Source organism: Salvelinus namaycush, chromosome 15 (genome assembly GCF_016432855.1).
Source record: "Salvelinus namaycush isolate Seneca chromosome 15, SaNama_1.0, whole genome shotgun sequence".
Taxonomy (NCBI): Eukaryota; Metazoa; Chordata; class Actinopteri; order Salmoniformes; family Salmonidae; genus Salvelinus; species Salvelinus namaycush.
In genome coordinates, this window is record NC_052321.1 from 32827837 (window position 1) to 32899925 (window position 72089).

The following is a 72089-nucleotide window of genomic DNA, read 5'->3' on the forward strand; positions in this document are numbered from 1 at the left end:
CCGAGCACATGCCCCTTTGCCCCTTTAGGCCGGTGTTATAAATGACACATTTCAAATGTTGTGTATTATGTTTTTTCTGTCGATGTTGTTCAGAACCCATGGCCCGCAAGTCTTTGAGCATCTACCTCTGTCTGTGCACAGCCCTGTATAAGGAACAAAGCACAAACATCTTCTCTGCTGCTGATGGGGATTTCCCTGTGTTGATATTGACTTTGTTGACCTACTTAGAAATGGTGGATCAGATCTGGGATTTCAATTCAACCCCCCTTTTCAAGACAATAGGAGAAAAGAACCAGGAAACACCTAACTCCATCACACTGTATACCAAGGTCCTTCTGCATATCAATGGTCTGCTTTAACCTGGCTGGCATTACTAGTCTATGAAATGACCTTCAATAATTTGTACCTTTCATTTACCATTTACTTTCCCCCAATCCGCTCTGCTGTCAAATCACACTGCAGCAACATCTGTGGCTTTGATTTACACCATTGTGCGACTGTCTGTCAGAGAAACTGTTACGCCTGGGACTAAAAGGTGCGTGTCACTTCTCTATAAATAGAGTACGTTTTACATATCCCTGTCACGCTGTATGACAACGCATCCTCTCCTTGAACTGCTACTTCAGCTCCTTTTCCTGGCTGATCTGCATCTTTGTGTTCTCCATGTACCCTTTCAGAGCTCTGTTGTTTATCTCCGGCTTTTCACCCACCTACAATCTCTGCATTGATATGGAATCAATGAAGAATTCCCCATCTGATCGTGATCTTCTCTTTGGCAATGCTCCAGCAAAACCACTAAGGCAGAATAATCCTCTTTGGGTCAGTGTTTCTAGAAGCCCACAGGAGGTGCAGGGTTTTGTTGCATAGCACTAATGCATGATTGCTGGCTAGTTGAATCAGGTATGTTAGTACTAAGCTGGAAGAAAGGGTCCCCAGGACCAGGATTGAAGAAGAAATGCTCTTAGGTTATTTTCCTATATTCAGTACAAGGCATATAGTTGTTAAATGACCATCCCAATTGTATTGGGATAACAGAGCTAACAATAAACAGGTCTTCAACAGGTTTTAAACTTCTCTAAATACCTTACTTTTATACGCAGGCAATTAGCATATGCCTGTAAAAAGAGAGGGGAAGCAAACACATCTGTTTCACCTCAGCAGCGTATTCAATATTGCATCTGTGACATTCATTTCCCATTTGAATGATTCCCTAAAGATGAAATCAAGAGATATTTTCAGCTAAGAGAAATCGCTCCCTCTTGGGATTTGGAAGGGAGAATGTTAATCAAAGTAAATATCAGGGTCCTCTGTGCCAATGATAACGGTTTATAGTTACAGCTCCTCTCGCTCTTTCCCTCCCACTTTCTTTTCTTTCTTTCTCTCTTTCTCTTCCCCTCTCTCTGTTGCTCTCCTTACCTTTCCATCTCTTTCTCTCTCCATCTCGTTCTCTCTCTCTCTCCCTCTACCCAACAACTCACAAAGCAGGTAGTGAGACAGAGGACAACAGGGAGAGGCGGTAAACTGTAATTAAATATCCAGGGCTAATCCGCATGAGATTGATGTGCCACACCTATAAATAGTCCTTATAGTCATCCTGTCGCCTAGAAATTATGGGTAACTTTTGCTGTCTCGCTCCCTGGGCTGTTTCACAATAGGAAAGAATGGGGGTTGGCCGGGATTTGGCTGCCTGTGGTCTGTGGTGATAACACTACTGCAATAATGGAGCCTCCTGGGGAAAGATGAAACATTTCCTCTCTTTACAAAAATGAAAGGATGTGGCTTTATTGAGAGAGGAGCTGAGAGACGAGTCCCTTTATCACTTCCTTTACAATTACAGACCTGATTTAAAAGAAGAGCCGTTTAGAGATGAGAGAAAGGAGTGTCAAACGGCTGTCTGGTCTAACTATTACCGTGTCAATTCATTTCCTGGATACTCACCAAGTATCCAATCCTTTCAAGTACTATGTCGAGGACAAAGGATCAATATCTGCTTCAAAATGAAAGCATTTCCCACAGCACTTACCTGTATTGGATACATGTGGTTGGACAGAGATTTCAGTTAATCCCAGGTCATACTGTGAACAATACAGTGGCAAAAGCAAAGCACTGTGTTCTAACAAACGGAATACTATTTGTACTGCTCAATTGTGATTCAGCAGTAATGTCAGAAAGAAGGTCAGTTGCCATTACCAGTTAGGTTGAAATGTCTCAGAGGTTCTAAAAAATATGATGTCCATTTTCTTGTAGATATCTGAGGTCATCCTCAGGTCATACGGTGAACAATACAGTGGAAAAAGCAAGCAAGCTTTCTGATGGACTGAATACTGCACAATCGGAATCCATGCTTTAAGATTGTGTTGATCACGTGGACTGGGATGTGTTCCGGGTAGCCTCTGAGAATAACATAGACAAATACACGGATATGGTGACTGAGTTCATCAGGAAGTGTATAGGAGATGTTGTACCCACTTTGACTATTAAACCCTACCCAACCAGAAACTGTGGATAGATGGCAGCATTCTCGCAAAACTGAAAGCGCAAACCACCGCATTTAACCATGGCAAGGTGACTGGGAATATGGCCGAATACAAACAGTGTAGTTATTCCCTCCATAAGGCAATCAAACAGGCAAAACGTCAGTACAGAGACACAGTGGAGTCGCAATTCAACGGCTCAGACACGAGACGTATGTGGCAGGGTCTACAGACAATCATGGATAACAAAGGGAAAACCAGCCACGTCGCGGACACCGACGTCTTGCTTCCGGACAAGCTAAACACCTCTTCGCCCGCTTTGAGGATAGCACAGTGCCACAGACGTGGCCCGCTACCAAGGACTGTGGGCTCTCCTTCTCCGTGGCCGACGTGAGTAAGACATTTAAGCGTGTTAACCCTCGCAGGGCTGCCTGCCCAGACGGCATCCCTAGCTGCGTCCTCAGAGCATGCGCAGACCAGCTGGCTGGAATGTTTACGGACATATTTAATCTCTCCCTATCCTAGTCTGCTGTCCCCACTTGCTTCAAGATGTCCACCATTGTTCCTGTATCCAAGAAAGCAAAGGTAACTGAACTAAAAGACTATCGCCTCATAGCACTCACTTCTGTCATCATGAAGTGCTTTGAGAGACTAGTCAAGGATCATATCACCTCTACCTTACCTGACACCCTAGACCCAATTCAATTTGCATACAGCCCCAATAGGGCCACATACGACGCCATTGCCATCACACTGCACACTGCCGTATCCCATCTGGACAAGAGGAATACCTATGTAAGAATGCTGTTCATTGACTATAGCTCAGCATTCAATACCATAGTACCCTCCAAGCTCATCATTAAGCTCGGGGCCCTGGGTCTGAACCCCGCCCTGTGCAACTGGGTCCTGGACTTCCTGATGAGCTGCCCCTAGGTGGTGAAGGTAGGAACAACACCTCCACTTCGCTGATCCTCAACACAGGGGCCCCACAAGGGTGCGTGTTCAGCCACCTCCTGTACTACCTGTTTACCCATGACTGCGTGGCCACGCACGCATCCAACTAAATCATCAAGTTTGCAGACGACACAACAGTAGTAGGCCTGATTACCAACAATGACGAGACAGCCTACAGGGAGGAGGTGAGGGCCCTGGGAGAGTGGTGCCATGAAAATAATCTCTCACTCAACATCAACAAAACAAAGGAGCTGATCGTGGACTTCAGGAAACAGCAGAGGAAACACTCCCCTATCCACATCGACGGGACCGCAGTGGAGAAGGTGGAAAGCTTCAAGTTCCTCGGCATACACATCACTGATGATCTGAAATGGTCCACCCACACAGACAGTGTGGTGAAGAAGGCGCAACAACAGTGCCTCTTCAACGTCAGGAGGCTGGAGAAATTTGGCTTGGCCCCTAAAACCCTCACAAACATTTACAGATGCACAATTGAGAGCATCCTGTCGGGCTGTATCAGTACAGGTGCATCAAGGCTGGGACCGAGAGACTGAAAAACAGCTTCTATCTCAAGGTCATCAGACTGGCCACTTCAATAATGGAACACTAGTCACTTTAATAATGTTTACATACTGCTTTACTCATCTCATATGTATATACTGTATTCTATTCTACTGTATTCTAGTCAATGCCACTCCGACATTTCTCATTCTAATATTTATATATTTCTTAATTACATTATTTTACTTTTAGATTTGTGTATTGTTAGATACTACTGCACTGTTGGAGCTAGGAACACAAGCATTTCGCTACACCCGCAATAACATCTGCTAAATATGTGTATGTGACCAATAAAATTTTCTTTGATTTGAGTACTAGATACATGGGAATAAAATTAATTTTAAAGTACAAGGAAAACTTTCTACAGCCTTCTGAAACAAAAACACCTATTATTGCAGGTCATGTAGAGCTGTGTCAACTAACATAATTAGTGTTACGTTCCCCAGTTTCTGTGTTGTTGTGGGTTTGTATGTGTGTGTGCATTTCAGGAAATGGATTCCTCAAGCAGCTGATTGGTCGGCCCCATCGATGATTGGAGCTCTGAACTCTCCCTCTCGTCAGGGGAAACAGCTGTCTTCAATTACCAACTCCTTCTACAGCTGGATAAAAGCCAGTGTTCCTTTGTCAAGAGGAGAGAGCTTCTAGGATGTCCTGTGTTGGTTGTTAGGCCATGAAAGTGTTTGTTGAAAGTATTTTGTAGCCGCTACTCCTGAGGTATGTGTGTGCCAATAGGACTTGGTGTTTTTGATTATTGAAATTGTTCACTTTAAGTTAGTAATTATTCTGTTTTATTTGTTCCCGGGGGGAAGGGGAACACACCTTGGAAGTGTTTAGGCAAGAGGCCTGCAGACCTACATAACCCGTAGTATTTACTGTCTATGCACACTAGGTAAGACCTGGGCGGACCACCCCCTGTATTTTGGTTAGCGCACTAGTGGGTAGTAGTGGGTAGGCAGGTAAGGTAGGAGTGGGGGCTCTTTAACTTTTACTTTCTTTGCTTTGGTTCCATCCAGACCATTTCCCCCACAATACCGTGTTAGGAATAATAAATCAAACGGTAATTTTCTCCACCTCTGTCGTCCTTCCCCTCCACCTACGATCACATACCTTTTTCACTCCACGGGGAGTTTAGTTGTAGCAGGGTGTTGCGTTCCCTCCGCCAAGAGGCGTACGTAACAATTGGCTACAGTAAAGCGTGAACAACACTTCTATAGATAAATGTGTTGTCAGAAAGCATTTGCGTTGACTTGCTGTCACTACTGAATATCATTCCTCATTAACATTTTACTGCAGTGGGCTAAATCAGGGTCACATAGTGTTCCTTGGTAGTCTTAAACAAATCTACTAAAAGTATGCACCTCACACACATGGTTATGGGCTTTAAAAAAGAAGACATCTGTACTATGTCAGATATAGAGATGAAATGTATTACATGTTGAGTTTGCAACACAATATTACACTTTATATACATAACAGAAGACTGCAATATAACAAAACGGTTTGACATAGAAACACCAGCTCTTTTAATTTATCTTTATATGATGAATTTATGAAAAATATTAATAACATTCCACCCATGAGGCCAAAGAGGGTGCTTTTGGTGATTGACTGCAGGAAAGGGCTATGTCAATATTAGCACATCTGTTTACCCACAGGTATCATTGTCATTTGTGTACTGATTCAGTAAATGTCATATTTTATTAATGTGTTGAGAGGTTGCATAAACGCCAGTGTTCTGTCCAATTTTAATTGGATCCAGGAGATACTGGACTGTCCTTAACCTGGTAAATGTACTAATAGACAGCTTTGTCAAGTTACACACACACACAGCTAACTATGTCATGTTACCAACGAGTACATTATTTCTCTCTATCGGTATAACATTGTTCATATTTGCAGGGACTTATTGAGAGTAAATTCCAGGGTTCTTGGGACCACATGGTATTTATGGGCTCAGTGTGGATTAATCTCTATGTGTCATGACTGGGCTGCCTCCCACCCTCCCACACAGTATATCAGTCTTCATGTATCACTGCAGATCCATTCAGAGAGAGAGAGAGACCCTGCTGGAGCCCAGTACAATTACCCAGCATATTGTTAGACTGTCCTATTATAAACTCAAGTGTCGGAGAAAAAATATACTCTATTTGCCATAAAACCTTAAATGAGAGGCTCAGTTGGCCATGATATTCAAACATTGCTATACGTTAGGCAGATGGCATAATGCTTCATATTCATTCTGAATAAAAAGCTGCTTTTGATGGACATGGACATTAAAAGCTCATAGTCGGTCAAAAGAATGGCATCAACATATCAGTTTTCCAACAGGTAGCTTAGAACCACTAGAGATAATTTCATCAGATCACAAGCTATCGTCTGTATCAGTCCGTGCTGTTTGTGGGAGAGATGCATACAGCCACCGTGTAACTGAAATGTGTTGGTACTGTAATACACACCACCCACCCAGCACACCACAGCAATGTTTCACTTGTTGTTACATAATGAGGGCTAAACACTTCATTTAGGATTCAGGACATGCAGATGGGTAATTCAAATAGAAAAAGGAACCGTGTTAAAACACTGTGTTATAATATCGTAATATATCATTGGGAATCAGAGCAATGGAAAATGGATGACAGGGTAGAGGACATAACAGAGTTGGTGCAGTCAGAACTGTTGTGTTTACATTGATGAGGTACAACAGCAAACTGAAAGGGGAGGCACGGTAGTTTAAGAACAAACTAAGCAGTCTAGATCACTTAGAGGGGGGTGAGGGGCTATCAAAAAGTGGGATGACCGTGAGGAGCATCCTTGAAGTCATCTGCTCATAGTGTATGTTTTCTTGACTATACTAATTGATACTGGATGGTTTAACCACTCATTGTATTGCTACATGAATTGGTGTACACTAAAAATGGCAATAACTGAGTATTCAGAAATATTGTAGTATAATATAATTTTCGACATTTGGAATCCTGATTCCCACAGTGAGTAGAATGACTATGTGCTGTTAATCATTGACTGATGTGACCTAATTCGTTAATCCAGAGGGAGCTAACAGTCTGGAGGTCCTGGGGCTCTATGTATCAAGCGTCTCAGAGTAGGAGTGCTGATCTAGGATCAGTTTTGCCCTTTAGATCACAATGAATAAGATTACATAGACCGGGGTAATAGATCAGGAATCTTACATTACTCTAAGGTACTTGATACATACAGGCCCTGAAGTACTTTATTAGAAGGATAAGATGCACATTGCTCTGACACTGCTCTCAGCGCTCCAAGGGGTGTTAAGTATATACGATGCAAATGATGATACAAATCCTCTACCCACAATACTTTGCAATTCACACTGAAACCATAAAGTCTGTGGTACAAGACAGGGTTGTTTCTTTTTTTGGTCTTAAATTGAAGGTATTAAACAGTTTTGTGGTAACAACAATTAGATTTAAACCTAAGTGGAGTTCCCATACATTTTTACAGTAAGTAGGCAAATGGAAAAGTGACTTCACTTGATTGTTCTCGCTCTCTGATGGCTTTTGGGGTGACTTCTTTTCCTGTCACTAATAATTCAATTTCCTCTGGTTCCCCAGCCCCTCCCGTATTTGTGTCCCTCTGACTGCTCCTGTCTGAGTAGTGCTGTGGACAAAGCCCTCTCATATTTGGGTTGTGCTACAGTGAGGTCCTCAATCTCAGCCTCTCTTCCTGCCATTCTCTGGCACTTCCTTCAGGAAGCATCTGCTTATTTCTGACAATGAAACTCTGCAGCATAACCTAAATAATAGTCATTTACTTAGGGAACATGGAATAATCTGTGTATCCCAAGTGGGGGACCCCCTGAATGCCTCACAACGTGTAGTTGTTATTCAATGACACCATTCTGAGTTTCCTGTTTCAGGGTTGATAAAAACCAAACCACACGAGGGGTCTATTCCCTGAGGGAATTAATCATACAAAGTCCACTTTTTATCATCACATCCTGATACCAGGACCGTTCATCAGCAGGCTGGCATATCCTCTCTCAAGTTCTGTTTTTCCAGTTGGATGTGTGCACCCCTCTGGTTCTCTTTTCTGTGAAGTAAAACGTCCTGCAGCTCCGACAAAACAAAAGTGAAGCTGGCCTAGTGATCTCATAGGGAAATATTATCAAAGAGTCAAAGGATGTCAGTTACTGGAGTTAGGCTGATAGCACCTGGACTACATTACTGTATTTTTCTCACAACTCACTCAGGCATTGGACCTTAGGCTACTGTGTACTTTAATGAATGGGTAATTAGATTCTAAGTTGCTATTGTTTGGCTGTGCCACCACCCTCTCCGCAGAGGAAGTGGATGGCTGTATCAAGTCTAAGCACACTTCCTGTGCTTGTTGTCTTGGGAGGACCTATTAGGGGCAGCTAAGAAAGCAGCAGCAAAATGAATATTGTCAGCCAGTCCATTACAGGAGCGGCTAGCAGGAGGACCATTGTCAGTCTGAATGAGAACCCCTACCGTCAGATCGATGGTGCAAGCAGGGAGAATGGAGTACTATTGGATATGCCTGTGGAGTGTCTTGGGGGTAGGTTTGTGTGTTCCTGTTGCTAAACCCTATTACATTCATCCTTATCCTCTCAACTTTGACAAAGCTTCAGAAGCCTGTCAGCCTGGCAGTTTCCTAACTAAAGTGGCCAGTATGGAGGAAGCCTTGAAGATTTTGAAAGTAATCTCGGACATACCATCCAAAGAACGTACATTTCAGTTCTGGGTGGGCTTGATGAAAGGAAAGGGGTCTTGCGTGAAACATGACGCACCTCTGAATGGTTTCAAGTGGACGGTGGATAACAGTAGCGACACAGAACTGGATCAGTGGAAGTATTTGCCCAATCCAACCTGCACGGGTATATACTGTGTATTTCTCTCTGGTGAGTTTAATGGAACTGAGATTGTGAACTGGGGATTTGTTTCCAGTACCTGTAAGACAGAGTATCCATTCATTTGTAAACAACGTAATGGAGAGGTACCTATCATGAAGCAGTGTCCTATCCCACACATACCAGAGGCCCGAATACTCAGGCCAGACCCAAAGGATCATCATAAACTGAATCTGGATTGTGGGTTTGGGAAAATGTTTGAACTGACTTGCTCTGCAACGACTCTAACATGGGAACGTGATGATGGATCGGATATACGTGGAATTTGTGCTTCATGCAAAGCAGGTTATATGACAGATGGGTCTGGAAGCTGTGTGGACATTGACGAATGCAGAGATCGGCCCTGTAAAGACCAGTGTGTCAACACTGAGGGTTCTTTCCTCTGTAAATGCTATGATAAAAATGGAAATCTTCAAGATGAGGGCTCAATGGCATGCAACGAACTACCAGCAGCTACCATTGCTCCTGAAGGTAGTGACAACCATTTGGTCCAAGACTATACCCCAACTTCTAAGCCAGCAATTCAGGAGAAGCCTTTTCTCGCCTCTCTGCCAGACCAACACACTCCAACTTCCCCTACAGATGACATTGAGATAGTGGACAAGAGTGGAGACCAAACCTACATTTTCATACCTGTGCTGATAGCAGTGATGGCCTTGGTCGTTCTGTTAGTCGTGGTGTTATCTATTGTTAAGTGCTGCCTCAGGAGGCGATCACAGAAACTGGCCATGAAAAATGCAGAGAAAATGGCAATGAAGAGGGCGGAGTCCTCCAAGGAAAAATACTCCCTTGAAAACGCAAATGAGAAGGAGGTAAGATAAGACTCAGGCAACCTGAAGGTTTTAACGGGACAATGTATAAGATCTCTCATCACTTCCTTACATCAAATAGCACTGGAATGAAATGTTTTATTGAAAGGATTTTTATCTGCAGTAGGTCACTGTACAGACTTTGGATATTATCATTTTATTTTGAGGATTTGTATATGGGCTGAGGGCTCACATTTCTTCATAATTTGCTAGGCCTTTATGTTGCATTTACTGATTTTATTGCTGTACTGTATATATGTGATTTGTATATAAGTCATCGTGTAACATATGAAGATGAATTGGATGCTTCAGTATTTTGGAAGTTTCTAGTCCGATATAAAGGATCATAGCCTCTGCCCATGGTGTAAAATGTTCAGCCCATAAACCTAGGTCTGTCTCATTTCAAAAGAAAGACACTATCTTGTCAATAAATCAACTGTTTATAAAGCAATAGATTGTATTATCATTGAAAATAAAGGATTAATACATTCTGAGCAAACAGACACTGAGGGCAGGTTTACCCACTGGGCAAAAACTGGTTGAATCAACGTTGTTTCCATATAAAAAAACGTTGTTTCCGTGTCGTATTATTACAAATCTAATGACATGAGGACATTTTTGGTTGATTGCACGTTTCATTCAGCAACCAATTGAAAACTAGACGTTGAACTGACGTCCGTGCCCAGTGGCTATCTTCTACAAAGAGCTGAGTAAATCTGCACCAAAGATAAGAGGACAGCGGATAAGAGATAGCTGGGCTGCTCTTTCTGGACCAGGATGTGGTTGTTTTGCTAGGGTGAACAAGTGTTCATGTTGCTCTCTGCCTGAGAGATTTAAAAGCGAAGATCACTGATGCTGTTTTAACTTGAATTTGCGCAATTAATAATTCATCATAGAGTCTGAGTATGAATCTGAACTTAAACTGCACATCTTGGTATACTCTCCAAGATATCTGCAATAGATTAATCATAAGCAGCACTGTTTAACACTTTTTTTGTATGTGCTCACACAGTGGAAATAATATCACTCCGGAAGCCTCTAGTAGTGCCAGTCAGTTTCAGCTCTGTAGGCGACTTGTCCTAATTGGAGGACTATTACGCACAGTGCCACCTGAATCCACATTGTAATACTACGAACAATAATAAGACATTTGGATTATTTAACATTTTAATTGCGTTCAAATAGTTGCAAGTAAACAACATGAATACATATCGAAGTAACCGCCTAGTTATGAGCGAAACACTCAGTGGTCACGTTAATGATTTTGTTCATTTCATCATGTCCATATGCTGCTACAGTGTCGTTGTCCTAGAAGTACAGGTTCCATTTCTATACGTGCTATCACATTCCATATTGTCCGGTTGAAATTCATCCACACTGTAACCACGACTTTTCAGAGACGTGGCATAGTAATCTATTGGTTCTTCCGTTGCATTGTCCATCCACCGCAGGCACAAAATTCTTTGGAACGAACGTTTGAAATTGTCTGATAAAAATCCGTACAGTATAGGGTTGGCGCAGCTATTTGCGTATCCCAGAATCACTGCGAGTTGCATGAGTGTTGCGTTATGGTGCTCCACAAAGACATTGACGAGCTGCATAATGTGAAAGGGCATCCAACAGATGACAAACACGGTCACCACCATCATCACCATCAGAGTGATCTTTCTCTCCGACTTCTTACGCTGTTGCCAGCCTGCCTTCAGTGCCACCACTCTCATCTTGGCGATGATGAGGATGTAACACATACAGATAGCAATGACTGGGAACAGAAAGCCCATGAGAAAGGCATAGATCACAAACACAGCCATCCACTGGTTAACTGGCTTTGGCATCTGAATGTTGCAAGCGACCGAACCGTCCAAGTTTGGAACGGTCGTGGAAAATATAATAATGGGCAAAATGACCAGGATAGAAAACATCCAAACCCCAAAGTTGACTATTTTAGCTATTGTGGGTCTCCTGTACCGGGAGGCTTTGATGGGGTGCACAACCGCGATATATCGGTCTATGCTAAGTACAGTTAAGCAGTAAATACTCGTAAACATATTAATAGCATCAACACTTAGAACAAGGCGGCAGAGAAGGGAGCCGAAAGGCCAGTGATGAAGGAGTGAAGATGTCACCAAGAAAGGGACACTCAGCATAAGTAACTCGTCCGCTATGGCCAGATTCAGAATGTAAATATTTGTTGCAGTTTTCATTTTGGCATATCTGAAAATGACATAGATAACCATAGAGTTCCCGCACAGTCCGACCAAACAGACAACCGAGTAAATGAAGGAGATGAGGATAGCGCTGCCTTGAGACTCGCTGTACGTTTCGTTCCCAGACGAGTTGTTCATTAGGAAAAAACCGTCCTCCAGGGTTAGATTCCTGAAAGAGCTGTTGGGGAGCATTTTGGCTGTGTTTTTCCAGAAGAATCCTCAAAAAAGTAGGCCTATGTCTTCTGTTAAATAATACATTTCAATCAGTGCGACTGTCCAGGGAACCCATCTCCTCACGGGAGTTCTGTGCTGTGGCGCGCAGACGGTGCGTTGTTTCAGGACCATGGATAGCTACCGATGATCTAGTCATTTCAGAGACGCAACGTCAGACGTTGTAAAATGACGTTGTGTTGGGGTCATAGTCTAGGTCCTAATCGATATAAACCACTATAACCTAGAATAGGAATCTGTTATCGAGCGTCATAACACCCACATTCAAGTTCAACTGATTGATTGGTAAATTGCTGCAGTCTTGTGTCTTTTGATGACGATGCACAATAGTTACATGTTTCCCAGGTTGTTTTCGTCGTATCAGCAATTTCACAGTTGAATCAAACACACACTCAGCACTACTGAACATTTATGAGACTAATACAATTGCATAAATTGTGGACTGACATACAGTGCCATCAGAAAGTATTCACACCCCTTGACTTTTTTCACATTGTGTTACAACCTGAATTTAAAATGGGTTAAATGTTGTTGTTTTTTTGGTCACTGACCTACACACAACACCCAATAAGTCAAAGTGGAATTGGATGTATGTTTTTAGAAATTAATAAAAAATGAAAAGCTGAAATGTCTAGAGTCAATAAGTATTCAACCCCTTTGTTATGGCAAGCCTAAATAAGGCTAGAGCTTGAAGAATTTTGAAAAGAATAATGGGCAAATGTTGCACAATCCAGGTGTGCAAAGCTCTTAGAGACTTACCCAGACAGATTCACAGCTGTAATCGCTGCCAAAGGTCTTTTCAGTTTGTCCTTATGGAGTATTGTGTGTAGATGAGTGAGAAAAAAATTGCTTTAATACATTTTTAGCCCAGGCTTTAACACAACAAAATGTGGAATAAGTCAAGGGGTATGAATACTTTCTAAAGGCACTGCATATTGTGATATTTAACAAAAGCGATGTGTCATCTTCCTTGGGATTTTCATCTAAAAATTAGAATCAAAAAGAATACCTGGCAAGTGTAGGCTACAGAGGATAAAGATAAAGTCTTCATTTTGAAATAGGTGGGCTGTCATCCCAACTGTAACTGGATTATTACAGATGACCAAATCACAAACAATATCCACATCACAGGTGAACGTCATATCATTCATTTATGATGAATGAAGAAAATCAATCAAAGTGCGTCATACTCAGATCACCGTATGTGGCCCTCTGGTACACAAACAGATTAGAGAATCACTGAAAATCTAAGTAAGTAAATAGAGTTTCATTAGGAAATCCAAATGCAATATCTGTGTTGACAAAGTTGGATAATGGAGCAGTTGCTGGCTCTAATGTGACAGCTTGATGTTTAATCTTGCACAACTGACCAAATGTCCAAGAGACATTAGATGCCACCCACCGGTGGCATTTTTCACCCAACTTGTAATTTAAATCCAATGACATGGTTCTAATGGTTGTTGAATTCATGTTAGTTGATAACGCAGTCAAATGTATATTGAACAAAAATATAAACGCAACATGCAACAATTTCAAAGATTTTACTGAGTTACAATTCATATAAGGAAATCAATCAATTGAAATAAATTCATTAGGCCCTTATCTATGGATTTCACATGACTGGGAATACAGATATGCACCTGTTGGTCGCAGAAAGCTTTAAAAAACGTGGGACGTAGATCAGAAATCCAGTCAGTATCTGGTGTGACCACAATTTGTATCATGCAGCGTGATACATCTCCTTCATGAAGAGTTGATCAGGGTGTTGATTGTGGCTTGTGGAATGTTGTCCCACTCCTCTTCAATGGCTGTGCGAAGTTGCTGGATATTGGCGGGAACTAGAACGCAGTGTCGTACACATCCCAAAAATTCTCAGTGGATGACATGTCTGGTGAGTATGCAGGCCATGGAAGAACTGAGACATTTTCAGCTTCCAGGAATTGTGTACAGATCATTGTAAAACGGGGCCGTGCATTATCATGCTGAAATATGAGGTGGTAGCAGCGGATGAATGGCACAACAATGGACCTCAGGATCTTGTCACGGTATCTCTGTGCATTCAAATTGCCATCGATAAAATGCGATAGTGTTCGTTTTTCCGTAGCGTATGCCTGCCCATACCATAACCCCACCGTCACCATGGGGCACTCTGTTCACAACGTTGACATCAGCAAACCGCTCACCCACACAACACCATACACGTGGTCTGCAGTTGGCAACAGCTCTGGTGGACATTCCTGGAGTCAGCATGCCAATTGCACGCTCCCTCAAAACTTGAGACATCTGTGGCATTGTGTTGTGTAACAAAACCAACACTTTACATGTTGCATGTATATTTTTGTTCAGTGTAAATCAAAACTAGACGTTGAACTGCCGTCAGTGCCCAGTGGGCAGTAAACAGAGTAAATTGTAGAAAACATGCAGCGTTTTTATGAGCAATAACTAACAAGGTTTAGATTTTCTCAGCTCAAGACAGTATTTGAATTAATTGTGAAATTGTAAGAGCTCAATATGGAAGTAAAAGAAACATGTTCCATTAGAATGCAACAAACAATGTTGGATTTGTAAAAGGTTGCGTCAATCGAATCTGGTATCAGGATAAAATGTGATTCAGAGTCACCGAATATACTTTAAGTATTTTTATTTAACATAAGCGATAAATGGTAAATGCAATTTTCGTATATACGGGTTTACTGTATCACCACGCAGGGTAAAGCAGAGAACTGACTGAAATAGTACAGACATCTTCTTTTATACTGTGACAGAGGTAGTTCCAACTTTAGAGTTGGCCTGTCACAGTAGAGGCTTAGCGTGGTTTAAACTTGCTAGCCTATCGGTGGTGCCCAGGCTGGTCCCAGCCTCACAGCACACAGGATCCAGATATCCGGAAGTGTTTGTTGTGAAGTTTGAGCTGAGTTGTCGGTGGCTACACATTCCTCAGTTCCTGTTTTCTTGTTATTCAGCATTTTTCCATCTTGTCTCAACCTTCTGGTTTGCACAGTCGACACCCTAGATTAACAACAGCTTTTCTGCAGTCACGCTATGTTTTGTGATTAACATGTCCTATTTCTATAAGGCATATATTTATGTTAAAAAGAGAACAAAACCATCCTTCACAGATTGGAAAACAAAAGATCCTCCTCTTTAAGAAACACAATGCATTCAGTTGGGTCAGCCATATAATTTTTCCTAGCATTGTTTTCAGAGAATGACTGCATGATTGCCCTTGAAATGCAACAAGCTGCATACACACACACACCGTCTCAGTACACCGTCTCAGTGTGTAAGTGGAACAGATGGTTGTGTTCATTCTCCTCTCTCCTTCATTACTCCTCTCTCCTTCATTACTCCTCTCCTTCATTACTCCTCTCCTTCATTACTCCTCTCTCCTTCATTACTCCTCTCTCCTTCATTACTCCTCTCTCCTTCATTACTCCTCTCCTTCATTACTCCTCTCCTTCATTACTCCTCTCCTTCATTACTCCTCTCTCCTTCATTACTCCTCTCTCCTTCATTACTCCTCTCCTTCATTACTCCTCTCCTTCATTACTCCTCTCTCCTTCATTACTCCTCCCTCTCCCTCTCCTCCCACCCCACCCCCCCAATACCCTCCCTCCCTCCCCTGGAGGCACGCCAGTTCATTTGGCAGGTGTTTTTTATACTCCACAGGCCTCCTTCTCTTTCCTCTCTCTATATAGCTCCTGTTTTATGGAGACTGACTCAGCTGATTTGGATGGGCAAGAAATAACCCAGGTCCTTAACTGGGAAAGAGCGCCAAAGCCAAGGAAATACTACCGCTGTGTTTGTTTGTTGGGATACTGTGTATGCGGAGACAAAATGGTCTCTCTCTGATTCAATCACTGGCACTGCAAGCAGTTAATAACCTCTCAGGGGAATTCATGAAGGGAGATATTGAACTTGGCACAAAGCAATTCAAACAACCTCAAAAATGTTATTTTCCTGTGTTTTATTTATACTGTATTTCCACACTGTGAAATTGTGAACATTTTGATAATACCCTTTTAGTGTAAAAGCTGTATGAAAAGACCGCCTTTTCAGGGTGTTTTGCATGGGTGGAGTTTTGGCCTGCCTGGCGACATCACCAGTGTAAGTTAATAGACCATTAACAAAGAGAGTTTCAAACCTCTCTGCCAATAACAGCTAGTTTTCAGGTTACATATGTAACAGAGTTAAGAACGTGCCCGTAAGCTCACTTCACAGCCTGCTTGAAATGTTGCTGATGGAGCAATCCAATTGGTACCTTTTGTATAGCTCAAACAGTTGGTACGTTGTCAAGGAGGACGTTCACGTGTGTTTGCGAGAAGAGGATCACTGGTTGGAGCACGGTATGGGGACAGGAACAGTGGAGAAAGATATACCGTGAGCTGCAAACTGATGTCGGTTTCACTGGTGCCGTAACCCGGATTGTGTGTGACTAACGTACTAACGGACATACAAACAGATGGAGACAGATCCATGTGGTCCAACCCCCCCTCCCCCCATTTCATTGTGGAGGACAACTTAAAGACGCATTAAAGGTTTCGTGACACCAATCACAGTAAGATACTTAAAGATGCTTTTTAAAGGTTTTATATCATTTCAGTCAGTAGTAGTGCTCACAAGCCAAAAAGTAGTGCTCACGAGCCAAAACGGGTCCCTGAAAATTGTGCACAATTGTGTAGAACGTCATCAATTGCATATGATATGTTACGTCCTGATTATATATATATATTTTAATAAGTCAAATTCCAATTCATACAATACGTTACAAATTTCAACGTGCTAAAGATTCCGTTCAATCTCTTTAATTGTTACCCAGAAACTATTTGACATTGAGATAAAAATGTCTGCATTGGACCTTTAAGACAGGATTGCACATTAAAGACTACTCATAAAACACTCACGTGAGTGTCATGGAAGTTTTATTAAACATATAACAACAAATATAACAAATATTGAAGATTCTGATGCCAAATATATCACAAAGTATACATTTTGATGAACAGCATCTGTTTCCTCAGTCAACCATAACCATGACCAGTAGGTCTGAACCTGTAGAGTAGCATCATAAGGAAACAGATGGTATAGTATCGCTAATATGGGGTTGGCTCATCTCAGCCCTCCAGTGCCTCTTGGAGCTCCACTGCTGTTTTATAGTCCTGCATCGCTTGGTCAGTCAAGCCCAGGTGGCCTCTGACATCAGCACGGAGCTTGTAGACCAGGGCATCGTTGGGCTGGAGGAGAAGAGCTAGGGAATACATGTACTTTAAAGACCAAGACCAGAAAGTTTGAGGGTGTCTATTTATAGCTAGCTATAGTATTTCTAGTCATGACACATGAATCCTCCACTTCTCCACGTACACTTTATGAATCGAACTGTCTTGGTCTCAGCTAAAACTACTAATCAAATTAAGATTTGATTCAGTTCCATGCAATTACTCTTTTAACAATACATTCAAGTCTGCTACAACACCTAAAAAAAAACATTCATTCACTGAATCAGTGGAACTGAACTAATTTAACTGATTTTCTCTAAATCATAAGCACGACAGAGTTGGTTCCATCAACACCCACAATGATTCCATTTGTTGGATGAATCCTCATGCTCATTCTGTCCTGCTGAAAATCTATTATTATAGGTTTGTATCATCACCATGGAAACTCAAGCTGCCTCTTGTCTCATGAAAAATAAGTGGCCTTCTTCTTGGTCTTGGGGTTGTCTGTCTGCCAGTGAGGGGTGTCACTGCACTGTGTCCTTTGCTTTGTTTAATTGGGTGTTTTTATTTCCAACTATTGGCCAGTTATTTTGACACCCAAAACAAAAAGAGAGAAGATTTTCTCTCGGAGTAACGGCAGCAGGGGGACGTAATCTGTAGACGGTGGTGCATATTGTGAGCGAGTGAGTGATTGAGAGAGAGAGAATATGCCTTGTCTGTACAGAGGTAAGATGGTAGGCTAGCTTGTGCCTAAAATTGACAGTTTGCAACACCAGACATGACAATGTTGTCCTATATACAATACAAGTGTGTAATAATGGTACCAGAAAGAGTCCCATCAGCAGTGGGTAAAACATAACAGCCCTGCTGACTAGTGCTGAGTGATTCGTGCTTTTTGAGGTCGGTTCGGTTTTGGTTCGATTATAAAATTTAAAAAAGTAGACATAACATTTTTTAGACATTAAATGCACTATGCATTATGTGGGTTGAATGATGTAACAACACAGAATAAAATGAATAAAAGTCCCACGATGGTAGTGACTGCCCACTACTACATTTATTCACATTACTTTATGAAAATAGTTGTTTTATTTGAGGACTTTATTTAACTCCAAGTCATCATCTCATATAGAGCTGTTGTCTAACAGAAACACAATTTTAGTACTTCTTCAAAGTAAATAAGGCATACTTTTATGCCCGCCGAATACCAACTATCAATCACTTAGATCATGTATTTTCAGACTCGCAAAGTAACTGCTTTCTCTACCCTTTCGATTACGAGTTCTCTCTTCTCTCAGCCTCGGTGTCTTCTCCGCACAGACCAGACATGTTTAAGTGGCCGCGCAATGGATTATGGTAATTGTAGTTAATAACTACGTTTTCTGTGCTAAACTATGTATAATATTGGCCTGTTGGAAACTACAACATCACACAGTTCAGGCTGGATCTGATTTATCTCTACAGAAACTGCACATCAAGCTCACAGTAAAGAAAACGAACTAAATGGAATTCAAATAACTGAAACAACGTCGGTCTTTTAGCTGTATAAAAAAAGAAGAAAAATAACTTAACATTTCGGTTAATCGCTCTGCACTACTGCTGACAGAACAACAGAGATGCTGTCCTAGCCCCCTGCCGGGTCACCCGTTCATCACCCAGGGTAAATGAAAACCCTATCATTGTCTACAGTTACTGAATCTTATCTGGGAATCAACTCAATACAGAAAAAAAACTTATTGGCTCAGTTGTCTGGAGCCTGCAATGGTTGTAGGTTTGATTCATTACCACATAGCCTACAACACAACGCAATACAACAACACAATGCACTGAATCAAATATCCTTGAGACAGACTGATTTAAACACATTAAGTGCTTAATACAACAACAAAATGACACTACAGTAAGATTCAACCATCTGACCTCGGAACGTGTTACAAGTCTCTGTACAATACCTAGCACACATTGGACTGAGAAACTCTATCCAGCAGGAAACACATTGAGACACACACAAGGGCAGCCATCCAGGAACAAAAGAGCGAGTGGTAAAAGGCTGTTGATTGCTGCTCACTGCTCACCTTGACTGAGGTCCTTCTCTGCATTCCTGTACTGGCGCAGGGAGCTGTAGAGATTGGCTCGGTTGAAGAACACGTGTGAGGAATAAGGGTTGAGTCTCAGGGCCTCAGAGAAGTCCTCGAGGGCCTCTGGAACCTTCCTCAGCAGAGCCCTGGTGATGGCCCGGTTCAGCACCGCAGACTCATCCGCTGGGTCCAGCTCAAATGCTCGACTGTAGTGCTCACAGGCCTGGAGGATCACCAGCCAGGAGCACACAGAACCACCGTCACACAGGAGCACACAGGAAGGAGAAGAGCGACGAGAGTGTATGCATACAGTGAGACCCATCCTATAGGATGTGAATGACCCTTAAGTGTAAAACATTTCACCGCTCCGTGGATGTGAACTAGGTTTTACACTTGACACTGACAGCACATCAGAATAAAATCCATTAGAGTGAATTATTTTACCTGTTCAAACTGCCTGTTGTAGAAGTAGAGGTTAGCAGCATTGAAGAAGGCCAGGGCGTACCTGGGGTTGAGTGAGATGGCTCTCTGGTAGTCTTTCATGGCATTGGCTTTGTCCCCCATGAACTGGTTGATGACCCCTCGGTTAGTCAGCAGCTGATCTGACACAGGATGGTGCTACAGAAAGGCCAGGCCAGGGTCACAGTTAATAACACAGTGAATACAATTAAAGTCGGAAGTTTACATTTACAGTCATTAAAACTCGTTTTTCAACCACTCCACACATTTCTTGTTAACAAACTATAGTTTTGGCAAGTCGGTTAGGACATCTACTTTGTGTATGACAAGTCATTTTTCCAACAATTGTTTACAGACAGATTATTTCACTTATAAATTCACTGTATCACAATTCCGTGGGTCAGAAGTTTACATACACTAAGGTGACTGTGCCTTTAAACAGCTTGGAAAATTCCAGAAAATTATGTAATGTCTTTAGAAGTTTCTGATAGGCTAATTGACATCATTTGAGTCAATTGAAGGTTTACCTGTGGATGTATTTCAAGGCCTACCTTCAAACTCAGTGCCTCTTTGCTTGACATCACGGGAAAATCAAAAGAAATCAGCCAAGACCTCAGAAAAACAATTGTAGACCTCCACAAGTCTGGTTCATCCTTGGGAGCAATTTCCAAACGCCTGAAGGTACCACGTTCATCTATACAAACAATAGTACGCAAGTATAAACACCATGGGACCACGCAGCCGTCATACCGTTCAGGAAGGAGATGAGTTCTGTCTCTTAGAGATGAACGTACTTTGGTGTGAAAAGTGCAAATCAATCCCAGAACAGCAAAGGACCTTGTGAAGATGCTGGAGGAAACAGGTACAAAAGTATCTATATCCACAGTAAAACGAGTCCTATATCGACATAACCGGAAAGGCCGCTCAGCAAGGAAGAAGCCACTGATCCAAAACCGCCATAAAAAAAGCCAGACTATGGTTTACAACTGCACATGGGGACAAAGATTGTACTTTTTGGAGAAATGTCCTCTGGTCTGATGAAACAAAAATAGAACTGTTTGGCCATAATGACCATCGTTATGTTTGAGGAAAAAGGGGGAAGCTTGCAAGCCGAAGAACACCATCCCAACCGTGAAGCACGGGGTTGGCAGCATCATGTTGTGGGGGTGCTTTGCTGCAGGAGGGACTGGTGCACTTCACAAAATAGATGGCATCTTGAACCAGGAAAATTATGTGGATATATTGAAGCAACATCTCAAGAGATCTGTCAGGAAGTTAAAGCTTGGTCGCAAATGGGTCTTCCAAATGGACAACGACCCCAAGCATACTTCCAACGTTGTGGCAAAATGGCTTAAGGACAACAAAGTCAACGTATTGGAGTGGCCATCACAAGCCCTGACCTCAATCCCATAGAAAATTTGTGGGCAGAACTGAAAAAGCGTATGCGAGCAAGGAGGCCTACAAACCTGATTCAGTTACACCAGCTCTGTCAGGAGGAATGGGCCAAAATTCACCCAACTTATTGTGAGAAGCTTGTGGAAGGCTACCCGAAACGTTTGACCCAAGTTAAACAATTTAAGGGCAATGCTACCAAACACTAATTGAGTGTATGTAAACTGCTGACCCACTGGGAATGTGATGAAAGAAATAAAAGCTGAAATAAATCATTCTCTCTACTATTATTCTGACATTTCACATTCTTAAAATAAAGTGGTGATGCTAACTGACCTAAGACAGGGTATTTTTACTAGGATTAAATGTCAGGAATTGTGAAACTGAGTTTAAATGTATTTGGCTAAGGTGTATGTAAACTTCAACTGTATATAGCTACGATACAACATCTCCAAGTTATTATTATAAGGCATAACCAACGCATCATCAAGCTTGGATTATTATAATCAGCTGCGTAGTGCTATGGCAAAAAACAAAACGTGCGTCCAGTAAGGGCCCCAGGACCGAGTTTGGGAAACCCTGCTATAAGGGATGAAACACTGAATACAGCAACACTGGCAGTCTTACTCCAACAACCTGCATTCTATCTCCTGATTGACCGGAAACAAAACACCAACCACATAGCTATAATACATCATGTCCAAGTAATTTGCTGAAACGCTGAATAATGGCAGTATACACCGGCAGTATGTCTTCCCTCAGTGTACTCAACAGCTTGCATTTTATAAACATGGACTAAACACGCTCTCCTGACTGAGTGGAGGACATTCAGCCAATTATCTCTCTTCACAGTGGCCATCCATTACTGAAACAGGAAACTGCAATTCCTCACAGGATCCACATTACATACCAGGTCCAAACAATCACAGAAAAATGTGACTTTTATCTCATTACTAACCAGCCTGCTTAGAACTAACATCAATGGGTTTGATGCTGTATGTAGCCAAGGTGATACCTTCAGAGCCATGTTAATGTCTTGGAAAGCAGCATAGGGGTTTCCCATCTGCAGGTTGATGACAGCTCTCCCCTCAAATGCCTTCCAGCATTTGGAGTCAATCTCTGCTGCCACTGTGAACTGGTTCCAGGCTCTTTGGAAGCAACCGAAAACCTGGAAAAGCACACGGACAGATTGGAGTTATGTACCAAGTTTGAAATTGCCAACTGCTAAAGCATGAATTTAAACAGTGAAAATCAATTTACATTTAACAAAATGCTGGGATTGGTTTGCTATTTTTAAACAATGGCAGTTAAACAAAATGACATGTTGACAGCTGTCTTCTTATTAAAAACATTATAGAAAGTTGCCTGTTTTCTTTTTGCCTAAATGCGGCAAATGCAAATCTTAGCAACACGATTGGAGTGAGTACAAGAATAGATATTGGTCACAAAATGGAGACACAAGAAGGCTATTTTATGTACATAAGTATGTCTGACCAGGTTGAATTGATGTAAATCCACCCCCTCTTCATCCTATCATAAATAGCGCAACAAGAGCCAGAAGTGGTCTGCTCTTCAACACTCAGCAATATGGCAATTAACATGAATTAATTTACAATGTACAGTAAATGTATAATACGTGAGGGTACACACATTGCACAATACACTTGGCTTTTAAGGACTATTCACATTGACAAAAATAACGTCAACTGCTCTCCAAGTAGATTCTACTTTGAATAATACGTCTGCAGAGCTGTGTATACCCATGTGACAAGTTGAGGTTCAGGGTTAGGGTAGTGTTTGAGGCTAAGGTTAGGGTTGAACCGGGATGTGGACATGAAGCTATGGTTAGAGTTAGGGTTGAGGTTAAGGCTAGGGTTGGGGTTGAACCGGGATGTGGACATGAAGCTATGGTTAGAGTTAGGGTTGAGGCTAAGGTTAGGGTTAAGGTTGAACCAGGATGTGGATGATGGACATGAAGCTAGGGTTAGGGTTTGGGGTTAGGAGGTTAGGGTTACCTGGAAGTTGTAGGCCAGGCAGATGCGTGCGTTGGAGCAGAGGGGGTTGAGGTGCAGGGCGGAAAGGAAGTCCCTCTGAGCCTGTTTGGTAGCCTGGGCGTGGCCGTAGTCCATGCAGGCGTTGCCCCGCCCCACGTAGGCATCTAGGAAGAACGGGCTGATCTGCATGGCCTGGCTGTAGGCTTCTACTGACTCCTGGAGCTGACCCAGCCTAGAGGACACACCCAAGCACGCACGCACGGACACACACACACACAGGTCATAGAGTTCATTATAAGATGTTGTTAAAGCAGTATGCTCTTAAAATCCATTCCCGTAGAAAATAAACTTCACCACCCATCTAACTGGGCACATTAAAGATCCTGTGAAAAACAGTACTTGTTCAGGCTAGCGGATGAGCAATAACCACTACTCTACTCCACGTCCATTAACACTCTCCAAATGACCACAGTTCCCAAAGGAGTTGGTGCACCCCAGTATAGGTGCTCTGGGTCAATACCATTACCTATAATACCCCCATTCTAAAACATGTCTCATAAGAAGGGGGAACGACACTGTCAGGAAGATCACACCTTTCAACAGAGCATGTCTGAATGACCTCGCTGAGTGCTGCTCCTCTACGCGTCTCTTTTTCTCAGAAACACTCTCGGTTTCTTTTTCTCTCCCCCCAACTCACTGAGAGCCATGTTTCAGCTCGGCGTGAACAACCTGCTTTCAATACGGTTTTGAACATTCCCTCAGCAATTTGAAAGATGTTAACAGGCCCAATGGGATTTCTCTGTGAGAACCTCTCTAAATAGATATTCTGTTTTATTCTTCTATGTTCTGTACACAGGGAGAGTAGAGAGACAGTCTGGATGATTTCTGCTGTTCCCAACACTGGTAGCCTGACTACAACGTGTCCAACAGTAAGATGAGAGACTGTCTTACACATTCAGTGTGTTTCAAGGATTTGCCCTGTGGGTCAATGTTGCAACACTACATTGATTTCCCCATCTTCTTCACACATCATGACCACTTTAGAACAATAACCATTAAAGTTATTAATTGAAATCATAAATCATTCTTCATAAAAGGTCATGCAGTGTTTATGGTCTCTTCAGGCAACACACAAATATTAATTCACTATTAACGGCAGCATAAGTTGGATTTCCGACTGGAGGCCTAACTGGAAATGATGAATAACAAGGAAAAAAAGGAAATGAATAGCATGGTTTGGATAACAATTTGAGATACTGCATGGACTATACTATCAAACCCTGAAAGTAGAGATGCTTGGGAAGAATAACATGTCCTTGGGTGGGGATAGGGTGTTAGGGTGTCTATACTGAGTGTGTGAGGGGAGAGACCTGTGATGGTAGACTCCTAGGGCATGATAGATGGTGGCGTCCTCTGGACTTCTCAAGGAGGCAGCTTTGAAATCCTGCAGGACAAAGACAGTACACCACAATAACAAGTTAAGTGAAGACACCATGGATGAACAGATGAACAGGTAGATGATGATTGTGGTGCTACCTAACACATTACTATGTGATATTGCTATGTACACTCCAATGGTATCATGGCATGAATAGGAATAAAGAAACAGAGATATGCAATCAACGCTAACCCTGCTTGTGATGAATGATTGAACAATGTGAGATAACTCATCGCCTATGGCGAATGCATACAATCTATCTATCATGTCCTAGCATATACAACCTATCTACCACGTCTAGTAATACTTACAACCTATGTCCCATAGTCTCTTTGTCTAATTCATACAACCATTCTACAGATGCAGAATCTTAATTTGAGACAATTCGCTCCACCAGGAAAATAATCTTGCAGCAACAGGAAATGTGAAATATTATGTGGATTATAATGGACATTTTTGTAGGGGTTGATACATTTTTCGTAAGCGGAAATAAAGTCTGACATTTCTAAGTGGAAAGTGAATTGCAGGAGAGTTGTCCTGCAACAGGGTGATCAAATTAAGATCCTACACCTGTACCATGACCCAAAGTCTCTCTGTCTAATATATCTGTCCGGCCTGGGCTCAGTGAGTTTGAGTGTTTGCACAGTGAACAATGCCTGTTGACGATGCTAGCTACAGGACACTACCTGTAAGGCATTGTGATGGTCACTCAGCTCCACGTAGAGAAGGGCACGATTGATCAAGACCTTCAGCTCAATCTCCTTCTTGCTGGGAAGGAGGAGGACAATCCCATAGTCTCTAAGAGCCTGAGAGATCAATAGGAAACAACAGCTATGACAATAAAGAACTGATGTACTAGCAGCAAGGGACATAAACACATGTATGTAACATAGGAGCATGGACAGGAGCATAACCAAGATGTTGGCTGACACACAGATTACGAATTAAAACACATTAATTATAGATGGTTGGAGCACTTCTTTCCTAACACAAACCTGTCCCTTACAGAAAAAACACACACAAAATCTTAAAAGGTGTTATTTCTATGAAGTGACAGTATACTGCTGTATTCTGATTTCAATTACTGTAAAAGCTTGTACTGTGACCACAATTGGGACTGAGCCTTAAATGGGATTTGAACTCACAACCTCTCCGTCGCTGTGCAACTATACCATCAGATCTGTGAGTGTGGAAAAGATACAGTCCACAGACTTATTGACAAGAATGCATTTCTGCCCTTTCTTAAAAGCTGCCAAGAATAACGTAAATAATTGTCCAATTATCACCACCAATGTAAAACTATCAGTGCTCAAGGACACTTGACATAGTATAGTGTACATTCATTATTTGGGGATTTGAACTTGCAACCTCTTGGTGGAAGTGGAGCGATGTTTCTGCAGTGCCACCAGCTTCATACTTATAGCTTAGAACATACACTGAGTAAACCAAACATTAGGAACATCTTCATAATATTGAGTTGCACCATGGCCTTTTGCTCTCAGAACAGTCTCAATTCGTCGGGGCATGGACTCTACAAGGTGTATAAAGCGTTCCACAGGCATGCTGGCCCATTTTGACTCCAATCCCTCACACAGTTGTGTCAAGTTGACTGGATGTCAATTGGGTAGTGGACCATTCTTGATGCAGACGGGAAACTGTTGAGCGTGAAAAACCCAACAGCGTTGCAGTTCTTGACACACTCAAACCGGTGCGCCTGGCACCTACTACCATACTCCGATCAAAGGCACTTAAATATTTTGTCTTGCCCATTAACCTTCTGAATGGCACACATACACAATCCACGTCTCAATTGTCTCAAAACTTAAAAATCCTTCTTTAACCTGTCTCCTCTCCTTTATCTACACGGTTTGAAGTGGATTTAACAATTACATCAATAAGGGATCATAGCTTTTACCTGGATTCACCTGGTCAGTCTGTCATGGAAAGAGCAGGCGTTCTTAATGTTTTGTATACTCAGTATTACCACACTAAATAAATAATGGTACGGTTAATGTACACTACAGTGTTGTACCCTGGGGTACAAAAAGGTCAAAGGTACACTTCACAGGTACATATGTGAACACACATGGTACAGTTCGGTACCTTGTAGGTATAATGGGACATTTTTCTACCCAATATTTTGTAGGTTAGATGGTGTTTTGGCAGTGTCAGAGATGTAACTGCAGTGTTGCTCCCTGTTGTACAGAAAAGTCAAAAGTATACATAAGGTACCTTCAGATGTACACATAGGAACTTATGGTACTGGTCAGTACCTTTTAGGGTACATGTGTGGATAATTTAGTAGAAAAAAAAATGGTGTGCTTTTTACAAAAGTTTTTTTTAAATCTGACACAGCGGTTGCATTAAGAACCAGTGTATCTTTAATTATATGTAAAACATGTATCTTTCATCAAAGTTTATGATGAGTATTTCTGTTATTTGACATAGCTCTCTGTAATTACTCCGGATATTTTGGAGGCATTTCTGAACATAGCGCCAATGTAAATCGAGATTTGTGGATATAAATATGCACATTATCGAACAAAACATAAATGTATTGTGTAACATGATGTCATATGAGTGTCATTTGATGAAGATGTTCAAAGGTTAGTGATTCATTTTATCTCTATTTCTGGGTTTTGTGAAAGCTATCTTTGCTGGGAAAAATGGCTGTGTGTTTTTTGGATATGGTGATGAGCTAACATAAATATATGTTGTGTTTTCGCTGTAAAACATTTTAAAAATCGGACATGTTGGCTGGATTCACAACAAGTGTATCTTTAATTATATGTAAAACATGTATCTTTCATCAAAGTTTATGATGAGTATTTCTGTTTTTGACATGGCTCTCTGTAATTACTCCGGATATTTTGGAGGCATTTCTGAACATGGCGCCAATGTAAACCAAGATTTGTGGCTATAAATATGCACATTATCGAACAAAACATAAATGTATTGTGTAACATGATGTCATATGAGTGTCATCTGATGAAGATGTTCAAAGGTTAGTGATTCATTTTATCTCTATTTCTGGGTTTTGTGAAAGCTATCTTTGCTGGGAAAAATGGCTGTGTTTTTTGGATATGGTGGTGAGCTAACATAAATATATGTTGTGTTTTCGCTGTAAAACATTTAAAAAATCAGACACGATGGGTAGATTAACAAGATGTTTATCTTTCATTTGCTGTATTGGACTTGTTAATGTGTGAAAGTTAAATATTTCAAAAAAATATTTTTGAATTTCGCGCGCTGCCTTTTCAGAGGAATGTTGGGGGGGGGGGGGGTTCCGCTAGTGGAACGCGTGTCCTAGAAAGGTTAAAAAAAACAATTATCTGTAACCAACAGATGCATATTTGTATTTCCAGTCATGAAATCCATAGATTCGGGCCTAATGCATTTATTTCAATTGACTGACTTCCTTATATGAACTGTATCTCAGTAAAATCTTAGAAATTGTTGAATGTTGCATTTATGTTTTTGTTCAGTATAATAAGCGCATCTAAAGTATCCTATAACTTTAAATGCAATTGCAACTGAGGCATGCTAAGTGTATTTGCAGGCCAAAAAGTAGCCTAACAAAGTGCATCACGATTGACAGAAAATATATAGCAAAACACTATGTCACATGTGAAGTGTTCCATAAACACGGTTTCATATGATTTCACATGTGAAAATCCACATCATCACATGTGAATTGTTCCAAAAACACATGGTTTCACATGTACAAAACATGTGGACATGTCACATGTGAAATCATGTGATTTTCCACATGTGAAATCATGTGGTTTTCCCATAAGGGCGCTTTAGAAACAACAAACGTGAAAAGAAAAAGAGAAAACCCAAACCGACCAATTCATATTCCTTGAGTTGCTGATAACACACTCCACGGTTGTAGTGTGCAAATGAGCAGGTTTTGTCTATCCTCAGGGCCATGGTCAGGTCCTCCACGGCCCCTTTGTACACCTGAAACAAAAGCATTCTAAATTTAAACACAAAGAACACTACTGAACATTGCACACAGTCATGCAGCTCTGCTCACTCTCTAATGGCTGAGCGCCAGAGGCATAGAGAGAAGTAGGTCTCAACTGAACTGACAAGAGTTTAAAAAAAAGTGTGGTGGAAAGACAGAAAGTACAAACACATAATAAAAAAATAAAATGTTTATCACAGAGCCTTGGGACAATACAGTTGGTTGAGGTTTCTCACTGAGGCCAATATGACACATTATCTCAGTTGGTAGAGCATGGCACAATGCCAGGACAGTGGGCTCGAACCCAGGACCTCCCATACGTAAAATGTATGCACGCTTGACTGTAAGTCGCTTTGGATAAAAGTGTCTGCTAAATCCCATAATTATATTATTATCAACCTTCTCTCCTCACACAACTCTTTATATCCTGTTTCAATAACCGGATGAAAAGACAACGGTCCTCTCAAAGGTAATAACCACCCTAGAAATTAATAAAAAAATACTGATAAAACTGTTTATTTATACCTCACAAAATGAAAATAAGAAAATGACTGGCAATGGCAATATTGATAACTCTTAATCTAGCCATGAACAATAAGAGCTTTCATCACAGGACCCTATCTGCCCTCATTGGACTCTATGACCACTCTTTCACAACAGTAAATGGTGAGTAAAAGACCCTAGAAGAGATATAATCTCTCAGCCACTTTCAAGTGGTGAGGTGAATCATCCTACTCTGCATTGCAATCATAGACAACATTACATTCATAGAGGTGGTGTATTGGAAACGTTATTATTCAGAATAACCAATCAAATTCATTCCAAAGAGGGTTATCGCTTGAATGAACAAATAGTAATTGGGTTACTGCCCTCTAAAGAATGTCATTGGCTAATGAGAGGCAAGGCTGAAGAAGCAAAGAGTGATGGCTAGCTGTGTTGCCTGTGTGAATGTGAAATAAACGTCACACCCTGATCTGTTTCACCTGTCTTTGTGATTGTCTCCACCCCCCTCCATGTGTCGCCCATCTTACCCTTTATCCCCTGTGTTTATACCTGTGTTCTCTGTTGGTCTGTTGCCATTTCGTCTTGTTTGTCAATTAAACTATTGTTTATATTCGACGTGGTCTGCATCTGGGTCTTACCTTCATACCTGATAATAAACATATTCCGTTGTTAAACAAATTAACAACTTCTCGGAGTCATCGGTAAAGAACCCAGCATCTAAGATGCAACAATAGACAACAAAGGAAGGCATCCCATTTATCTCACCTTCAGGTAGAATTTAAGTGCTCCTCTATACAGGTAGACCCTGACACTCTTGGGCTGGATCTTAATGGCTTCGTTGCAGTTCAGGATGGCCTTTGAATAGCGCCCTTTAGCGCCATAGAAGGCTGCACGGCTCAGATACACCTTGAAATTCAGACACAATGTACTCCATTCACAACAATTCCACACAATGTGTTCCATTGCACTGCTTCTGTATAATGTGGTTTCAGATACATTTAGGCTTTACAGTACATTTAGCCTGCATCCCAAATGACACCCTATTCCCTATGGGCCCTGGTCAAAAGTAGCGCACTGTGTAGGGAATAAGGTGCAATTTAGGATTCAGCCTTATACTGTACATGGGTGGACAGTGAGTTCCAGAGAACCAGTGGTTACGGAGCCTCTACCTGGAACAGGTTGGGGTTGATGAAGAGGGCTCTGTTGAAGTCCTGAACACTCTTGGACTGCTGCAGGCGCATACGACAGAGCCCACGCTGGTGGTACGCATCTGCATAGTCAGGGTTCATCTTCACTGCGTTGCTGAACGCATCAAAAGCCTGTCAGAAAACATTACAGTATCTTCAAATGGGGGTGTTAGTTTGGTGAAGGAGGCCGTTGCCATGTCAGTATGTACTGTACCATAGACTATTTCAAAATCACAGCATGTACCTAGTTAATGTGTTATGTAACATGAACAACAGGTGTTTCACTGCATGAAAAAAGAGAGAGAAAAAAAAGCCTTGCAAAAGAGAAACAGCTTGAGATTTGACGGTTAGAAGACACAGTGGATTCAAAAACGTTGTGTTGGAGTAGCCAGTCTGTTTGTGCTGTCATGCCAAGCACTGTTGGCAAGAGCACAAACAGATCTGGGACCAGGCTAGTGTTGGGGGGCCATGCAGCCAAATAACATGGATATCTCAACAGACACCGCCTAGTTAGTGTACCTGCAACAGGAGAGCCAGTGCCATGTAGCAGAGTCCAGTCAGATAGAAGACCTCTGCAGCTTCAGAGACGTTGTACAGGTTGGTTTCGTTGGGGCTCAGTAGAATCAGGGCTTTCCTGAAGCTCTCTACTGCCTCCTACAGCACAGTCACCACACACACACACACACCACAGAAGGCTGCTGAGGGGAGGACGGCTCAAAATAATGGCTGGAATGGAGTAAATGGAATGGCATCAAACACATGGAAACCATGTGTTTGATGTGTTCGATACCATTCCATTAATTCCGTTCCAGCCATTACTATGAGCATGTCCTCCCCAAATAAGGTGTCACCGGCCGCCTGTGATACACACACGTCACCAACTCCCCCAAGACACTTACTCTCCCCTGATGACAGGGCATGTTAGGCCATGGTTATTGCTATAAAAATGTCATGCTGAGAAAAGTAGGCCAGTTGTATTGATAAGCTGCCCGACGCCATTATGTTAGCTTCAGAACATCTTCACTAGGACACAACCCGGATGTTACACAGAGCATTATGGGTACTGTAGTACATCAAGCTACAGGCCTAATGATTGGAATGAGGAAGACAAACAAGCAAAATCACTGGAGGAAACAGGGCAGTATTGATCATTCAGCTTTAGCCAATACATGACAAGGCATGGTAACCCAGAACGTAACAACCCACCATGAACTTGCGTGCCTTCATCTGTGTCTTGCCCAGGAGAATGAGGATGGGAGGTGAAGGCCGGTTGTTGGTGGCTGCCTCCAGACAGGCAATGGCTTTGGCATCATTCCCCAGGAAAGACTGGACAGCAGCCTGCTGGATGGGAGATGACCCTAGTGCTGGTGGTGGGGAAGGGTCACTGGTCAGTATTAGCCTGGTCCCAGATTTGTTTGTGCTCTTGCCAACAGCATTGCTCATTGTGAAGCCATGATTCTTACTCCGTAATCAGTAAGTTCCTGCCATATAGTGTCAGTCTGTGAGATAACAAGGACTTGTCAGTCAGGGTCAGGGAAATCATTTTATGCTTCCTGGATCCTGATTAGAATCGCTGTACCTTTGTTCATCTCTGCAGCGTACTGGATACAGAACGTGGCCAGGTCAAACTGTTCCATGTCACACAAATACTGGCCCCTGAAACACAGAGAGGGCATTGTGGATATGTCAATATACACTGAGTATACAACATGTTCCATGACATAGACTGACAAGGTGAAACCAGGTGAAAGCTATGAGCCCTTATTGATGTCACTTGCTAAATCCACTTCAGTCAGTGTAGATGAAGGGGAGGAGACAGTTTAAATAAAGATTTTTAAGCCTTGAGACAATTGCGACATGGATTGTGTATGTGTTCTATTCAGAGGGTGAATTGGCAAGACAAAAGATTGAAGTGCCTTTGAATGGGTTATGGTAGTAGATGACAGGGCACACCGGTTTGTGTCAAAAACTGCAACGCTGCTGGGTTTTACACGCTTAACAGTTTCCTGTGTGTATCAAGAATGGTCCACCACCCAAAGGACATCCAGCCAACTGGACACAACTGTGGGAAGCACTGGAGTCAACATGGGCCAGCATCCCTGTGGAACGCTTTCGACATTTTGTAGAGTCCATGGTGCTGATGAGTAAGGCGGGGGGAGGCCCGGAGGGGGATCAAGAGATGTTTGTGAACACCTGTAACTACCATTTCCTGCAATCTAGAGCCTTTATTGACAACAAATAAAGGATTTTTTACAATTCTAGCTACATAGTGGTGCAGCCAGTCCACAAGGTGGCACAGCACTCCTCTTATATTCTTTGGGGAGAATCCTGTACTACTTTTGTATTCTTAACTAAAGAATAGTTTAGGTCCCTTTTACAGACATAAAACTCAAGCCTGATATCCTTCCTCTGATATAGAACATTTATACAAGGAAAGGCCCACTCTAAATCTAAGACACTAGCTTGTTTGTGACAGAAAAGTTCTGTAAGAACCTTTACCTCATGATATACAATTGTTGAGCGTCTGGCTTCATATGTGTGGCTCGTGTCAGATCTTTCAGCGCTCTCTTCAGATCATTGACCTTTTTGGTGAAGAATAAGGTTCATGATTTATACATCATAAAGTGAAAACCTGAAAATCCTGGTGACCGCATCGTGACATTTGAAATGCTTACATTACGATAGGCTTGGGCCCGGCAGATGTATCCTCTGATGTAGGTGGGATCCACCCTCAAAGCGTTGCTGAACATTCGGATGGCTTCATAGTTCTGGCCCATATTCAACATGAAGATCAAGCCCAGGTTCACATGGGCCAGTGCTACAGACCTAACAGGAACAAGAAATCATCACAAAGTGGGGAAAAACATTAAAGGAAATCATTCAAAATGTTCATACATCTCAAGTCTTATTTAATATTTAGCGTCGAAATGTCCTCCCTCTCTCCTTCTCTCCCCCTCTCTCCTTCTCTCCTTCTCTTCTTTCTCACTCAAAGCCCTGTTGCTCTTTTCAGAAGAAAGGATCCACTCTGTGAAAGCGAGAGGCCCAGTGGTATTACCTGTCAAGTTTGATCACAGCTTCAAAGTCGAACACGGCTTGTTGCCACTGCCGTCGCTCCGTATAGAGCAGGCCCCTGTGCAGGAAGGCACTCAGGTTCTCTTGGCTATCATTAATGAGTACTGGTGGCACAGAAATAAATATAACAATAAGTTGTATCTCTGTGGTACTCACAGGACTGTATAACACAACACCTCCTCAATCCAGCACACAATGGAAAGATATTAATAGCCTAAAAAACTCTGATTGGGGGTTAATGTAAACTGAAAGCTACCACTCTTCGAGTCAGAACACATTGGATTGAAGATATTAATAGCATGAAATGGGGGTTAGGTGAGGTTTTGTTGATGATGTTGTTTGTAACTAATGGACTGTGGAAATGATTTTCCTCTCTGAGGACATCCGTACAATTAAGTGTATATTTATCTATTGTCTAATACCTGAGGTGCTGAGGTCTTGGAGGGCAATATCAGGCATCCTCTTCCTGAGCAGACAGCCTCGGTGGTAGAAGGCCAGCCAGTCATTGGGGTCCAGGTGAACTGCCAGGGAGAAGTCCTCGATGGCTTCCTGGTACTGACCCACCTTAGCATAGATCCTGCCCCTGTACGTCCTGTGGTATGTCCAGATTATAAAGAGACATTATGTGTTATAATGGGTTATAACTGGTGGAGGGTAACACCACTGACATTATGGAGGGTAACACAACTGACTGTCAATCGACATTTCAGTGTGTGTGTGTGTGTGTGTGTGTGTGTGTGTGTGTGTGTGTGTGTGTGTGTGTGTGTGTGTGTGTGTGTGTGTGTGTGTGTGTGTGTGTGTTTTGAGAGAGAGGGAGAGAGACAGAACCTGTGTGTGCGTGATTGTGAGCTAAACTCCAGCCTAACGCTGGCATTATCTGTGTCCCAAGTGACAGCCTATTCCCTATATCAGGGATGGGCAACTCGCAGCCCCCCTTTCGTAGGCCCGCAGACTAATATCACACCAAACAAATACAATCATTTGAATAATAGAATACACAAGCTGCAATTTTTAAAAATGTGGTTGTGCATCAGCAGTCACTCAATTAGCCCATGTCAGCAAAACATTTTAGATTGGTAAGTTAGTCTAGCGGCCAGCTATCTAAACGTGTAGTAATCATTGTCAAACTACTAACCGGGGTAGGGCCCATTGATCATCAGTTATCACATTAAAAACTGCAAATGTTTGCCTCCTATGGCAAAATGTGTAGAATTTCAGGTAATTAGCTGTAAAACTGCTAATTTTTCTCTTCGCCCCATGGCAAGATGAGGAGAATTACATTAAATGAGTTATAAAATTGCTAAATCTTCTCTCCGCCACATGGCAAAATATGTAGAATTGCAGCAAACTTGCATTAAAACAACATTTTCTCTACGCCCCATGGCAAAATGTGCAGAATTGCAGGAAATTTACTTTCAAATTTAAAAAAAAATCTTCGCTGTCACGAGGAGGGGGGGGGGGGGGGGTATGGATGTGAGTACGCAGACCCACTAGCTACTGCAGCCCCTCATGATGAGTTCCGTTTTTTGGTGGGCCACACCCCCATCAAAGTTGCTCATTCCTGTCCTATAGAGTGCACTACTACCTATGGGCCCTGGTCAATAGTTGTGCACTATATAGGGAATAGGGTGTCATTTGAGACACACCCATTGATTACCTGGCGATGGCATGGCTGGGATCACGCTGGAGCAGCAGAGTAAAGTCAGACAGAGCCACCATCCAGTTACAGCTGTGGAAGTACTGCAGGCCGTGGGTCAACAGAGCGTCCGTTCTCCCTGGGTTGATGGAAAACGTCTGGAAGACAAAGATTACAGACATACACCCCAGTCACAGCAGTCTCCTGTTAAGCCCTTGTTCTGTGGCTTATGTTGGCAAAATAATCCAGAGGTCAGCCCTGGAGTGAGGTGGAATCTCTTCTCAATCAATACACAATATCACGTTGTTGGTTTTCTACCTTAGATGACTGTATTAAACCCAGACTACATCCTAAGAGTGCTTTGAGACCCAGTGATGTCAGTGGCAACGTGACTTACTTTGGCATAGTCCTCCATGGCCAGTAGAATCTCATTCCTCTTCTCGTACATCTCAGCCCTCTTGAAATAGTTGTCATCGTCTTCAGGTCTGCATTTGATGGCCTGAGTGTAGTTTATAATAGCCAGGGTGGTCTCTCCTCTCACTCTGTAGATTTCTGCTTTGGACTTGAAGGCATCTGGTAAACACATATAAAAGGTTGGTAATGTATTGTACTGTACAGTAGTCTAGAAAGGAGGAAGAGCTATAGCTGTACAGTCATGAACCATAATCAAATCACATATAAGTCCAGTTGCATCCTTAACCGTGGGTACATCACCAGAATTTCCTTAATAAATCGAGCAGCAGTGTAATGCCACAGAATGTACAATAACTATAGTCAACAAAAATGTGTTCCTATTGGCAAAAAGGAACTAACATTTAAATCAATGGAGCACTCACTAACTTGAAAATACAGATGGAACGTGCCAGAGCGAAAAAACTAAAAGGCTCATGAAATGAGGAATTTAAATTCATTCAAGTGAGAGATTCAGCAGAAGTGCAATCACTTTCACCTTGGCAGAGTCAGTCAGTGCATCATCACGCTGTATGTACCGTGAATCACTTGTATCTACAGTAACTAATAAAACACACAGGGTTTTGGGCTGTGGTGGGCTTACCTGCATGTTTCTTGGTGTGCTTGATGATAAAGTTCAGGTCATCCAAAGCACTATTCTGGTTGTTTCTGAGCAGATAAATGCTGTGCCTGTGCCAGTAAGCATCCAGCAGGTAGGGCTCTAGGGAAATGGCCTAGCGTGGAAACAACAACACATTAACCATTTATCATCAGAAGCTAGGCCTAGAGGAGGAAAATGAAGCTAGTAGGGAAATCAGGTCAAACCTATTAGCTAGCTTATATACTTATAAATAAATGTCTAAATCAAGTTACTTTGACTAGCTTCCAACTGCAATTACAGTATTCCGACCTAACACACTCCTCCATTGCTGTCCTATTTCAGAACCAAACCTCTGCTAGCCTACTGAAAATGTGTACTAAACTTACGGCATTGAGATCCTCCAGAGCCTGGTTAAGCCGGCCCAGTTTCTTCTGCAGCGCCCCCCTGCGACACAGGTCAAAGGCGCTGGGTCTGTCCTGCTGGGCAATAGCCTGGGACAACTTGGCCACCTCTCCCTCCAGGTCCCCTGTGGTCAGGCCCTGGTCCAGGGTCAGAGACAGGTCCACCCAGTCCAGAGGCTGTATCTCATCCAGCATCAGGACCTTCTCCCCAGGCTTCTTCAGGGCCCCGCTCTGGAGGCTGCTGCTGGGGGCCCTCTTAGAGGAGTCTGATTCTTTCTTGGTGCTGCTGCTCTCCTCCAGTGGGGGGAAGAGCTGGTCAAACCAGGCATCCCAGATATCCCTCACCCACTCCCGGGGAGGGAGCACGTCGGGGATGCCACCCTGGTCAGCGGCAAAGCTCTCAAAGTCCAGCACCAGGGGTAGGCTCGGGTAGCGGGGCAAGGGGAGAGGGAGGGGAGGCTCCTCTGAAAGGCATGTGGTGGGTTTGATGGGTAGTAGCTGGCACACAGACTCACTCCTGGGAACACAGGAGGCAGGCAACACAGACAGGGTGGTTAGATGTAAAGAAGAAATGTATACATTCTGTAAATACAGCAATAACATGGGTCTACTGTATATCCAAATGAAAGCACATTCGTCTGGAAGTTCTATAACTGCTTTGTTAGCCAAATGAATTGCAGTACTGTAAGCCTGCCTACCTGATGAGAGTACGTGGTGGCTCCTGCAGTTTTTCATGGATGTAGGCCAGCTTGGCAGGGCACAGCTTCTTCCCACCCTTGGCGACCTTCTTCTTGGAGTGGGATATGCTGCCTCTCCTGACTGTTTCCCCCATCATCACCCTGCCTCGGTCCCTCCTGTACTGGAGTTGACTCTGGCTGAGGGCTGGGGTAAGCTCCTCTGTGTTGGGGCCTGCTGCGGGGGCTTGGTGGTCGGCCTCCTGCTGGACAGTGGGAGTAACCTGGGGTTGGATCTCCTCAGCCAGCACAGTGGAGAACAGCTGCTGCCGAACCACCTCCAGCTCTCTGGTGACGGTGGCAAAGTCACATGATACCTTGAGGAAGGCCTCTGGCTCAGGGTTGAGGTGTGGGGCAGAGAAGGGCCTCTTCAACTGGGTCAAGATGGTGAATAGTGAGACCATGGTCAGAACCTCTGCTTAGGTGGTGAGATAGTGGTTTATCGTGTTATTGAATGACATGCCATTTTTCATATACACTCACCTGTTCTTTGTCAATGGAGGGTTGAAGTGACTGCTCAGTTACTCTGAGGTCTATCATAGACTTGAACTTTCTGGACAGCACATTTTCCTGTAGGAAGATCCAACACGTTCGTAAGGGCATGCTAGAGGGGATTTGTTTAGTTTAGTTTCGGCGGGGGGGTAACTAAAGCACACACTGACCACTGAGGTGTATGGCTCCATCTCTGTCAGGTCACAGGCTGATTCCACCAGGTCCTGCAGATCACCATAGAGCTCCTCTCTGGAGAGATCGTTCTGCGTTGCCTGAGTAACAAACACCATAGAAACACAGCAGGGTGAGATCACATTGGCGAGGTTTGGTTAACTGGTTCACGTGCAATTTGATATTCTAATATATCAAAGCTATTATTCACATATATCAAAGATATTTGATATTCAAAGATATTATATTTCACCAGGACATCTTTGGTTAAAAAGGCATGATCAATGTGGCCTTGCTAATGTTATCTAACTTTCAGAGTAGTAGGGCATCTTGTAATGTAATGATCAAAGAGCATCTCCAATGTTCCCCCATCAAGTCTCAACTAAAACACAGCCAGGAACAAATAGAGTAGAGTTAAGTCCTCCGTTAACAGTCCATGTGGACTGACTGTCTGGGAGGGAAGTAGCCTACAAGTCCGTCGGTAAACATCAGAGGCTCAGTACTACACTACCTGGTACTTGGGAAAGAGTTTGTGTTTGACGAATGCAGGAGAGCAGCTGAACTTAGGAGGCGCTGGGTGCCAGAACATCTTCAGCTCGTTGGAACACAGAGAGGTCTGGGAGGAAGGAGAGAGATACTGTATAAGACACACAGAGAACTGGGAGGATAGACACTTCAAGACAGGTGACTCATCTAGACCAAGGAAAAAGCCCCTTGAATAAAACAAACTCACACATGACATTAAAAAGATAATGCGGAACTGGAACTGAAACATTTGACATTCTTAAACAATCCCAGATAGCTACAGTGTTAGTATCATGTTATAAGCAGTCCCTTTAAAAACCTCCTGTTTCTAATGAGTTACAAATATGTCTGGTGCCACCTAGTGCATCATCTTGTTGGATGATGAAACACTTTCTAGACAAAATGTTTGGGGGGAAAAGTTGTATAAACATAGTGCTGATCCTCCTCACCGCCTGTCCATGAAGCATCATCCTGGGCTTCTCTACGTAAAACTCAGCGATCCTCTGCCAGTCAGCCAAGCTGGCTGAAGTCTGGGGAGGCAGGTGACTCACACAGTCCTTTCCATCAGACTCAGTCGCCTCCACGCAGGGCACGCCTTCATTTACTATCCTGCAAAGAGATTCAATAGTTTTACATGATATGAGGTTGTTGTAATGATACTCCTGACATGTAAAGTTTCCCCACGTGGAGTGCAGAAGGTAGTGAGAGAGAAAGTGGAGAGAACGACCAAATCATATTTACTAAATAATTTAATGCAACCCTGTATCCCAGCACTTCAATTCCAAATGTTGCTATAAAGTCTAGATTTTGGTCAGAAAACAACTTATGAAGCAGAGCCTGGGAGAGATAGATAAATAAAGGTTAAATAAAAAATGTAATAAAAGCGTTTTACCTGTGTCTGTCAGGCTGGGCAGCGATGTGTTGTAGTGCTGCCCTCTGTTGGTGAAACTGTGGTGGTGCACTGAGTTGGCTAGAGGTGTGACAGACCCGGGAAGCCAGCTGCAGCTCCAGAGGTAGGGCCTGGCTGACTGGGGTTGTACAGAGGTGGTGAATGGTCTTGTACCCATCTGCACTGTGGGAGAGAATTAGAACAGTAATGACTACAATGTTGTGATACTCTTACTTCGCCAGTCCGTTTGCGCCATCATGCCAACTCCTTGTCACTGGCTTGACAATGATAGCAATAGAGTTGGTGAGAACACAAACAGATCTAGGACCAAGGTAATGCTTACTTTCAATTGTATCTAAATGTAACAGAATTTCTGACTTCTTTCCCTTGTCTGTAATAACACAGGGTATATATAAAACCCAACATGTATGGTAAAGGGAGAAGTCAACTGACATTTTGCTTTGAACCAAAACCCCACTGGTTTGTTATATTGAAGAATGTCAACGATTCAACAACAATCCACATATTTGAAACGTCTACAAGCAATACAGTGGTCTTGGGGCTTGTCCTAACAGATGAACTATTCTCTGTGGCGTAAGCAGATGAGGTGGTGGTTTATTTGCTCAGATCATCCATGCCATAACTTCTCACCACTCTTTGAACTGGAGACTCTGTGTGTGGCCTCTCTGTGCTAGGAGGGAAAGGCCCGGCCTCCCTTCACCACCCACCACCCACCTCCTGTCCTGACAGACACTGGACAATTTATTGGAGCCCAACATGTTCACTATGGCCTGCCACTCCTGAGATTGATCATCTCTCTGGCACTCTGGGTTAGGTAGGCATGCCCCAGCTCAGCTAGCGGAGCGGCAAACCTGTAAGGTCACCCTGGAGTCATTCGCCTTGTTTTCAATGAAATGAGCATTCCATAACTGTGGAGTGGAGCTGACCTGAGCACTGCCTTCAGCCTGGCTCCTTATCTAATCCATGTACCATCAGCAGACAGGCTGGCAGCCTGGCCCGCTTATAAAGCCTCTTATCCATACCCAACAGAAACCTTTCAGTGAACCAAAGCTCTGAAAAACACCCCTAATTAAATGGCACTTGTTTTGGTTCCATTTTTTCGTCAATGGGGTTGGAGGGGAGTGGAAGGAGTGGGAGGGTGTGGCACAACTCCAACTCAGCACTTGCAGCAGGAGGAGGCAGTAAATCTGGTCTCTTTAGGTGAGTAAGGAGTCAGTTATAAGGAAGTGTGTGGTTGCACCAGGCTCCAGACAGAGAGAGAGCAGTCTAAAGAGTGTGTTAGGCTAGGAGCATAATTACTCTCTGTGTCAATGGGTCTCCGAGAATCAGGTGGGGAGTTTTGATGATAGCTTAGAAGTCACTTTATTTACAGGGAGACTCCCTGGAACTGAGCTCATCTCCGTCCAATGCCACCCCCGCCCAATCCATTAAAGTCAAGGTCGGAGATGGTTACTAATGATAGTGAGTTGAAGAGGTTGTTAGAAAACAACTTTGTTCAAAACAAGCAGGGATAACACAGTGACGACCATGATTATACAGGGTTTAAGCAACATGTCTTCATGTTTTAGGAGAAAACCACTATTTATTTGACAGTGCAGTGTTGTATGTGGTATCCATTTAATACCCAAGTTTGTAATAGAAGTAGTATTTTAACCTCCAATAATGATCACAACTCAAAATCAGTTCGATACAACAACTCACAACTCTCATGATCAACCAGACTGACCGCGAATACAAGACGCTTACTGTGCTTTGGGGGCCCATGTTGCTAGAGGGGAGAGGCCTTGAATGGTTTTGTTTTGTAAAGACACCCTCGCTGGTCTCTGAGAAGGAGCTATGGTATCTCCTCGAGCTGTCATTACATCTGCATAAGTCACCTTTGATGGAGGGAGAAAAAAAAACACAAAAACAAACGTTTGTCTTCTAATTGTGGGAGGCGTGAACAAGATAAACTGATAGTACAGTTACAACTATTGAACTTCACACAATGACAACCACATAAATCCAAGTATTACCTTCTGTGGAAGAGCAGAGACCATAGAGTCATCGCCGTCTGTCTCTCGTTCAGACAGTGAGTGAGCGATCTTGTAGACCCCCGATGTGACTTTAGGGGACTCAGCAGGTCTTGGAGGGGTAGGTGTCTCCCTCTTAACCCACAACATCCTCTGTGGAACCGGGGACCTCTGAGGAGTACCCTGGGAAAATGTGGATAAGACATTTGTTAATGTTAACTATCATACTAACAGAATTCCTTATCAAGGTTGAATTTAGTTTAAACTTTATACAACCTTAATAACAGAAACCTCTACACTTGAAAATGTTCTCAAATGCTCTGAAAACCTATTTTTCAATGAACTGTGAAAAATCTAAATACACTCTAGTCTCTGCATTACCTCTGTTTGTACATGGCTAATATTCTCTTCTCTCTCCTCTGATTCCACTGTTTTTTCTTCCTTTAAAAATGATTAAATGTTATAAAAAAAACAAAGATTGTCATTAATCAATACAAGTGCAATTGCTATGAGCATTGAATACCTGTTTATATAACTAATATAAATTGACTATCCCCGTGCTTATTTAAAATCTCTACCAAAAGTATAAAGGTCAAAATGTTTGTGACCATTCAGCATATTATATGTTGTTGTCCTTTTGTTATGGTGTTGTCACCTCGTTGTCAGCATTGTAGCTGTCCCCCAGCACTCTTTCCATCAGCTCCTTGATCATCTGGTCCGAGGCAGATGGCATATCACTGTCCCCTCTCTGTAAGGAGGCAATGATCTCATCCACCGTCCTCCCTCTGCCTCTGACAAGCCCCATAGTCATGGCCACTGACTCCTCTGGGTGTCTCTGCTGGGGGTCCGCGTCCTCCTGGCTCTCTGCACCCTCGGCCCCTACAATGCCCCGTGCCTCCTCCAGCAGCTCTGTGGTGGACTTGACACTGTGGATACTGTTAGGGGCCATGGTACTCCTCTGGCTCTTTGAGCTTCTGTCGTCAGTGGGCGTCCTTGGTGCATGCGTAGACCTATCTTTCTGTTTCCTCCTTTTCTTTTTCTTGACCTTCTGTGGGGCTTTCCCGTGGGATTGCTCGGAGCCCGAGTCCTCACTGTTCCTGCTGTCGTCGGTGTTCTCCGAGCTCAGAGCCAGACATCTGCTGAAGAAGTTGGATCTCCGGATGCGCCTCTCCGCCGCTTCCTTCTCCGACACCTGCTCTGACTGCTTCTTGCTCTTGTATATAAACATCCTGGTCCCTGTTGCTGGCCTCTCTGACCTGGGCTTAGAGGGAGGCTGTGGCCTCATGGACATAGACACCACTTTGGTCGTCCCTGCTAGCTGAGCTATGGCCGGCTTCTGGGAAGGTTTCAGGCCTGGAGAAGACAGGATCAAATTAACTGAATTTCTCCCTTCACTGATTCCTTTGATACGTGTGGTTCCTTGACTCCTGCTCACCTCAGACTTTGTTTTATGGATGTCTAGTAGCAGTGCACTTTGTGGTAAGGAGGCAGGTGGTGATTGTAGCAGATCTGCATGGAACTCCAACAGGCTGACTGACCCTGCAGACATCTGTGAGGTCCTATTTTGGGGTGTGTCCGATGTGCCACAGGGTCCCTCTGTAGCCTCTTCCATCAGTCCTGATGACTCCAGTGTGTGGAGAGAGTCTGGTGGTTGGGCCTGTGTGCTGGTGGTTGTGTGGGAGTTGAAAAACAGCTGCTTCATTTGTAGGAATTCACACTGGGACTCATTGCGTAGCACCCCTAACTCCTTCTTCAGCTTTAGCTCCTCGCTGCGCCTCAGAACCTTATTTCTCAGCATGTTGCTCCATGTCTATCAACGTGACCAAATGTTGGAAAGTGAAACATGCAAAAAAGTAAAGGACTGAGGATGGAAGTTGGTGAGTAGTAAGAGGTATTCTTTTTCAATGGGTGATTATGAAACATCAATTAAAATGATTAATACACACAGCAATAAAAACAAATGGTAGCCTAAAACGTGATATATGACATGATTGATGCTTATTCTATGTAGGATTACGCGGCCTATGCAATAACTGATGATGATCAAACTGTTGATACTAAGATTTGTGTTACTGTGTTACAAAAAGTAGCAGCACTGTCAGTATAACAGCTTCACAGTGTGTATTTTGTTGCTAGTGAAGTTTGAAAGATGTCATACGCCCCGTTTAACGAGCTACAATGTTGCCAGCAGTGAACCACTCCAATGCTACGAGAATAACGTTAGATTAGCTAACGTTAGCAAATTCCAACGCTTACCTTTTCCAAAACTATTGAAGTGACAAGACACCGCTCTTTGCTGAAATTGACGTTACTTTAAATATCTGAATATCATCTCATAAACACGTTGGCAGGTAAAATGTTTACAAACTTTTGGGAAGATTTGACATCCACCATTTCTTCGTGGTGGCTGGGAGGATCTCCTAGCAACCAAACCAGACAACTAGGCTGGACAAAACAGACACCACGTGGGTGCAGAACTGAGACTGCCTAAGACCGGACAAGCACTGGAAACTGAACTAAATAAAAAGTTACAAAATGCGAACGTGTTCAAAGCTCAAAGGCTTTTCTAATCGACAGAAGAAGTATAGTTTCAATTCGGCATAGGCCTATGCCTTTTTCTATTGGCTCTGTAGTTTTCATTCTGGATGTGTAGGCCTTCAGGAAATATTATTGTCATAAAATCCAATATTGTCTAGTAAGTTTATCAAATGTGGAATGTAATTAATCCCTTCTAATTTCCTTGGGACAATTCATCTTCTGATTCTATTTTCCTTTTTTTTTCTGTGCCATAATAAACATGTGATCATAAAGACTCATGTCATAGAATAAAGCAATCTATTAGCGTAAATATCTGTAAAACAACCGTGTTCATCTGTAGGGCTTTGTGGGGCTGGCTATATCTACCGTGTCAGATTTCAAATCCAGCAGTAAACCTAATTTACCATGCTTTGTGGGAGGTTTTAATCCGGCCTTAACAAATCGATTTTCTCTCCCTAATGGCGTTAGAGATCACCCTGAGATAATCTCATGTAAAGGGATAATTATCGCTGTTATTCCCTCATTAACGGGTTTAGAATCGAAGGACCTGGCTGCAACTGCTTGTAGGGCTACCGTCCAGTTAACAGAGCAGAGGAATATTGGGAAGCTTTTTTCACGCATATTAAGATGTTGACACTTATCTTCTCCATTGTCCAGAGGCCATAACATTAAACATGAAACACAGGCCTACGTTGGCTACAATTAAATCCTATATATGGGCATAGTCTGCACATAAATTAAATTATTATAAAGAAATAAACCTTCATTGCTTATAAATTAATATTTTTGATAAGAATATCCAATATCCTCAATGCTAACGCCTTCTCAATTCTCGCAGAATTTAACATTTTGATACCTATAGACAACTTTCTGTGAGCCAGAGCAAATATTATCATGAATTTGTAGGGCGCGCGCGCCCTTGTGTTGGTAATGGATCATTTGAAATTATAGGCATAAACAGTGACGGTTCTGTTACATGTTATTTCATTAAAATTCCCTTCATGATTAATCATAAAGACCTAAAATACTAGGTTGTAATGCTAGTTTCCTGTCTATTTGGTTTATGCCAGGCTTTCTCCATGGCATATGAAATACCTTAATTTATGGATATAATTCCAAGTGCGTAATTGTACAACAACAAATGCCATGCTCGGCTGTTTTTCAAACCCTGCTTTCTGACTGATGGAATGTTTACACACCTTATTAGGGAGGGGAAAACATTATTTTTGACTGGGCTATTTTTCTCTGTAAAGACGCAGAATAACTGTGGGCACCGGAGGAGTGACTTCAGTAAGCGAAAAAGAGCCAGGCAAATGAACACTGAAAAAGTGGGTGGGTTGTACCGCCTACGTATTAGGGGAAGATCTAAACTCACAGGTCACACTGCATTCAACATCTATCTCCTCACTTCTTTACTCTAACCCTCCTGCAACATCCCACCAGTTACAGCGCACCGTTTCCTAGGATACATTTCTCCAAAACTCCAGTCTGAGGAACTGCATGTTTACGATTTGTGGATATCAACCATAATGTTGGGTACAGTGAAAATGGAAGGTCACGAAACGCCAGATTGGAGCAGCTATTACAATGACGCACAAGAGGTAGGCTATGTGTATTTCAGTTTTATTCGATTTGTGTATTAGAATAACAATTATAACTGATTTCCACGTCTTCGTTTTTGCGATGCATGTTTTCAAGCAAACTGCACTGAGTGTACTTCAAAAAAGAAAACTAAAGGCACAGTGTTGTTGTTGTTGTTTATGGAATATTGGGCTGTTTTGGGCATAGACTTCACTATATGCAACCTGGTGATGTATCCTAAAGAACGAGAGACGGCCAAGCACGCCGGGTGGCAGCAGTGCACATTGCAGTCACAGCAGGCCGAATGCTGACTTGAGATATTGGCACTTTAACAATAAATAAAATCCCATTATACAAGTGCGTAAAAATGGGATTTGGCACTGAATATTTACCAGCCATCATGCAGCGAGATCATGGCATATGTTTATCAATGCATGCTATTCGAAAAGAAAGTTGCAGTCAGTGGAATGTTTCAAATCAATCTTAATTCGTTTGTTCCATGCCAATAATAAGATGAATACACTTTGCTTGACCTTCTGTTTGTGCACAATAGGCCTACATAAAATGTTCATCTAAATTATTGCATTGCTTGAAAAGCAGCACAAAATCGCATTATATGCCCTAACACAATGAAACAATATTGTTTGAGTTTGAGATATATCATATAAATGGACCAGGCTGCACTGTTTTGATGCTGCTGTTTAAAAGCTCTCAAAATGAATCTCGTGTTTTTTAGTCAAATCGAATTAATTAAATTCGTTAAGTTTTGAAATATTTTGTATTTAACAGCCTAATATGAATCATTATTCATTATTATTGGCTAAACATTATTACACAGTCGATTTCAGCAGAGAAAAAAAACAATAATAAAAAACGTAAGCACTTTGAGTGTGTGGAAGACCAATGCATTGTTGTGATCACATTTCTCTCATGTTATTCCAGGTATATTCGCCCATGGTGAACAACGGCATGAATGCAGGATTGAGTTCCATGAACAGTATGAACAGTTACATGAGTATGTCTACTAATGGAAATATGACCTCAGGTTCTTTCAACATGTCTTACGCCAACCCCGGCCTGGGAGCCGGACTAAGCCCCGGGACAATGACAGGGATGCCCCCGAGCGCGTCCAGTGCGATGAACGGAATGGGTGGAGGGGTACAGTCAATGGGCACTGCCCTTAGCCCCTCGAACATGGGCGCGATGTCGGCTCAGCAGGCTTCCATGAACGCTATGAATCCATACGCGAGCATGAGCCCTACTATGAGCCCAATGTCCTATACTCAGCCCAACCTGAACCGAGCAAGGGACAACAAGTCGTTCAGGAGAAGCTACCCGCACGCAAAGCCTCCGTATTCGTACATATCCCTCATAACCATGGCCATTCAGCAAGCACCAAGCAAGATGCTCACGCTTAGCGAAATCTATCAGTGGATAATGGACCTATTTCCATACTACAGACAGAACCAACAGAGATGGCAGAACTCTATTCGCCATTCCTTGTCTTTTAATGATTGCTTCATCAAAGTGTCTAGGTCACCGGATAAGCCAGGCAAAGGTTCGTACTGGGCCCTGCACCCAGATTCAGGAAATATGTTCGAGAACGGTTGTTACCTACGCAGACAAAAGCGCTTCAAATGCGAAAATAGAAAGATATCTTCAAGTAAAGGGGACGGAATGAAAGACCAGTCCGGTTCTGGGTCGCCTTCGAGCGAGAACACCAACAGCAAGACTGGGAATGTGGACTCCAACTCCCTCTCCACCTCCAACCAGTCCTCCAGCCCTCACAGCATGGACCACAGGAGCAGTAGCAGCGCCTCTGAACTAAAGAGCAGCGGGCCACCTCTCCACCCCGTGGCCAGCTCGGCCACGTCCCTGTCCTCTCTCCCTTTACCTCCGCACTCGATGGCGCACGAGTCCCATCTGCACCTAAAAGGGGATCCCCATTACTCATTCAACCACCCGTTTTCAATAAATAATTTAATGTCATCCTCAGAGCAACAGCACAAACTGGATTTGAAAGCCTACGAGCAAGCTTTGCAATACTCCTCCTACGGCTCAAGTATGTCTTCCAGTCTACCCCTCGGCAGCGCGTCCATGGCTGGCAGAGCTATGGACCCATCCGCAATAGAGGCGTCATACTATCAAGGTGTGTATTCCAGACCAGTCCTCAACACTTCTTAGTATCTTCTCATTTTTATAGTGCTCGATAAAAGGATGACAGAAAACATTGATCATATTTTTTGCATGCACCTGGTGCATAAGGACTGTTACTTTAATGTATAAGAATGTGTATGAGTAATAATACAATAGGCCTATACTGTAAAGTGTTCCCATTGAATGATTGTATATCCAGTCGTAAATCATTGCTAGTGTATTTAAAACAATTTTGAGCTTGTAAAATAATGTTGTATTCCCCAAACTTGTAGTACCCACGATGAATATGTCCATGTGTTACAATGTGCATGAATGAAGGTCAATAAGGTCTCGTGGAACGCGTGACACAGGTGAAGCGAAAAACACCCGTCTGTTCCAGATATCTTACTTTTTAAATGGATGTTGTCATTTTACGCATTGCTTTGGTTATTTGCTAAATATCTGACAAACATATTTACAACCCAATCTTGTATAACAATCTTAAATTCCACGTGGAAATGCATTATAAATAAAATGTGTATTTCTTTATACATGACAATTGTATGTCTTTTGTGGTATTTTTCAAACCAGAAAATGTGTGATTTTTATGTGCAGCCTAATGTCAGCGTTTTATCTTTCTCTGTTTGTTTTGATGTCTCTGCATGTGCTTAACTTATTTCTTGTTAATTTTCAAATAAAACAAATACGATTTATTCACTGATTGTTGGTATTTCTGATGTTAATTTTGAAGAAGCTATTCTGTGCATGAGGCGTAAAAAAGTACTATTCAATTACGCAACTGTTCCAACTTTTACGCATATCCAAATAATTCAGGAACAATATGAATTTTAACGTTTTGAGTTTAAATTAAGCCTTACAAAACATTTTCATTACCATTGTAAAGAGAGTGTATTAATTATATGGTCTAAAGCTTCTGTCAGAGTGACATATAGCCAGCTTTGTTGTTCAGACTATTGCGTAAAATATTATATCATGAATGTAACTCCATATGAAATTAGGTTATGAAACATTGATAGACACATCTAAAGTGTATTCAATATAATTGTAGTATCCCTGTAAAGTTCATAAATGCTAACTGTATTGATGCTCGCTTGGGTTGACGCACCGCAAGTTTTTGATCAATGAGCAAGGCTAAAGCCAAATCTAACAGAAATACAGCCGCAGAGCTTTACCTCATAAAGGATTCGGGCGTGTTGTAAATGGATTTTTAACAATATCATGGAAAGGCCAAAGCATCTTTTTGTGAATCGTAACCCTACATGATGCGGCTCGTGAACCTGAACAGATTTGACTTTGATCATGGTATTTTGTAGACACACATTTTGGCTGAGTAACCGTGAAATGTGTTTAATTATCATGTAATTGCCCCCCGATGCGCAAATAACATGGAGAATTGAATTGAGTGTGGTGAAAATATCGCGGAGAATTGAGGCTTTATAGGCTTATGCCATAGGCCTGTGGTCTGCGCTTTGTTTTTCAGATTATATTTCCACAGATGAATTCAAGTTTACTTGTTTTAAATAAATAAAATACAATTTTAAGAAGCTATGTTTATTTAGATAATATATTAACTGTGTTTGGAACAACTGAGAAGCTTGTCTGCGCATGAGTTTCATATGCTCGAGGCGTACCATTAGCCTACTCCAGATGAATTGACATTAATATTAACAATATCTAAAAACCAAATTTTGTATGCTTTCAATTCTATCTTTTTCAAATAAATTTTGGACTATAATATCCTAAATAGTGACAAATAAAATGTTTCTTGTTGGTCACTTTAAATATGGATAACATTTGGCCTATTTTCCTGCAACGATTGGATATTTTTCCCGGAAGAATTTAGGCTAACGTTAATATTGCATTTTTGTTATTTTCACCTCAGGATGATACATGATTATGTCAATAAAATGATTGCGATATATGCTATTTCAGTCATTTTGCCATAATGACAGTGTTCATTAATGAACGACAAGACTATCAAAGAGGGCATGAACCACAAATTGACACATTTAACGGAGAAACACGCTTACTCCAGATATGATCTAGAATATTTGTGAAGTCGTTTGGATCAAGGTCCCCACCGACATTATTTGATGGGCCCATTATAACCTACTTCATAGACCTACTGTATTTGAAGGTGTACAATGTTGGAGGCAAATAATATGGTATTGACCAGTATATGCCTGGCAATAAAGGTAGGTACCTTAAAATTGTAAAATCAACCCCAGCAGATCATCCAAAATGCACCGAGTAATTCATGTATTTATTCTCCTATATTAAAACTCTCTTGCAAAGTGTTCTTTGCAGATTCCAATTACATAAACCTCAATTTGTGGAGAAAAGGACTCCACGTTTCCATGATAAATCTTTGAACTTTGGACAGATCTGATTCATTAGTTTGCCCAGCTGTTGAAAAAAGACTTTGCAGTGTGAGATCCAGTATGGAAACCACCTTGTGTCGAACGTGAAACAGCAAATAAAAACAGAGAGCAAACCTGTCAGTGACTTGTGCTTGACTCTGATTGAAATCTTTGCTATTAGGGCATACCCCAACGTTCAAATAAGAGATAAATATTAATTTATATAGAATATCATGCATTATGTTCGACATTTCACCTGAAAAAGGCAATGAGGTGTTTTTTTCCTAGGCTACTCCGTGTATAATTTAGTGTAAGAGCATATCACATTGAAACCCATAATAGCTGTTCACTTTAGTATTTAATAGTCTACACCAACATATCAACGCCTTTATGCCCTCATATAAGATAATATGAATTAATAACTTATGAAGGTACATTTAGTAGTAATTATATAGACCTATTCTTACCCCGAAAGGGTTTATTATATACACCTCGATAATTACAATAATAAACATGTAATTATTATTATGATTAGGCTATTATTATTATTTATATGCCTAGTTTTCAATTGCCTTGGCGTATAGGTTATACGTGTTTTTCTACACATTAAATTTGAACTACATTATTCAAGTCGTCCAACCTTTAGTAATGTGTGACATATGTTATCAGCAGGCAGTGTCCAGCATGGAGATTTCAGCAGCGCCTTGTTTTCCAACTTATGTGGCATTTCACGTTTCCCCATCAAAAGCCCTGGCGCTTTCTTCACCCTTATGGACAAAAATTTCGACAACAATGCGCAGACCCCTTTACTTCAAAAGCGACCATCAGCGAGCCTACCCGTAGACCTTTCTTCTCCGTCTTTTCATTCTGAGTTGAGAAAGCCACTACAGGGCCAAGGCGCTTCTAATACCTTTTGATGGGGATTGAATTAATTATCTCCAATAACACAATTGTGCTTGGCCAACGAAAAGAGCAAAGCAATACCCCTTCAGATTCAAAGACGAAAGAAAGGAGCTTTCAAAGGCCGAGGGAGAAGAGGGAGAGATCTCTATCCGAAATCAGCTTTAGAAGCAGCTGGTTTTCCATTAAAAATTATACGGAAGAAGTTTATTAGGGCTTTGTGTCCTCCTAATATACATCGACTGTCAGGTTGGTGGTCCCTCGGCCTGCCTGCCTACTACGAGACCATGGTGTTTTGTGTCTTCATTAATCCATTTGAGGCCACAATAAGGGGACAACCCAATTGGTTGTTTTTTTTTGGTTGCAGGGTAACGGAAAAAGTTCGAACAAACAAAGGAGGATACAGAATAGTGCTATACATCAGGTTTTGCAGAGGACGAAGACAAATGGAAGTTATTAAAAATGTATACCAGCTATCCAAATATTAAATACTAGGCTACCAGTCTGTTAAATAAAATAAGATGTGGCACTATGAACAAACAGTATTTGCTATATAAACTAAATATTAAACAATTTGACAGTCTAATACGGAACGCCCAAATCATCTATAGTCAAAAATGTAAACCATGCATAGTCTACCTATATCAAAAGAACAACTAACCATATTATGCAACACTGTAAACAACGAGATAGCCAGGAGAATGAACTATAACCCACTTTTTTATCATTGTGCAATAGGCACATTTCTCTCCAAATGGAATGCTTTTCACATAGGCCAAGGCTTTACAACATATGTGCTTCATGAACATTGTCATTTTATTGTCAATTAGCCTCCAGTTTCATACATTGTTACTAGAAAAGAAGGTCCACAACGAATAAATGGATGGATTGAGTGCGTTAAAGTGGAAGGAAAGACAGGAAATATTTGTTGTCGTTATAGCAACAGGATCAGTCACGCTTTTCTCTGAATTTCATTCACAACTGGGCTGCCTGAACACGTTTTTAATTAAAGCGTATAAAAAGTTGTTTTGTAGTCATGTCATCATGCGATTGGTTCTCAAAATGGGTTAATCGGGATTCCCCTTATTTTTGATGCACCAGTGTACAATCCTTTACACGGAGACCAAGATAGTAAAATTCCCAGGATAAATTAAGGATCAGACTCCAAAATAACATTGCAAAATAAATATAAAATGGGCTTCTATAGGCCTAGTCAAGATATATTGAACTGAACCATAATACAAATTGAGACCTATAGGCTAGCCTACATTAGGCATTTTATTTGTACTACTGTGTGCGATCATCATAACAACGCGTAACGCACAATTGGAGGCGTGGCCGATTTGGGGATAACCAGGGATATCAAAAGTTTTCAGATTTCAACAAAGTGAAAGATTTTGCCTCCCTATTTAGAACAAGGCGGATTATTTGACGGAGAAACATACATTGGGAGGACCTTGTGGGATTAAGAGTGGGGACACCCAAGTTGTGCGATCTCCACGGTTACCAGCGCAGATGAAATCGACAAGCTTGTTGCTCGAGCATTATCTGAGGGGAGGGTACTCTCTACCCTACCCCTCCTGTCTTTGGACTGCAACTTGAGGGCAACCGTGCATCCAACAATCCAACACAAATTCTGATTACATAATCGATCTTGTATGGGTACACAAATCTCACCACGGGCATAGCTTTTTTATTATCGAAGGACAGCGGGAGGAATGTAGGGCTCGTTAGGGTCAACCCACCAATTTAAGAAAAATAGAACATACACGATGCGGATATAACTGTTTGGTGTATAATCTGTAGTAAAGGTCGCCTGATCTCTTCGGCCTCTTATGTTTATAAACTATTAGTATGCAAATAGGGACCACAGAGAGGTAGAACAGAGAGAGAGAGAGGGGGGGGGAGGAAGAGGTTTTTGGTGCAGGAAAATGAGACTGATAAATGAGCAATATATCCATGGACAGTGCCTCTCTCTTTGCATCCATCTCTAGACCACAACATATTTTTCTCAAAGTCAGTACACACTAAGAAAAAATGGTTCCTCAAGGGTTCTTTGGGAAGAATGGTTCTATGTGGAACCATAATGATGCAAATAACCATTTGAGCCCTTCAAAGGTCCTTTGCAGTTCACAAACGGGTTCTTTGCTTTTTTAGTGCTAATTAAAATGTAGTGCTAATTAAAATGTAGGGGCAGCGGCTCATTTGGATATTTGGGGGCATGGTTTGCTCACAGCTCTTTTTGTGCAAGTGTGAGTGAGTGTCATTCCAGTTTCTCATCTGTCGTGTTATGCCATCACATGTCATATATCACTATGGCCAGTGATTGGCCTTGTGAAAGACTCACCCTTGCCCATGGAATACTAGAATGGACATGAACCTTCTTATGATGGGATAAAGGTCAGCCATGTTGGTCAGGGAGCTGGTCAACCATGCCATGTTTGCCAGTGCTGGGATAAGATAGTGTTAAATAATGAATTTGAAGTATGCATCTACACTGCATGTTTGTTAGCTAGCTAGACAGCCAGTTTAAGAGGAATGATTCCATACATTTTCGAATTAACTGCCAAAATTCCATTCAAACGATGCAGTCAATCCACAGCCATGCACTGGCAGAAATCAGTTGATGATAGGACTTAGACAAGTTGTAAATGCAACAATTACTGATATTGTATCATATAATGGCACTCACAGCTTTCCAGGAAAACAACAATTCCAATTAGACTAGTTTGGATTTCTCCCTGGCCAATTTGGCTGCCATTTTCACACCGTTCTGGAACTTTGAGGGTTTATGACATAAATGATTGGAGGGTCTAACAGGATCTCTATGCATTAAGAACAGTTGACTAAATCAGTAGTTCTCAATTCTCTACTCAGGGAGCCCCAGCTGTTCCAGAGCTACCACACCTAATTCAACTTGTCAATTAACACAATAATAACACCTACAGAATGTTAACAATATAATATGGCTGACCAGAATAACAAACCCTGTATGGTTCTTCAAAAGGATCCACAAATAACCTTTGAGATTGAGAAAGGTTTTGTGTAGAACCATTCTCCATAAAGGTTCTATAAAGAACCATACAAAAGGGCGCAATATAGCCCCAAAAAGGGTTATAACCATAGCAGAACCCTTTTTTTGGTGCGATATAGGACCTTTTTTGAATGGTTCTTTATAGACCTTCAAAAAATGGTTCAATATAGCACCAAAAAGGGATCCACTATGGTTAAAAGCAAAATAACCCTTATGTGGTACTATATAGAACCATTTGTTTTTAGTGTGCAATGCCTTTGTCAAAATCTGGCCAATTAGGATATGACAATAGCCAAAATAATAGTGCCACGAACAAAATACAAATGTATTAAAATAAAGAGATTTAAAACTCTGCTTAAAATGTAATTCTATAAAACCTAGAAAGAAGTTTAAGTTCCATGAAATGGATATGCATGGACTACTGAAGTTACCAAAATATACCCCTCTCTATATACTTTGACCTACTTTGAATACTTCTAAAAACTTAATATTGCTTCATGAAACCTTTAGTCAGCGAGAGAACAAATACGACAGTTGTGTAATTTAGAGAATTTTGTCATATGGATCTTACAAAATGAATATCAGAGGTAGTGGGTTTATTTTTTTACTCTTTAAGACCTGTTCTAAATTAGCACACTTTGAGAGCTGAACCTTAGATACACAGAAGTGTTAAAAAAGACAGTTTTATCTTCAAATAGAAGTTTATATCAATCCATAGGGATATAATGGTCGTGACTGAGTTGAGAAAGTACTTTATAAAAATGAAGAAGAAAATTCCTGAGAATAAAACAACATTTTTAGTGTCCGCTAATAATGTCACACCTTTTTTCTTTGAGTATAGTAAATAGTGTTGAGTTACCAGAATAAAGGATGAAACAAATTTTTTATCAGTTGTTTATATGTTTTATTTCATACAATACTCACACCATAAAATGTCATTAAAATATTACAGCAATACTAACTTTATAATACAACAGATGCAAAAATACAGGAAGTTGATAGGTGATGTTCTTCAAATCACAAATTCCATGAATTATTTGATTTGAGAGCATCATGGAGTTGACTAAATAAATCACGTTATTTGGCCCGCGGCAGCATCAATGCCGAATCCAGGCAGCACCAGCAACCTTTTCAATACAGCACTAACATTTGCAATGAAATACTGTATATGTCAGGACACTGTATTGATCTGGGATATCAAAGAGAATACATATTTTATCAATAAAAGTAAGGCACATAGGCATTTCCCTTGTAACAGAGATAGATAGGCAGCAACACAAACAGCAACACACAATTTAGTTGATGACAAAACAAATGTAACATGATTTTTAGTAAGGTAAAATGTCGAATTTAAGAAAGAAAGAGGGAAAAAGAGAGTGGGCAGCAACAAACCAACAACCCAAGTGGTTAAAGAGTTTACGATTCAGTTTGAGCCCAGCCTGGAATGAGGCTTTGGAGTGCTGCACTTCTTACAACTGTTTGCCCAGTTAAGGCTTGGGTGTGTTTACACAGCGTTAAACACAACAGCCTGGGTCTGGGCAGGCAGGGAGGCAGCCTGGACACCAGATGTGGCCGTTCGACTGGACGGTCGCTCAGGCTGCTCCAGTTCGGGCAGAGCAGACAGGGGCTGCATCACAAATGGCACCCTATTGCCTTTACTATTTTTGTCCTATAGGGATGTAGGGCACTGGTCAAAAGTAGTGCACTTTATAGGGAATAGGGTGCCATTTAGGACAGAGCCAGGAACTGAGTGGACTCACTGTTGCTTCCCCCGGCGTAGTCTCAGTCAGATGACCGTCCGGACGTTGCCTGTCCCCACCTTCTTCCTCAGCACCTCCACCAGTCGCTCCAACCTGCACGGTGACAAAGAGAACAACATTCATTATAATACATGGGTTTAATATAGTGCTTTTTAATGACCCAAAGACACGTAGAGGAACCCCAAATATAGGGATCGGGAGGAAGAGAGGGAGACAGGGGAGGAAGAGGGGGAGAGGGGAAGGGGAGTAATAATGGGGAGACAGGGTGAGGAAAAGAGGGAGATGGGGTAAGGAAGAGGGGAAGAGAAAGATGAAGAGAGGGTGTGAGGAATGAATGCACCTCTCCTGGTGCAGTGGTGCCCAGCACACCCTAACTAAACACAAGGATACACTTGTTACAGGGCAGACCGGGGGTAGGATGTAGACGCTTCTTTAAGTGGTAGTCAGACCAAACCCACTGTACAAATCATTCAAATACACTGATTCTTTTCTCTCTCCTCCCATCTCTCTCTCTCTCTGATCTAGTGTTTTTCCTGGCAGAGGGGCAGGACAATAATGGTGTCCTTATGGTTGAAAAGAAAAGCAAATGATTCCCTGACAGGATGAAAATCACAGTGAATTGATGGGCGGGTGAGAGAGAGGAGAGGAATGCTTTTGGAGCGAGAGGCTGGGTGAGAGAGGGAGGAAACAGCACATTGCTTTTTTGGCTCTCTGGAAACAAGACATGTGAAGCTGGCCAAAACATGCAGTCATCACACATTCTAATTTTAAGCTATCCAGACTATTATGGGTCTGCTACTGAAATACGGATGTGATTTTACGGATGTTTATTGGCGGGTTGTACTTTTTTTTTTTTTTTTTTAAACCAGAGTCAATAATAATATTCCTAGCTATTTAGTTAAAAAGCATTCAACTGGAATTATGTTATGGTCAAAGATGTAGGGAAATTGGCTTTGACTAAAGAATATTTTGTGTATTTTCAAATAGGAACATTTCACAGGACTTGAGAGGTTTTTATCTCGTTCAATGATAATATATACTCAGCCAAAAAAGAAACGTCCTCTCACTGTCAACTGCGTTTATTTTCAGCAAACTTAACATGTGTAAATATTTGTATGAACATAACGAGATTCAACAACTGAGACATAAACTGAACAAGTTCCACAGACATGTGACTAACAGAAATGGAATAATGTGTCCCTGAACAAAGCGGGGGGTCAAAATCAAAAGTAACAGTCAGTATCTGGTGTGGCCACCAGCTGCGTTAAGTACTGCAGTGCATCTCCTCCTCGTGGACTGTACCAGATTTGCCAGTTCTTGCTGTGAGATGTTACCCCACTCTTCCACCAAGGCACCTGCAACTTCCCAGACATTTCTGGGGGGAATGGCCCTAGCCCTCACCCTCCGATCCAACAGGTCCCAGACGTGCTCAATGGGATTGAGATCCGGGCTCTTCGCTGGCCATGGCAAAACACTGACATTCCTGTTTTGCAGGAAATCACACACAGAACGAGCAGTATGGCTGGTGGCATTGTCATGCTGGATGGTCATGTCAGGATGAGCCTGCAGGAAGGGTACCACATGAGGGAGGAGGATGTCTTCCCTGTAACGCACAGAGTTGAGATTGCCTGCAATGACAACAAGCTCAGTCCGATGATGCTGTGACACACTGCCCCAGACCATGACGGACCCTCCACCTCCAAATCAATCCCGCTCCAGACTACAGGCCTCGGTGTAATGCTCATTCCTTCGACGATAAACGCGAATCCGACCATCAACCCTGGTGAGACAAAACCGTGACCCGTCAGTGAAGAGCACTTTTTGCCAGTCCTGTCTGGTCCAGCGACGGTAGGTTTGTGCTGGACTGAGGGCTTGTGTGCCCACGTTGTTGCCGATGATGTCTGGAGAAGGCCTGCCTTACAACAGGCCTACAAGCCCTCAGTCCAGCCTCTCTCAGTCTATTGCGGACAGTCTGAGCACTGATGGAGTGTGCGTTCCTGGTGTAACTCGGGCAGTTGTTGTTGCCATCCTGTACCTGTCCCGCAGGTGAGATATTCGGATGTACCGATCCTGTGCAGGTGTTGTTACACGTGGTCTACCACTGTGAGGACGATCAGCTGTCCGTCCTGTCTCCCTGTAGCTCTGTCTTAGGCGTCTCACAGTATGGACGTTGCAATTTATTGCCCTGGCCACATCTGCAGTCCTAATGCCTCCTTGCAGCATGCCTAAGGCATGTTCACGCAGATGAACAGGGACCCTGGGCATCTTTCTTTTGGTGTTTTTCAGAGTCAGTAGACAGGCCTGTTTAGTGTCCTAAGTTTTCATAACCGACCTTAATTACCTACCGTCTGTAAGCTGTTAGTGTCTTAACTACCGTTCCACAGGTGCATGTTCATTCATTGTTTACGGTTCATTGAACAAGCATGGGAAACAGTGTTTAAACCCTTTACAATGAAGATCTGTGAAGTTACTTGGATTTTTACGAATTATCTTTGAAAGACAGGGTCCTGGGAAAGGGACGTTCCTTTTCTTGCTGAGTTTAATTCCATGGTTATAATATCACTAAAGAGAATCAGATAAAGCCAAATGAAATGGGATCTTCAGGAGCACCATGGACAGGTGAAGAGCATGGTGCTAAATAGGAGGAAATTAACTAGATTACATGTAGCAAAAATTGCCCTTCAATCATGAAGGACACAAGCACATCGTGACTAGTGAACAAAATGTGAAAATAAATGTTCTTTTAATAATTGATAAAGCAATGGAAGTTTTCTTCCAAGTGCAAACATTCTTCTTCCGTAGAATTCAAAACTTTGGGAGCACTTAGGCAGGGAAGAAATCTCCAACTGTGAATGAAATTAGAATAGAAAGCCGGGACTGAACCCCAGCATACAGCAGGCTTTTTGTTATAGAGTGAGGATTTGAAGCTCTTTCCATGAAAATCCTATCCCCCGTCCTCCCCGTGACATCACTGATACGGAAATAATAAACTTGACACAAGTGGAAAGGCTACACTGCTCCTGTATTGTAATAGTTGTAAAAAAAAAAAAAATTTCACTTAGATTTTTCATATATACCATAACAAAAATCACAAGTTAAATCTTTAGTCATTGTAGTTATTAAAACAACTAATTAATCATGTGCAGTCTATTATATCAAAGTTACCTTTTAAATGTAACCTTGACTTGCAAGGTGGGGGAGTGGATGTTGATATAGTATTCTTAAATCCCTGATACTGTGCATGTGCCACGCACGCACACCCCCTGAAATAACAAACCCTTTTACACAAGGAGGGACAAGGAAGAAAGACACATCGCTGATATTTTTTAGGGAGTGCGGTCTTCTCATCTTTGAAACACGGTGCACTGATTGTTTTCCCTCAGCAGCTCAGTTGTAATGACCTGAAAAGAGCCCGAGGGTGCGTCAAAATGATCTCTCCTTTCCCCTAAAGTGTGCACTGGTTCACTTCCCTTCATGGATTTGAAAAGAAATGACTGGTATATGGAAACTCCCTCTAGCTCATACAAACACTCAATTTGTGGGGAGTAGTGAACGAGTCCACACTTCAGCAGGATGGAGAGATTATTGTGACGCAACCAGAGAATTGCGCTGCCTGCGAGACTGTCTAAGCTGTGACCTGCCAATCTGCTTGCCAAGGGTTTCTACCGACTGGCTGGTAATCAGGCAGCATCTGGGAGTGGTCTGACCCAGGTATTGTCTGTCCGGAAGTTATTCTCCATCTGTTTTCCTCAACATGGCGAGTCATCACCACCGCAAACCTGGCTGTGTTTATTTATGCGTGGTGAGGATGACACGGCGGCTAGCGCTGTGTGTAACATCAGCTTGCTGTGGAGGAGAGATCAACATATTAGCAATGGGGAGAGAAAATAAGGCCAAGAGGATTGCTAATGTTTAAGAAAGGTCCAAGTCACAAAGGCCATGCAAACACTCCAGCCACTGAATGTACAGGCCACGCACACAGGCCAACACTCACTGACACACACAGGCCAACACTCACTGACACACACAGGCAAACACGGCTCACCTAACTAGTTAACATGAACACGAGGCAAGAAATCCCCCCCCCCCCCCCCCCCCCTCTCAAACACACACAAACACACACACACCTTGTCCCCCTTGTGTGTAAATGGGGCAGCCCCTTGTTGCATTTTTAAATATATGCATTAGCCTCTCTGTCACGTTTAGACAGTTCCAGCTAGTGTGTGTCTCTGTCCAAGGTGTACTGGTGGGGATTTGGAACAACACTGTTTACCAAGGGTGGCCAGTAAACCCAAACACACACGCTGGGGAGCAGCCAGAGAAAACATAAATCCTGATTAAGAATTCAGTGTCGCAAAATCAACAATTATAGCTGGAATAAGATGGAGTAAACACGCAGCTCTTCGCATTCATTCTAAACAACCCCGAATCAGACTCTTTTTGCAGTAGAGCAGTAAAATATAAGCTACCAGGGTTTCAGTAGAGTGTGCATTGTACTGGATGGATGGTACACTTGTTAGTATTTATCAAGGTTTTAAAGCTCAGAAAGTGTTTAAAATATACAGTATATAATCAATAATTAATACAGTTACACATGACATCGAAAATGCAATGTTCAACATTTACAACGATGAATCATAAGAAAGTTACATAACACCAAATCAAGTTTGGGGTCACATAGACGAGTTGAGTATCTGGAGCATCAGCATTTGTGGGTTCGATTACAGGCTGAAAATGGCCAGAAACAAAGACCTTTCTTCTGAAGCTCATCAGTCTATTCTTGTTCTGAGAAATTAAGGCTATTCCATGCGAGAAATTGCCAAGAAACTGAAGCTCTCGTACAACGCTGTGTACTACTCCCTTCACAGAACAGCGCAAACTGTCCCTAACCAGAATAGAAAGAGGAGTGGGAGGTCCCGGTGCACAACTGAGCAAGAGGACAAGTACATTAGAGTGTCTAGTTTGAGAAACAGACGCCTCACAAGTCCTCAACTGGCAGCTTCATTAAATAGTACCCGCAAAACACCAGTCTCAACGTCAACAGTGAAGAGGCGACTCCGGGATGCTGCCCTTCTAGGCAGAGTTCCTCTGTCCAGTGTCTGTGTTCTTTTGCCCATCTTAATCTCTTCTTTTTATTGGCCAGTCTGAGATATGGCTTTTTCTTTGCAACTGCCTAGAAGGCCAGCATCCCGGAGTCGAAGTATTATGGGGTATTATGTGTAGATTGATGAGGACATAAAAAAAACAAAAAAACATTTTAGAATAAGGCTGTAACGTAACAAAAAGGCTCCTACTTTCCGAATGCACTGTAGAGCAGCAAAGGCTCTGAGATATGATGATGATGATGAGAGAGGGAGATAAAGACAGCAGTAAGCAGCGTGCCCGTAACTAGCGGGCGAGGACCACCATCTCCTGATGAAAAGGGTCTTTGTGTCCTTTCGTCTCCTCCATGGCCAATTTTGATTCAGCAGGCAGCTTCAGATAGGTCATTAGACATTCTGCTCAGCCCCTCCATCAATGGAGCTGCAGGACAGTCAGCCCCCGGCACTCAGGTGCCACATTCTGGGCCGCCTCTCCGTTTCCTCTGGCAAGCCGTGTCCTCTAGGGGGTGATGAGGGGGGAGAGGGGGAAGGGGGGAGAGAGCGAGGTAACTCGGCTCCTCGTGCATTCTTCTCACAGCCGTGCGACGGGGCCCGCGTCAGAGCTGCTTCCCACTGACTCCCACACCACCACAACCCAAATGGTGCCCTATTCCCCTACATAATGAGCTACTTTTGACTTGAGCCCTAGTGCACTATAGAGAATAGGGTGCCATCTGGGACGCATCCCAGCAGGACCAGGGCCATCCATCTGGGGGTCAGTTAACGGTCGAGTGTGACTGTCTTCTGATGCTACTGCTGCTGCTGCTCATCCTTGCCCTGGGCCGCAGTCTCTACCCACCCTCCACACCTTGACACATCTAACCACCCTGACAGGCCTCTTTCTGGGAAAGGATCTGACTGAAAGATGTCCCAGTCCCAGACCATGCTCTGAAACTGTTAACACTACCTTGTTAGCCTCCACTAGGAACCAGTAGTAAAAAAATAAATAAAATAAAAATCATAAAAGTGCAGAACATCAGTATCAGTACCAGTTCAGTGCACGCAAAGTAATTGCTAGCTGCAGTTTTCCAAACTATTCCCAGTCTGCACACTGCAAGAGCAGTTGAGCCAGCGGACTGAAAATGTTGCCTTCATACGGGAAGTGTGCGTTAGTTTTTACATTTACAGTGAAGGTTGTAGAAGACGCGGTGTGATCTTCCGAGCATAATGGAGGCCCTCCAGTGAGGATCGTTTAAATACAATACCAACCAGAATCCCCTCTTTTCTCCCTCCCAATCTGAGGGGTGTGGGGGGGAAGCCTTTCAGCTTTCCCAGTGCTGAGAACTGTCACCCCCCCTCCATCACCATCCCCCAATCCCCCTGTTAATTCACCAGGCAAACAGATGAGCAGGGCGACTGCTGTTTGTTTAGTGGGGAGCGGGTGGCTCCAGTGTGACTGTGGGAGGATGCAGGAGCAGCAGAGTTCAGGCTGGGACTGAGAAGAGAAGGCCTCCCAGACAACCAGTAACCAACTATCCTTCAGCATGGACACCCCTAGCACAAGTCAAGAGGATGGGGGTAGGGTGCAGCAGGAGTCATGGGGGGCGAGAAGGTTTTGGGGATGGGAAGGGTGGGGAATCTGTTGCAGGGGCTAGGGAGGAGCATGCGTTTACCAAATTCTTGTCATGGGGCAACATGGCGGGGATTAAAAAACGTGTCTATATTAAGTGAAACTAAATTGGCGGTGGTGGATTTGACCTTCATTTTCAGATGTCGAGAAAGTACATTTGATTTAGTAGCAGTTCTTCATGGGCTAGTCATTACTGAGGGATCTGTAAAAGCAGAGTTGTGCTCTAGTTAGCTACTCACTTCTGTACTTTCTCGTTGGCCTCCCTCGCTGCCTCTTGGGAGTGTTGTAGCTGGGCTTGGGTGTTCTGGTGCTCCGAGGCCATTCTCTGGAGCTGAGCCAGGAGGGGCTGCTGGTGGGGGGGACTGGCCAGACCAGAGGGGGCTTCCCTGGGCTGGAGGGGCTTGGTCTGGAGGGTCTGGGTTGGAGAGCTGAGATATGAGGCCCCTTGCTCTGTCTGACTGGTGGTCCCTAACTCACATTGGGCTTGGTGCAAGCTGTAGGGAGAGATAAGATTAATTAAACGAGATGATACTTAATTGCAGTGGTGTAAAGTACTTACATAAAAATACTTTAAAGTACTACTTAAGTCGTTTTTTATCTGTACTTTACAATTTATATGTTTGACTACTTTTACTTCACAACATTCCTAAAGAAAATAATGTACTTTTTACTCCAGTACATTTTCAATTCTTAGCAGGACAGGAAAGTGGTCCAATTCACTCACTTATCAACAGAACATCTCTGGTCATCCCTACAGCCTCTGATCTGGAGGACTCACTAAACACAAATGCTTCGTCTGATTTTCTTATTATAAGCTATTTGAATTATTTATACTTTTACTTTTGATACTTAAATATATTTAAAACCAAATACTTTTAGACTTTTACTCAAGTGGTATTTTTCTGGGCGACTTTCACTTAAGTCATTTTCTATGAAGGTATCTCTACTTTTACTAAAGTATGACAATTGGATACTTTTTCCACCACTTCTTAATTGAATTCTCCCTTGCATCACAATAATCCATCATTACACAGATACTAAAATGTTACACAGTAAAACCATGGACGTCAACACATCACCAGCTACACACCGGTACTTCAGGAAGCTACAGGGTGTCAGCTAACAACAACAGCGTTAGGACTGTTAACAAGGCGCTCTGAAAAAAGCAGTTCTCATTATATTTGATTGACACATTGATGTGATCCTTTGGCTTAGAATTCGGTGGGAGGAAAATATTTGTACATACTGGGTCGACTGAACACCAAAGAGGCACAACTACTGAAAACAACCTCAGCTACAACAAGTACAGCATAGGTTGTAGAAAAAGGAAGGATGAGAAGTCGCTGCAATGATACAATAGTAGCTCTTGTAGCTTGAAAGTGCAGTACAGGGATGATGCACTGAACAGGCTTCCAACCAACAAGTCTCCTTTACTCTACACTTCTGACTTTGCAGTCAGAGTGCAGCTGGACACATTCCTAACACAAACAGACAGAAACTTGACCTTAACCAATGAAAGCATGCCTGCAGTTTAACTGACAGTAGGGAACGTTATTCTGTATTAACACCCCGTGGCAAAGAGACACGTTTAATATTCAAACGCTATGTCACTACATGAGACAATATCTGGAGGCAATAATGCAGCAGAATGTCAGTGGAATATATTACCGTACATTACTGACGGGACTGACTGACTGAAAGCATCAAACGAGTATGACCGAGCGTGTGTGTGTGTGTGTGTGTGTGTGTGTGTGTGACTGAGAGCATCAAACTGGTTGAGACAGGAGCGCAAGGTGAAAGCAGACAGGTGTTTCCAATGAGATGAGAGAGAGAATCTCTCAAATAAAGAGAGAAAGCAGCTCTCAAAAAGAGAACGATTGAGGTAAACACTACATCGGTGTGGTTATATTATCAATAGAGCTTGGTAGGGTGGTGTAGGGTACTCTTCACCTTAGTAAAGGGCTGACAAAACCCATTATCTATTGGGAAGGAGAGGAAACCAAACATTTCCCATTGACCCCAACTCTGACTATGTATGCATTCCAAATGGTCCCTTACTTTGGATGCATACATAGTCAGAGTTGGGGTCAATGGGTCAAAAGTACTATATAGGGATTTTTTTATTTAATTTAAACTTTATTTATTTAGGCAAGTCAGTTAAGAACTAATTCTTATTTACAATGACGGCCTATACCGGACAAACTCGGACGACGTTGGGCCAATTGTGCGCCGCCCTATGGGACTCCCAATCACGGCCGGTTGTGATACAGCCTGGATTCGAACCAGGGTGTCTGTAGTGACGCCTCCAGCACTGAGATGCAGTGCCTTAGACCGCTGCGCCCCTCAGGAACCCAACTAGGAACAGGGTGCCATTTGGGACAAATCCTATTACAGATTTATTACTCCATTCTTCACTCGATTACAGTACAGGAACAATACCCTTGCCCGTCCGCAGTTCAGTTATTAACCCAAACCAATTCCAATGCATATTTTTGGACAATCCCACAAGAATGTGTTCAATCAATTAAAAAAATATATTTGAAAAATATGTCTCACTGGCAATATGATTAAAAATGAGATTGGAAAATGAGGCTCTCTCTCTCTCCAAAGACCAATATGTGATCCTTAATTTAGCAAGAGTTTCAAGTCACTGTTATTGACGCACAGAGATAAAATAGAAATAATAATCATCAACATCATTGAACAATCTGGTGAAGGCCATTGGATGACACAATCCTTGACTTGCAATATAACTAAGTATGCAATAACCCCAGGGCATTCCACTTCTATAACTGAAAGATTTATATTATATATTTTCCACAATTTGCTTGATTAAAAAAAAATCACTGTACCTCAGCAGAGTTAAATATCAATTCAAAGCTAAACATTAAAACAACCCCATTCATTGAAGGGGCAGGTAACTAGCTAGGTCAAGGCTCTCCAACCCTGTTCGTGGAGAACTACTCTCCTGTAGGTTTTCACTCCAACCCCAGTCGTAGCTAACCTGGTTCAGCTTCTCAACCAGCTAATTATTAGAATCAGGTGCGCTAGATTAGTGTTGGAGTGAAAATCTACAGGACTGTAGTTCTCCAGGAACAGGGTTGGAGAGCCCTGAGCTAGGTAATAAGGTTTGGTCAGATAACAATACCCTTTCTATCCTCCATTAGCTCTATGAGCGACATTATAGTCAGTTGTCCACTGACGGCTGACAATCTAATCTAGATTAATGACCGGAGGTCTCTGCTGCCATTCCAGGTAGGCGTGTGGACATAGCTTTAAAATCATATCAGTCATTCTGGCCTGTAATGAGTTTCAGAGGGGGAAGATGAAGCTCCTGTTTAATGCTTCCTCTTGTTTTTCAGAGCTGAGGGTAATCAATTCAGCTGTGCTATTGATAGCTATTGGAGTGATGTAAAGTTTGTGTGCTTTGTTTAATTAAATGTAAACATATTGGGTCTGAAGGCCTGATGACAGTGACAAACAAGGACAGAGGAGGGAAGGGGAGTGTTGCTTAAATATGGATTATCTTATCTGACCCTGGCAACCGCGCCTCGACCCCGCAGCTACACTATACCCCTCGCTTTACAACACACATGGAAACCAATCAACAGGAAAGAGAAACATTGTCCTCAAACTGTTCAAATTAATTTCCTGGTAGAGCAAAAGAGCGAACGAAGCAGGGAGAGAGAATGGAGGGGGAGATTCTGAATTGGGCAAAAGTCTGTCTTCTCCTCGACTCCTCTGTGACCAGGAAACCGATAAGTGGTCGAAGAGAGTGTCAATTCGTTAGTAGGCAAACATAGGAGTCTGCTCCCCTCCTTAATTACCTACTTCGGCAAAGGATGCACAAGAGTATCCTCGCGCTTCGGAAGTGTTTTAAAATCCGCCAGCCCACCTTTGAATCAGTTGTTGTTTGCACTCATTTAAAACCAATATGCTACTTATCATTGTATCTGTAAAATGTCTTGCACAACTAGCTACATTTATTTTGATCAATTTACAACGTTATTTTGGGATTTCACCCCTGTAAACGTTAGTTGCCTGATGACACGTGAGTGGAGGAGTCTCATTTCATGCAATGAAACCTTTCCTCTCCTCGCCTCCACTCCTCAATGACCTTTTTCAAAAAGAGGCAAGGAGAGGACAGAGGACAGCAAAACCAATTGAGGTTCTCCCAGGGAGACACAGAGAGCTACCTATTGAGAGAGTGGTTAAACGAGACCACAAACCAGATGAGAGGTGATTTGAAGTTGTGTTTCTAACTGAAATCTGCTACTGTGATCACATGAAAGTAAAATTAGGGGATTTTAGCACCAATATTTAATAGTGCTGACAACTTCCATGGGAAGTACTCCTTGGAACAACAACAACAAAAGCACAAGGCCATGCATGTACTGTACTGTTAGAGCTGATCCCGTTCCATTCATGAGGACGAGTGTCGGTTTAATGTAGCTAGGAAGTTCCTGTTGTACTGATCTGATCACATTTCATCCATCTGTGTTTCATCCAAATACCTAGCTGGAGTGAGAAATAGGTCTAGTCAGCTCCCATGACTTTCTTGTCATGAAGTACAGTATTTACAACAAGTGACGCTCCGCTCCAGATTCCTCACTCTTATCTCCCCACCTGCTCTTGTGCGTCTGTGTCTATCTATAGAATGCTCATGACTATTCATTCTGTGTTTCTGAACATGGTGGCTTTCTGCACCAGTTTCTGCCAGTGACCTACAGAACAGTCTGCAACGCAGAACAGTTAGCCATTAAGTCCCCCAATCAGATAACACAGCACAGACGCTAGAGCTCAATGAACCTGCCCTCCAAATCTAGAGATGGGTATGTCACAAATGGCACCCTATTCCCTATATAGTGCGCTACGTTTGACTAGAGCCCTATGGGCCCTGGTCAAAAGCAGTGCACTATATAAGGGTGTAGGGTGCCATTTTAGGATGTATGTATGGTTAATGGTTAGTGTGGAGGGGGATTGTTAGGGGCTGGGTATGTAAAATACCATTTAATAGAGACTTATCTCTCTGGGCTCTAAACAAATAAACCACAAGGTCAGCAGAGAGAGCCTGGTCACAGACCTCTCCTGTTACCAGACAGGTACACCAAGCTACATACTGGACAGGATAACGTTCGGTCACCTACCTACCTTGGCACCTCTGAGAGGCAGCCAGGTCACCTCACCTTTTATGACACATGTACAGTATCCCAAGCCAAACCACATTAACTGGGAGGATAGCCACCTTCAGTACCTTGGCTCTAGACTGGTCCCAGATCTGTTTATGCTGTATAGCCAACTCCTATGATCGTTGTCATGTTTGGCATGACAATATATTAAAGACCATAGCAGTTGGCAAGACAGCACAAACAGATCTGGGACCAGGATATCTTGGCTCCTACTACCATAGAAATAAATCACAGTGAGACACTCTCAGGACTGAGAGGAGTGTCCATGTTGTTTATACTGGCTTGTCCCTATATAACGCGTTTCTATCATCTGCCTACGATGTAGGAACACAAACCAATTTGGGTTTGAGGTTCGGCAGTTTGCCAGGGTGCTGCTGTGCGTTTTGAATTACTTCCTCCGTTTCTATCTCGATGGAGTTTAGCTTGCTCGGAGGGCTCCCAGACAATCCGCCAAATGTATTGGGCAGCACAGACTGAAAAGGAAGGGCTAACCCTGAGTCTGAGGCAATGGTTAACTTTTCCTTGTTGTTAGTCAGGATTGATGGTGACGTACGTTATGTATCACCTTAAAATGAACCTAAAATGCCCCATGAAAGTGAAGAGGAAATTCAGCAACTCCCGAGGGACAGTGGAAGTTGATAAAAATACTTCTTTACTGTTAAAGCCAATGCGGAGCCTTCATCGGGGTTTTGTGCAGATATGAACGTATATAGTGAAGCCCCAGTAGGAAACTCCAGGCAGCCTGTCTTGTTTCCGTCTGCTAGCCAAGCTAATGACTATTGAGTTTTTAGGTGTTAAAGTGCGACCCACTCAGCCTCCGTTATAATCAGCCTTCCCTAGGGAGCCGTCTGTCTGTCCGTTCGGAGTGTTAATACGTGTCCTGCTTGGGCTGACTGACTCCCTCCAGCAGCCTTGGGTTCAGTCCCAAATGGCACCCTATTCACCTATGTAGTGCACTACTTTTGACCAGGGCTCATATGTCTCCGGTTAAAAGTAGTGCACTATGTAGGTAATAGGGTGGCATTTAGGACACATTTGGAACACCGCCCTGGTCTGGCTGGGTCTCAAACAAAGCACCGGCCGTCTCCCCTCTCCCTCAGCCCACCCCCTCCAACGTCAACCCTTTAAAACAACTGTCCCCCGTCGGCTAGTACATTTCTCCCTATTTTTGCTTTTTATCAACAGGGGTTTCTCTGAACATGGAACCCCATAATGTGAGTCTGTGTTTTGACGAGGTAGGCTGGCCGGTCGCTAGCGTTTTGGCCCCTTCTCTTCTTCTTTATTTTTATTTGACGTCTGCTGCCTCCCTTTCATGTGATTGGGTGTGTTGTTATCCTGGGGACACAATGGAGAGGGCCAGTGAATCCTCAGAGCAAACAGACACACATAGCCGAGCCATCTTCTCTTCTGGGCTTTGTTGGGCCTCGAAGGCTGGTTCCCCACATAAAGGTCTAGCACCACAGGACCAGTACAAGACCCACTCTTCTATCTCACGCTTTCTTTCTCCCGTTCTCACACAAAGCAAATTGTCTGAGAAGAGGAGAAAACAATGTCGTCCTCAGTGTCTAGGAGTAAAGCCAGGGTGAGTTGGGGGGCTTCAGAAAATCCTACTAGTGTTCTCATAGAGCCTCTTCCCATTTACTACACTTCTGGTAAAAATACCGTCCGCTACACATATTACTCAAATGTAAACTTGCGTGCTTGCTACGTCTTGACTGCTACCCCAGACAGTTTCCCCCTTAAAGCAGGGCAGTGTGAACAAAATTGTCACGTTGAGCCAACATTCTTACAGTATAAATGGTAATAGCTGAGAAATGTTTTTAAAACAGCTGAAATCTATAGACATTTTCCAAAAACATGTCAAATGTAGTCCCCACTTAATTTTTAACATTGTGTGGTGATTTCAGAGGTGGGGGGATGGAATTGTTTTCCAGGGGCCCAGAGTTTTTCCTGATCTGGTAGTAGGCTAACGTAACCAACTTCGGACCCAAGTTGCAGCGTACAGCAGTAATAAATCAGCTGTAAAGAAAACGGTTTTATATGGGCTATGAAGGGTTGCATCGTATAGGCCTTTGCATCTGTAATTAAAAATATACTCATAAAGTATGTCATCATCATTGTGTTAATTGATTAATTCAAGTCAATAATATTGATTAAAAAGGCCTAGGTAGCCTAGCCACCTGAAGTGTGAATATAAACCAAATTTGATCACATTCACATTTTCTCAGAATACAAATAAATGGGCCTATTTTAGGCTATAAATACATACTGTAGCTTGGGCTATAAAAACACGATGCTACGTTTCCCCTGGCCCCGATGGGATCAGAGCGCATAGGTGTTTCTAAGCTACCTGGAGCTGTGGTTGTTATTAGTAGTCTACAGTTGATCAGACTGAAGCACAGACTAATTGTGCACATTTACAAATCATTAAAAAAACAACAATTGTGGCGGGTATGGGCTTCCATATAAAACAGCTTATTGTGGTGAATTCACTCATACTCGCATTTACAGTCGCAATTTGCTTTTACCATATGCAATGATTTGCATGATATTGATAAAAATATATCATTTGTGATAGGCTAACATTACTTGATGAAGACATGCTCTTATAGTAACTCTGAGATTTTGTCTTGTGGCATACAGACGAGAAAATAAAGCCTTTAATTTTCTACACATACAAGCATGTAAATTGTTGCATTATTCAAGAGCGTAATATGGTTTGGTTGCATTATTCAATAGTGTCATATGTTTGAGAAGAAAGGTTTCTGTCATTGTTGAATAGTTTGCACTTAATGGCCAGGGGCTACAGTGATATTTTACAGTCAATTTGAGCTGCGAACCAAAATGTTCTGTTGCCATCCACAACGAAAGTTAAGGCAACGATGTAATGTGGTAGAATTAGAAAGTAGAATTCTCTTTCGTCGCCCCGCTCCTCAGACTCTTCTTCGTATCTCGTAGTGGGAATAGGACCATAGATCTGTCACAACGTGTTCACCAACGCCAGACAAACACTCAACCACATGACAGATGAGATGCAGATAAAGCCAAAAGAGAAAACGTACTATCAAAATATGGGAAACATTAAGAACAGGATGCAGGTTACCAAACCAGAATGGCTACTTTCTGAGCCAACGGAAAATACACAATGAAGGATATCGACACTGCTGGAAGTTCAAGTGTCCCATGTTTTTTGTCTCTTTTTTAAGGCGTTCATTTCTTCCATTGAATGACAAATGACAAAAACTGTCATTGGCGGATTAAAGCTGAGACAAATAAAAAGCAACCTTTCCTTATTTTTCTGTATTTTCCAAAACTTCTAATAAAGAAGTTCCCACGGATTAATATTATAAGTCTAACTAGAGTGTAATTACTTATTTTAGCTATCTCAATCCAGAGCAAACACTGCATATGAGGTCCAGTTTTAACTCTTAATATGGATTTTCTTGAGTATGTTGGAGGGAGAGCTGGCTCAGAACATGCTTCTCATTTTTAATAAGTGGGAGAGCGATGATCTGTCTTGCTGTGCAGAATTTTATTTGATTAAGAAGTTAAAATGAGGTGTGACACACCCAACTCTTTCAGCCAAACACAATTGAAAGGATCTATGGTCCCATGAATGTGTAACACTCTCCCTGCTGCTAATATTATTGGTGCAGAATTGGATTCAAAATTACACTGGAATATAATACTTTATTACTAGGGTCAGTATTTTACAATTGTTACATAAATTATGGGATACTTTTTGTTTACATAAAATATACTATTGGAAAAATGCACGATTGAGCATTACATTATATTATTGATATGATTACACAAATTACTTCCCACTAAGATCCTGCTAAGTCACATCAAAGCGGACTAATATATCGCTTATCATATTTCACTGTTGTGCCTTTAAATATCCAATACTTGGAGCTGCGTAACCACAGCAGAAATCATATCAATGTACCAAGCAGCAATAAACCATATATTCATACTAACTGTGAATGTTCACTTATGCAGATAGGGATTCCTATATTTGAATCTTCTATGCAGATGATAGTGAAGGTGTAGCATTTTTAAAAGGGGAAGTGTGTGTCTGTCACCTGTGGTACGCTCGCAGTGTTTGTATTTCCTCCTCCAGCCGTTGAATGTGCTCCAGGGCCCTGTCCCTCTCTCTCTGGACCGCCTCTACGTCCTCCTGGTAACACTACAACACAACGGACAGACAGACCGTTCAGAATGATGCAGATAGAAATGCAATGAATAGATCGAACATGATTACTATTTGTAACATCACTGATCTTTTGTGTAGAACACAAACACTATCTCCAGCACCTTCTGGTAAAAACACAAGGAACAGACACACACACATCCCATCACAGTTTGACAAACATAGCTTGTAGCAGCCAAGTGACATTGTGCCCGGGTGGTTGAATCAATGTTTTTCATCAATGGCTCTCTCTTTCTGAAAGACATTCACAAATGCTCCTGCA

General features: G+C 42.4%; 5 protein-coding genes across 5 annotated transcripts in view; 2 read left to right on the forward strand and 3 right to left on the reverse strand.

Annotated features, from left to right (window-relative positions):
* The first annotated feature begins 8409 nt into the window (after positions 1-8409).
* LOC120059927 (complement component C1q receptor-like) lies at positions 8410-10145 on the forward strand. Its single transcript, XM_039009003.1, has one exon. The coding sequence runs from the start codon at positions 8463-8465 to the stop codon at positions 9714-9716; it is 1254 nt and encodes a 417-aa protein (XP_038864931.1). The 5' UTR covers positions 8410-8462; the 3' UTR covers positions 9717-10145.
* Positions 10146-10996: 851 nt separating this feature from the next.
* On the reverse strand, positions 10997-12103 carry sstr1a (somatostatin receptor 1a). The gene has a single exon (XM_039009005.1). The coding sequence runs from the start codon at positions 12101-12103 to the stop codon at positions 10997-10999; it is 1107 nt and encodes a 368-aa protein (XP_038864933.1).
* Positions 12104-17060: 4957 nt separating this feature from the next.
* Positions 17061-43182, reverse strand: ttc6 (tetratricopeptide repeat domain 6). The gene is made up of 30 exons (XM_039009110.1): positions 42040-43182; positions 41388-41567; positions 41119-41249; positions 39355-39534; positions 38912-39071; positions 38449-38553; positions 37937-38038; positions 37758-37844; positions 37239-37648; positions 36526-37057; positions 36143-36272; positions 35486-35661; positions 35110-35246; positions 33875-34044; positions 33436-33556; positions 33056-33206; positions 32880-32962; positions 31960-32036; positions 31587-31744; positions 30900-31034; positions 30363-30512; positions 29959-30099; positions 28569-28682; positions 25406-25525; positions 24652-24725; positions 23303-23513; positions 22299-22455; positions 19881-20047; positions 19434-19659; positions 17061-17390 (listed from the first exon to the last, which is right to left on the reverse strand). The coding sequence occupies exons 1-30, from the start codon at positions 43180-43182 to the stop codon at positions 17257-17259; spliced, it is 5862 nt and encodes a 1953-aa protein (XP_038865038.1). The 3' UTR covers positions 17061-17256.
* A 2081-nt stretch (positions 43183-45263) lies between these two features.
* On the forward strand, positions 45264-48360 carry foxa1 (forkhead box A1). Its single transcript, XM_039009789.1, has 2 exons — positions 45264-45523; positions 46446-48360. Exons 1-2 carry the CDS (start codon positions 45452-45454, stop codon positions 47685-47687), a joined length of 1314 nt encoding a protein of 437 aa, XP_038865717.1. The 5' UTR covers positions 45264-45451; the 3' UTR covers positions 47688-48360.
* A 6480-nt stretch (positions 48361-54840) lies between these two features.
* The window catches only part of mipol1 (mirror-image polydactyly 1), a 71616-nt gene continuing 54367 nt past the window's right edge, over positions 54841-72089 (reverse strand). The window contains exons 12-14 of the mRNA XM_039009790.1: positions 71700-71803; positions 62665-62919; positions 54841-55807 (exon numbers count right to left, since the gene is read on the reverse strand). Coding sequence (XP_038865718.1) covers positions 55741-55807; positions 62665-62919; positions 71700-71803 — 426 coding nt within the window. The 3' untranslated portion in view covers positions 54841-55740. The remainder of the gene's footprint in view (positions 55808-62664; positions 62920-71699; positions 71804-72089) is intronic.

Bases quoted from the DNA above. Each gene is read 5' to 3' on its own strand.
- LOC120059927 (XM_039009003.1), top strand. From the start codon at position 8,463: ATGAGAACCCCTACCGTCAGATCGATGGTGCAAGCAGGGAGAATGGAG.
- sstr1a (XM_039009005.1), bottom strand. From the start codon at position 12,103: ATGCTCCCCAACAGCTCTTTCAGGAATCTAACCCTGGAGGACGGTTTT.
- ttc6 (XM_039009110.1), bottom strand. From the start codon at position 43,182: ATGCTGAGAAATAAGGTTCTGAGGCGCAGCGAGGAGCTAAAGCTGAAG. The intron at 39,535-41,118 runs GTAAGCGTCTTG...TCTCTCCCACAG, and splicing joins ACATGGGCCCCCAAAGCACA to TGCAGATGGGTACAAGACCA. The intron at 31,035-31,586 runs GTGGGTTGTTAC...ACTGTGCTGTAG, and splicing joins TGAAGGCACGCAAGTTCATG to GAGGCAGTAGAGAGCTTCAG.
- foxa1 (XM_039009789.1), top strand. From the start codon at position 45,452: ATGTTGGGTACAGTGAAAATGGAAGGTCACGAAACGCCAGATTGGAGC. The intron at 45,524-46,445 runs GTAGGCTATGTG...ATGTTATTCCAG, and splicing joins ATTACAATGACGCACAAGAG to GTATATTCGCCCATGGTGAA.